The sequence below is a fragment of the Pelodiscus sinensis genome, chromosome 1 (genome assembly GCF_052426305.1).
Source record: "Pelodiscus sinensis isolate ZL-2025 chromosome 1, ASM5242630v1, whole genome shotgun sequence".
Taxonomy (NCBI): domain Eukaryota; kingdom Metazoa; phylum Chordata; order Testudines; family Trionychidae; genus Pelodiscus; species Pelodiscus sinensis.
In genome coordinates, this window is record NC_143052.1 from 351,724,653 (window position 1) to 351,796,230 (window position 71,578).

The 71,578-nt window shown below is 45.4% G+C and overlaps 5 protein-coding genes across 5 annotated transcripts; all 5 read left to right on the top strand.

The window, feature by feature from the left end:
* Positions 1–628: 628 nt before the first annotated feature.
* On the top strand, positions 629–1,600 carry LOC102463500 (olfactory receptor 52N4-like). Its single transcript, XM_006110230.3, has one exon. The coding sequence runs from the start codon at positions 629–631 to the stop codon at positions 1,598–1,600; it is 972 nt and encodes a 323-aa protein (XP_006110292.3).
* Positions 1,601–11,642: 10,042 nt separating this feature from the next.
* On the top strand, positions 11,643–12,614 carry LOC102463265 (olfactory receptor 52N4-like). Its single transcript, XM_006110229.3, has one exon. It carries the CDS (start codon positions 11,643–11,645, stop codon positions 12,612–12,614), a length of 972 nt encoding a protein of 323 aa, XP_006110291.3.
* Positions 12,615–26,508: 13,894 nt separating this feature from the next.
* LOC102463023 (olfactory receptor 52N4-like) lies at positions 26,509–27,480 on the top strand. The gene has a single exon (XM_006110228.3). It carries the CDS (start codon positions 26,509–26,511, stop codon positions 27,478–27,480), a length of 972 nt encoding a protein of 323 aa, XP_006110290.3.
* Positions 27,481–46,502: 19,022 nt separating this feature from the next.
* Positions 46,503–47,474, top strand: LOC142828963 (olfactory receptor 52N4-like). Its single transcript, XM_075926041.2, has one exon. It carries the CDS (start codon positions 46,503–46,505, stop codon positions 47,472–47,474), a length of 972 nt encoding a protein of 323 aa, XP_075782156.2.
* Positions 47,475–64,639: 17,165 nt separating this feature from the next.
* Positions 64,640–65,611, top strand: LOC102462292 (olfactory receptor 52N4-like). The gene has a single exon (XM_006110225.3). The coding sequence runs from the start codon at positions 64,640–64,642 to the stop codon at positions 65,609–65,611; it is 972 nt and encodes a 323-aa protein (XP_006110287.3).
* Positions 65,612–71,578: the final 5,967 nt, after the last annotated feature.

The following is a 71,578-nucleotide window of genomic DNA, read 5'->3' on the forward strand; positions in this document are numbered from 1 at the left end:
CTCTGCCAGCCTACTGCCCATTCACCTAGCTTGGGCTGTGTCTAGACTGCAGGCTTCTTTCGAAAGAGGCTCTTTCGAAAGCATCTTTCGAAAGAGCCTCTTTCGAAAGATCGCGTCTAGACTGCAGGCGGATCTTTCGATAGAGGAAATCCGCTTTTTCGAAACAGAGCACCCAGCGAGTCTGGATGCTCTCTTTCGAAGACGGCCTCTTTACATTGAAGAACGCCTTCCTTCGAAAGAGGAACTTTCGAAGGAAGGCGTTCTTCCTCGTGAAACGAGGTTTACCGCCATCGAAAGAAAAGCCGCGTTCTTTCGAAATAATTTCGAAAGAACGCGGCTTGAGTCTGGATGCAGGGGAAGTTCTTTCGAAAAAAGGGTACTTTTTTCGAAAGAACCCCTGAGTGTGGACGCGGCCTTGCTGAGGAATTCTCTCAACTTGACTATGACCTACAAAATCTAAAAATGGCTGTAAATATCACCTAAATTGCCATTCCCCTTTGGAGACTGTTAATAGCGCTACCATATTTAGCATACTATTTTAAAAAGTGTCTAATCCACTTTTCTGTGTTTCTGTCCCTTCACAGAAACCTTGTGCATTTCTGTGCCCCACTGATGCATCAACTCTTTCATGGCAGCTTCCAACTTCACCCAAGATGACTCACCAACATTCATCCTGACGGGCATCCCTGGCCTGGAAGATGCCCATATCTGGATTTCCATCCCTTTTGCTGCATTCTACATGACAGCTCTGTTGGCAAATTTCACAGTACTGTCTATTGTGGCCAAAGAGCAGAGCTTGCACAAACCGATGTATCTGCTGATCTGCATGCTGGCGCTCTCAGACATTGTCACATCTACCTCCTTCATCCCAAAGGCCCTGGGTATATTTTGGTTCAATTTGAAAAGCATCACTCTGGCTGGCTGCCTCACCCAGATCTTCTTCTTTTTGGCAAGTGCTACTGTGCACTCAGGTGTCCTAATGATAATGGCCATTGATCGCTATGTGGCCATATGTAACCCTCTGAGATACACCAGCATCCTCACTAATGCACGAATTGCTAAGCTAGGGCTAGTGTGTGTGGTAAGAGCTGTTCTCTTCATTCTGCCTGAGCCTGTGCTCCTAAGCCGGCTGCCGTTCTGTGCCAATCGCATTATGCCCCACACATACTGCGACACCATGGTTGTGGCAAAGTTGTCCTGTGGGGACATCACAGGAAGCAAAATGTACGGTTTGGCATTGGCATTTGTAGTCACTGGGTTTGACTTGACGGTCATTGCCACGTCCTATATGCTAATTGCCAGGGCCGTCCTCCAAATCTCCTCCAAGAAAGCCCACCAGAAAGCCCTCAGCACCTGTACCGCCCACATCCTTGTGATACTCATGGCTTATCCCCCTGGCCTCTTCTACATTCTGGCACACCGGTTCAGTGAAGGCATCACACCTTATGTACACATCATTTTAGCCAACCTCACTTACCTCATGCCCCCCATGCTCAACCCTATCGTGTACGGGGTCAAAACCAAAGAGCTTCGTGATAAAGTGGTTGCATTCATCGGCAAAAGATGCTCAACTGATGTCCCTGACTATAAAACCACATGACATATGTGGTTACTGAGAATTGGACTGTGTGACCCTGGATTCGTGGGCTGTGTACCCCAGGATGTAATCAAGCTAATTGCAATCCCATGATTTGATTGCACTCACCGTGAATAATTGTAATACAATGCTCAATAGCTAATGATTAATTTGAAAGCAGTCTTTTAGGCGCAATGTGGAAATCTAGTTGACAGTTTCTGCTTCTCGAAATGGGAGGAGAGGATGGACAACTTGAGTCTGGACAGCTTTGACATTAGAAGTTTATTGAAAGTTATCCAAGTGATGTCACAGCAAAGACACTGTGATCTAAATGTTTTGAAGAAGTTATGAAAGACTAGCTAAGGCAGGGAACTCTGAAGCAGCCTTTGGATACCACTTTGAGATATGTTTTTCCAGGTGCCTTGTGTCTTTGGCAGGTGAGTAACTGATAATCATGCTTCATCCAAATAAGATTGGATGAATTTGTTGTATTCCCATTGGTTTATTCCTGATGCCACCTGGGGTGAATAGTTAAGCTGGTTCTGCTGGAAGTTCTGAGAAATCCAAGTTACACGCTGTTGTGTTAAACTCCCATATCATGTGGGACTCAAACATACTGCTTTGCCTAGTTGATTTTGGAGTAGCTTTTAGTTGGAAATTGCATAATTAATGCTAACAATGACTGTTTCACGCTGCAGTTTGTGAAATTGATGAAACAGAAATTAGCACAAGCTAGCCAGCTGACTGAATCGCTTTGAGGACGAAGTTCTACATAAACTGTATTTCTTCATTGCCATTGTTTTGTGGAGATCTCAGCCGTTTGGAGCAGCAGTGGAGATTTTCACCCATGGCTCACTGGTCTCACACTGAGGACAACCAAGCAGAGCCATTTTGGGTTGAAGGTCTACCACTCATTGAGGAAACCTGGAATAAAGTCTGTTGTGAACTTGGCTTCCTTGTTCTTCCATTGCTATTGCTGCTTGTGTTTGCAGCACTTGAGAGAAAAGTTTGTTTCTTTTTTTAGATAAAGTTGAGAAGAACAAATCTGTGCAAGAGAAACTTTCAGAAAACATTTTCCCTGTTCAGGATGACATAAAATGACTCATGATTTGGGCTGCCTTTGTGCTATTTTTATCACAATTATCTGACTACAGGCAGTCCCTGGGTTACGTACAAGATAGGGACTGTAGGTTTGTTCTTAAGTTGAATCTGTATGTAAGTCGGAACTGGCATCCAGATTAAGCCGCTGAATCTGGACACCAGTTCTGACTTACATGCAGATTCAACTTAAGAACCCCAGGCGTCCCCAAGTCAGCTGCTGCTGAAACTGATCTGCAGCTGATTCAAGGAAGCCTGGGGCAGATCAACTCTGCCTCGGGCTTCCTGTAGTCAGTGCTGGTCAGTTTCAGCAGCGGCTAACTTGGGGACGCCTGGGGTAGAGCAGCTCGGGTGCTGCTGGGTTGGTCCAGTAGCGCGGCCGCTCCTCGGTGCTACTGGACCAACCCAGCAGCCCAGCTGCTCTGCCCCAGGCGTCCTAATTCAGCCACTGCTGAAACTGATCAGCAGTGGCTGAATCAGGACTCCTGGGGCAGAGCAGCTGGGGTGCTCCCGGGTTGGTCCAGTGGCGCCAAGGAGCGGTGTTGCGGGACCAACCGGCAGCGCCCCACCTGCTCTACCACAGGCCCCGGGCTTTGCTACACATCTCCCTGGTCTGCTGGGGGGGGGCACTAGCTGCGTCCCCCCCCAGCAGACCAGGGAGACGCTGAGCAAAGCCGTGCAGGACCCGGCCCGACCCGCGGCGCTTCCAGCTGATCTGGAAGCGACCGCGGGTCCGGCCCCGGGTCCTCCACCACTTTGCTCCCCATCTCCCTGGTCTGCTGGCTCCCGCAGCAGACCAGGGAGACGGGGAGCAGCTTTTCTCGCCCCGGAGGAGATGGGCGGCGGGACCAGGCGTCCCGCCGCTCGAGTCCTCCAGGGCAAGAAAATCCCCGTTCGTAACTGCGGATCCGACATAAGTCGGATCCACGTAACTTGGGGACTACCTGTATTCTTTTTGTTTGAAACACTTTAAGGGACATATAAACCCCAGTAAGGAGGTTGTGAGATTGAATTTGATTTTCATCTCAGAAATTTGCTGTGTATGTGAACCAACCCCTGCTAGGACTGGCAGCTTTTTTGAACTAGCCCTGTATTAGGTTTGTGAAAAAAATAAACCAATCTGTTCCTTGATTTATAGATAAATGTGCCAATATAATGTGCTGAGGGGACGGAACCAGGAGAGTGGATACCAATTTGGCCACTAAGAACTTCCTGGTATAAATGCTGAAGGAGTCTTTGTATCCATCTTCATAGTGGAGGAAGTGAAGGAAATTCCCAACCCTGAATCAGTTTTTTCAGTAACAAAGCAGAGAAACTCTCCTAGACTGAGGTGCTATTAAAAGAGATTTTGGAGCAAAAGGATACTTTAAACCAGGGGTTGGCAAAAGGGCCTCTGTGGGCTGGTTGCGGCCCTCCAAGTGGGTTGATCTGGCCCACAGAGGACCTGCCACTCCTCCACTACCAGGCCAGCTAGGGTCTGGGGGTGCGGGAGGAAGTGCATGAAGTTTCCTTCACCCTGCCAGGAGCACACGGTGCTTAGAAGCACCACATGCTCCTGGCAGGGAAAGAGGAGACTTTCTGCACTCACTTGCCCCCAAACCCTGATTGGCCTGTAGGCAGAAGGAGGAGTGTGTGAAATCTCCCACTGCCAGGGGCATGGGCACCTAGCAGAAACCTTGGGGAGGGGAGCAAAGACGTCATGTGCTCCCTCACCTCTAGACCAATCTATGAGTGGGGAAGCAGGGAAGTATCATGGTCCTGCCCCTTCCGCTTGAGGCATAATTCTGTGAAAATACGCAGCAGGCACAAAGCTCAGAAAATGTGGCTAATCAGTAGAAAAAGGAAAATATCGCTGGCTTCTCTAGAGATCCATGATCTGGGTAGATCCTCAATATTGTGCATAGATCTGGTTTGCGGTCATGGGGTGGGTACCCCAGACCCTCTCAGGGGCAGGACACTAGGCCTCTAAGGCCTCCCATTGAGTGCTCCACTCAACGTGCATCCTAGTCCCTATGGTGCAGGGCGAACAGCTACAGGGCCTCCAATAAGGCAGTCCGGCCTAGCAGCCACGGTCAGTAAAACAGCCCCTTCTTGAAAGTCTGAGAAGTCCAGTGGCCAGAATCATTAATCACGCCCTTCCCTCAGGACAGCGAGGCCTGGTGGCCAGAGTCAGTAGCAACACTCCATGTTCTCAGGGCAATGATGCCTAGCGTCCAGTCAGTAACAACCATTCCCTTCCCTCAGGGTAGCAGGGCCCAGCTGCCAGTCAGTAACGCCCCTTCCTCCCCTCAGGGCAGCAGTACCTAGTGGCCAGAGTTAGTAACCGTTCCTTTCCCTCAGGCAGTGAGGACTTGCAGCCAGAATTAATGGCAACACTCCCTGCTCTCAGGGCAATCCCCCCTGACTGGCCCTTGTGAGTCAGTCTGGCTGCAGCTCTTCCCCCTGCTCCTGACTGCCCCTCCTGCCCCAGCACCCCAACAGCCCCTCCTGCCCAACCACCCCGATAGCCCCTCCTTCCCCAGCACCTCAACAGTCCCTCCTGCCCAACCACCCCGATAGCCCCTCCTTCCCCAGCACCTCAATAGCCCCCCCTGACCCCATGCCCACGAGCCCCGTCATCCCCAGTGCCACGACAGCCTGTCCATCCTCAGGAGCCCAACAGCCCCTCCTGTCCCAGCGCCTGACAGCCCCTCCTGAGCTGCCCCACCAGCCTTTATAGCCGGCCTCCTGCTGGCGCCTGCCCCACAGAGCTGGGTGGGAGGAGGTATCTCTTTCAGCCCGGTAACCAAGGGTAACCGTTTGGGCCCAGTGCGGGGCTGGTGCACGCTGTCATATTTCTGAATGAAGAAATTTCAATGGGCCTGGGCCTTGTCAGCTTGGGAAAGGGGACACCTCCCCGACTGAGGTGTGTAAAATCATGGCTGGCATGGAGAAGGCCAATCAGAAAGTGTCGGTTACTCTTTCTCAGAGCTCTCCGTAGCTAGGGCTGCCAGCTCTCCCTGAGCACACGCACCGGGCTCCTCTGGCAGCCATGGCATCTGGTCCATGCACACAGGTACAGAGGGGGTGGAGCACCCCCTGGTTTTGCACGTGGCTTCCCCACACCTGCCGGCTCCTCCAGCCCCATGTCTCAGCTCTGGGCAGCCCCCTCACGTGCGTGGCTGGGACCCCAGGTTCCTGCTACCTAGCAGCCCTGTTGGCTTTGCCAACCCCTCAGATTCCTGCCTGCCCCATGGGCTCTGCCAGCCCTTGGCATCCTCTGCTTGGTGGCCCTGCTGTGGGCTCTGCAGCCCACCTGTCCCATCAGCCCTAGGGTCCTGTTGCCAGGCCAGGGCTCTGCAGCTGCCCCCAGCAGTGGCCTTCGCCTGGAGCCGTGAGGGTTGCTAACATTTCAGACTGGATGGACCGAATGCCATTTACAGCAATAGCGTCTGGTCCATGTGGTCCAGGAGAGTTGGCCACCCGAAATCAACATGTCTGGGGGGGGAGGGGAGCGGCAGCTCAGCCACCCCACCCTAAAAATAGTTCTAGCCTTGCTGGGTGCACCCGATCCAGGTGAGCTGGCAAAGCAGGAGCAAGGCAGGGAGGGAAGTTCACCTGCAGTGTCGGAGTAGGCGGTGGGAGGCACTAGCATGGGCCGGAGGACTTGGGAGGCACAGCCGTGTGAGGAGAAGTGGTTTTATGAAAGGGGAAACCGCCTCTTCTCCCCAGCGCCAGCTGCGTGTCCCTGCCCTGCTCCCCCGATTCCTCCGGCCTGTGCTTGCATCGCTCCCCCCTGCCTTGTGCATTGGGGCTGGGTGCAGTCTCCTTGCGGGGGTACCCACCGGGGAATAGGGCTGGGAGCTGCCAAGACTGGTGCTGAGCCAGTGGGGCTCTCTCTCTAACTGGCATTTCCCTGACCCGTTCACCTCGGCACTACGCTCAGGCCACACGCCACGTCTTACACATCAATGCTGAGAATTTTTTTTTTAAAGTGAGAGAGGCTCTTTGGGCAAAGGGATTTCACAATCAGCCATCTGGTCCTCACATACCCCAAGCTGCCTGCACACGCCCTGGCTCTGGTGGTAGACACCCCCTCCCCCAATCATTAGGTGGCAGGACCCTTCTCCTTGGCACGTGCCCACTTATCGGGTTCATGTCCCCCGCTCTGAGTCCAGCCTTCAATGCCCAATGTCTCCCTGCATGGGCCCTCTGCTCATGGCCCTACCCTGCGCTCCACAGTTGCTTATAATGTTCGGCTGCCATGTTACTTGTAGCAGGGCTGGCACCCACTCTCCTGGTTTTGCCCCTCAGTTTCCTGCTGTACGTCACCCCTGGCTCCCCATTGGTACAGCTGGTTTGTGCTGCCCCGTGTTCCGGGTCTGCTCCGTCTCTGTCTCCCCACCTCTGCCTCATGAGGTGCTTAGTAGCAAAGTGAGAACAGACATGAAGATTTTAAACCTCCCAAGTGTCCCTCAAATGACTTGTCACAGGATAGATAAAAAATAATAGATAATAAAGAAGAAAAATATCAATTGGCCTCTCTATATAGCTATGGTGTCACACATACAGAATGGGAAGCAACTAGCTAGGAAGGAATACCACAGAAAGGGATCTAGGGGTCATAGTGGACCACAAGCTAAATATGAGTCGACAGTGTGACACTGTTGCAAAGAAAGCAAACATGAATCTGGGAGGCACCAACAGGATTGTCATGAGCAAGACACAAGACATCATTCTTCCACTCTACTCTGCGCCGATTAAGCCTCAACTAGGCTACGTCTAGACTGGCATGATTTTCCGGAACTGCTTTTAATGGAAAAGTTTTCCATTAAAAGCATTTTCGGAAAAGAGCATCTAGATTGGCAGGATGCTTTTCCTCAAAAGCACTTTTTGCGGAAAAGCGTCCATGGCCAATCTAGACGCGCTTTTGTGCAAAAAAGCCCCGATCACCATTTTCGCGATCGGGGCTTTTTTGCGCAAAACAAATCTGAGCTGTCTACACTGGCCCTTTTGCGCAAAAGTTTTGTGCAAAAGGGACTTTTGCCTGAATGGGAGCAGCATAGTATTTCTGCAAAAAGCACTGATTTCTTACAGTAGGAAGTCAGTGTTTTTGTGGAAATTCAAGCAGGCAGTGTAGACAGCTGGCAAGTTTTTCCAGAAAAGCGGCTGATTTTCCAGAAAAACTGGCCAGTCTAGACATAGCCCTGGAGTATTATGTCCAGTTCTGGGCACATTTCCAGAAAGATGTGGAGAAACTGGAGAAGGTCCAGAGAAGAGCAACGGGAATGATTAAAAGTCTAGACAACATGAGCTATGAGGGAAGACTGAAAGAAGTGGGTTTGTTTTGTTTTGAAAGGAGAAGACTGAGAGGGAACATGATAGTGGTTTTCAAGTGTCTAAAAGATTGTCACATGGAGGAGGGAGAAAAATTGTTTTCCTTGGCCTCTGAGGATAGTACAAGAAGCCACGGGGTTGGCCATTAGGAAAAAAAACTTCCGAGCTGTCATGGTAGTTAAACAATGGAATAAGTTGCCTAGGGAGGTTGTGGAATCTCCATCACTGGAGGTATGTAAGAACAGGTTGGACAGACATCTATATGGGATGATCTAGATGGTACTGGGTCCTACCGCGAGACCCAGGGGACTGGACTCAATGACCTTTCAAGGTCCCTTCCAGTTCTAGTATTCAATGATTCTGATTCTTTGGTATGCCCACATCTTGGATTTTGGATGCAGGTTTTGCTACCCCATTGGAAAACAAACAAACAAACAAAAGAAAACAAAACAACAAATTGGCAGTAGAAAAAAGTAGAAATGGGCACCAAAATTGATGAGGGGTATGGAACAATTTTTGTATGAGGAGAGAATAGTGTGTCTGGGACTGCCAGCTTAGAAAAGGAAATAACTAGAGGGGATATGACTGAGGTGAATAAATTCACGAATGGGGTGGAAAAGGTAAATAAAAAGTTCTCGTAACACAAGAACTATTGGTCACCAAATAATATGAATAATCGGAGAGTTTAAAACAAATAAAAGAGAACTTTTCTTCACAAAAACAAAAGTGAACCTTTGGAACTCCTTGCCAGAGGAAGTTGTGAAGACTGAGAGTAGAAAAGGATTTGAAAAAAAAAACATAGATAACTTCAAGGAGGATATGTTCATCCATGGGTATTAAACAAGAGGACAGGAATACAAAGGCACACTCTGAAGTTTTCATAGGAACTGGTAGCCAGTAGTTGCGAAAAGGTAAGAGAGGATGGATCAGTGGGAGAAGAAAATCGTTTCCATGCTTTTCGGTTTGCATCAGCTCAGTATCACGTCATTTCACTTCCACACAGTGGCAATGACTTTACAGAGGACAACGGACTGGATATTCCAGGCACAATGGTGGTGTGCAGCCTTACGCTGCCATGATCAATGAAAAAAGGACATTTTAAAACCTTTTTCCTGGTGGCAACATTCCCACACATAGTGCAGGTGGAAGTGCACTGCACAGAGAAAAAAAAAGTCTTTGTCAATTCTTAGACTGAAAAGCCTGCACAAACCTGGTTCCCCTGAGAATCTGCACTCTGATCTCAGCCAATCATTTCTTCCTTCCCAGAGGCTCAATTTCAAGCTTCAGTTCTCTAGGGTCTATTTTTTGCTGTTTCTGCTGCTCACGGAGCCAAGGGAATTGTCTTGGAGCCCTGCCAGCTTGAGAGTCCTCGGAGACTGTGCACAGGAATGATAAAAGGGACTGACCAGTTTGGCGACCATCAGACACTGACTGGGAGGGCTCGGCCTCTCTCTGTAGTAAGGAAATCTCCCTTTGACAAGTGGGAGTTTGGTGAGTTGATTTTTTTTCTCCATTACAGTTAGTGCTAAGGGTCTAGGAAGAGTTCTGCAGCTCCTGCAGGGCTGGCCTTACCATGAGGCGAACTGAGGCAGTCACCTCAGGTGCCAGACTGTGTGTGTGGGGGGGCACCACAAAGACCCTCAGGGTGTGTCTAGACTACAGAGTTTTGTCGACAAAAGTGGACTTTTGTCGACAAAACTATACCTGTGTCCACACTACCGCTGAGTTCTGTCGACATAACGTCGACAGAACTCAGCAGTTTTGTCGACGTATGTAAACCTCATTTTACGAGGTATGAGGAAACCTCATTTTAAGAGTTTCTGTCGACAGAAGGTGTTATTGAATGGAAACTGTCCTTTGCATCCAGACTACCATGTCGACAAAAGCAGCTTGCTTTGTCGACAGAACTCAATGTAGTCTGGACGCGCTTTGTCGACAGAAGTTTTGTCGACGGTATCTGTCGACAAAACTTCTGTCGACAGAAGCCTGTAGTCTAGACGTACCCTCAGTGTAGAAAATTATGTCTCCTGCTGGTTAGTTCCCCTTTATTGGAGTGGGAAGCAGAGCAGTACCATGAGAGGAATAGAACAGGAAGAAGGCAGAATTGAGACCTGTTTGGCCCAAGCGAGGAGGCATGGGGGCATCATTTGAGCTCTTCACCTCAGGTGCCAAAATGTTGTGGGCCGGTCCTGAGCTCCTGTCATGAACAGTCTGAGCAGGAATTAACCAGGACAGAAATGTTAACTCTTTGTCAAAAAAATGAAGGGATTTCCCCACTCGAAGTGGGAGTTCAAGGGTATGTCTACATGACAGAGCTATTTCTGGATACCGGAAGTATCCCAGAATAGCTACTCCACATATCCTGAAGCAGCCCGTTATTTCAAAATACAGTTTGCAATAACTTGTGGCTTATTCCGACATCCTGGTAACCCTTGTTCCACGAGGACTGAGGGGAAATTCAGAATAGTGAGTTATTTCAAAATTTGGCACTGTGTAGACAGGGCCAAATGACAAAGTAAGATATTTTGAAAGAGCATCGAAATAAGCTACGCAATTTCTATAGTGCAAATTGAGTAGCTTATTTCGAGCTAAGGGTGCTGTGTAGACACATCACAAATGTATGGGAAATAGTTTGGAGAAATATTTGTTTTTAAGATCAGTTCCTTGTCACTTACTCTGTCCTTCTATAAGTCTCAATCGTTGCCCTTTTTAGGGAGGGAGTATGATTTTCACGCTCTTCTTGCCAGCAAGTCAAGGAAACATGACTTGGATAAATGGACGATAAGGTGGAGAGAAAGCCAGGTTGATCAAAGGGTTTAACGGGGAGTGACCAATGGTTTCAGGTCTGGTTGGTATCAAGTAGATTGCACCAACAATCGGTTCTGGGTTTTGTTCAACATCTTTAATGACCTCAATGAGGGGGTTGATTGCACCCTCACCAAGTTCATGTATGACACTGAGCTGAGGGGGAGAGGTAGATACACTGGAGGGCCCTGCGTATATTTTGGTTCAATTTGAAAACCCTTACTCTGGCGGTGGCCTCACCCAGCTCTTCTTCTTCCTGACGGGTGCTACTGTGCACTCAGCTGTCCTAATGATAAAACAAGTGGTCACCATGAGCTTTATGTACTTCTTTGAAGGAAAAAAGTATTCACAGGAGAATTTGTGATAACTCAACCTTAAACATAAAGGTCAGATTTCCCATTCTTCTTCTCCTGGATCACAAGGTTCTGCTTATTTTCTGTCCATGAGTACATTATGAGCCGGGTTTCCCAGAGCAATGTACCATGATGCCCAAAGCCCTGTCCTGAGTTCATGCAGTTAAATTACAACCCTGTAAAGACATTTGAGTTCATGTTTTTCCATCCCATGATAAAACACATAGAACTTACTGATACTGAAATTATTCTGCCACCATGCTGCCCATTCACATAGCTTGCTGAGGACTTCTCTCAACTTGACGTTGACCTAAATATTCTTGAACCCTCTCTGAATATTATCACCTAATAACTCATCAACCTTTTTACGCTGTTAATAGCAATACAATAATAAGCATACTATTTTAAAAATTGTGTAATCCCCCTCTCTGTGTTTCTTTCACTTCACAGGAATCTTGTACATTTCTAAGACTTATTGATGCATCAACTACTTCATGAAAGCTTTCAACTTTACCACCTTTGACCCACCAACATTCATTCTAACGGGCATCCCTGGCCTGGAAGATGCCCACATCTGGATTTCCATCCCTTTTGCTGCATTCTACATGGCAGCTCTGTTGGGAAATTTCACGGTGCTGTCTATTGTGGCCAAAGAGCAGAGCTTGCACAAGCCGATGTACCTGCTGATCTGCATGCTGGCGCTCTCAGACATTGTCACATCTACCTCCTTCATCCCAAAGGCGCTGGTGATATTTTGGTTCAATTTGAAAAGCATCACTCTGGCTGGCTGCCTCACCCAGCTCTTCTGCTTTCAGGCAACTGCTACTGTGCACTCAGGTGTCCTAATGATAATGGCCATTGATCGCTATGTGGCCATATGTAACCCTCTGAGATACACCAGCATCCTCACTAATGAACGAATCGCTAAGCTAGGGCTAGTGTGTGTGGTAAGAGCTGTTCTCTTCATTCTGCCCCTTCCTGTGCTCCTGAGCCGGCTGCTGTTCTGTGCCAGTCGCATTATCCCTCACACGTACTGTGACAACATGGCTGTGGCAAAGTTGTCCTGTGGGGACATCACAGGAAGCAGAATGTATGGCTTGGCATTGGCATTTGTAGTCACTGGGTTTGACGTCACGGTCATTGCCATGTCCTACGTGCTGATCATCAGGGCCGTCCTCCGAATCTCCTCCAAAAAAGCCAACCAGAAAGCCCTCAGCACCTGCACCGCCCACATCCTTGTGATACTCATGGCTTATCCCCCTGGCCTCTTCTCCACTCTGGCGTACCGGTTCGGTGAAGGCATCACACCTTCTGTGCACATCATTTTGGCCAACCTCACTTACCTCATGCCTCCCATGCTCAACCCTATCGTGTATGGTATCAAAACCAAAGAGCTTCGTGAGAAAGTGGTTGCATTCATCGGCAGAAGGTTCTTGATTGGCATCACTGACTATGCAACCACATGACATGTCTGGTTATTGGGAAATGGACTGTATGAACCTGGATTCGAGGGCTTTGTACTCCAGGATGTGATCAAGCTAATGGCAATCCCATGATTTAAATGCACTCCCCAGGAATAATTGTAATACAATGCTCAATAGTTAATGATTACTTTGAAATCAGGCTTTCATGCTCAATAGTTAATGATTACTTTGAAATCTAGGTGGCAGTTTCTGCATCTCAGAATGGGAGGAGAGGACAGAGAAGTAAATAAGCAAGAATGAAAAAAAATAATGGGTGAAAACTTTGAGTCTGGACTCCTTTCACATTAGAAGTTGATTGAAAGTTGGCCAAGTGATGTTACAGGAAGGACCTAATGCGCAGTAAGAAAAGCAAATATGGTAGGTGACCAGATTGGCATGCCAGGGAAATCTTTGATGAGCTTAAACAAACAAACAAAAAAGAAGCTTATGAGAAGTGGAAACTTGGACAGGTAACTGGGGGGAGTACAAATATATTGCTCGCGCATGAAGGGGAGTAATCAGGAAGGCAAAATCACAAATGGAATTGCGGCTAGCAAGGAATGTGAAGGGTAAGAAGAAAGGTTTCTACAGACATGTTAGCAATAAGAGGGTGATCATGGAGGGCATGGGGCCCTTACTGGATGAGGGAGGGAGGCTAGTGGCAGATGATGTGGGAAAAGCTGAAGTCTCAATTATTTTTTTGCTTCTGTCTTTACAGACAACGTCAGCTCCCAGACTACTGCACTAGGCAACAGAGTATGGGAAGGAGGTGGGCAGCCCTTGGTGGAGAAAGAGCTGGTCAGGAATAATTTAGAAAAGCTAGATATACACGAATCCATGCATCTGGATTTCATGCGTCCAATGGTACTGAGGCAGTTGGCAAATGTCATTGCAGAGCCTTTGGCCATTATGTTTGAAAACTCATGGAGATTGGGAGAGGTCCCGGATGATTTGAAAAAGACAAATGTAGTGCCAATCTTTAAAAAAGAGAAGAAGGACAATCTGGGGAATGACAGATCAGTCAGCCTCACCTAAGTCCTCAGGAAAAAAAAACATAGAGGGGATCCTCAAGGAATCCACTATGAAGTACTTGGAAGTAGGGAATGTCATCAGGAATAGTCAACCTGGATTCACCTGACCAATCTGATTAGTTTCTATGATGACGTAACTGGCTCTATGGAGGTGGTGAAGTTAGTCAATATTATATACTTTGATTTTAGCAAAGCTTATGATACAGTCTCCCACAATATTCTTCCCAGCAATTAAGGAATCATGCATTGCATAAATGGACCGTAAAGTGGCTAGAAAGCTGGCTAGATTGTTGGGCCCAAGACGTAGTCATTAAAGGTTCATAAGAACATAAGAACATAAGAATGGCCATAGTGAGTCACACTAAAGGTCCATCTAGCCCAGTATCCTGTCTGCCGACAGTGGCTGGCACAATGTGCCCCAGCAGCGGTGGACCAAAGACAATGACCAAGTGATTTGTCTCCTGCCATCCTTCTCCAGCCTCTGAAAAACAGAGGCCAGGGACACCATTTCTATCCCCTGGCCAGTAGCCTTTTATGGACCTAACCTCCATGAAATTATCTAGCTTCTCTTTAAACTCTGTTATAGTCCTAGCCTTCACAGCCTCCTCTGGCAAGGAGTTCCACAGGTTGACTACGCGCTGTGCGAAGAAGAACTTTCTATTATTAGTTTTAAACCTGCTACCTATTAACTTCTTTTGGTGTCCTCTAGTTATTCTATTATGGGGACTAATAAATAACCTTTCATTATCCACCCTCTCCACATCACTCATGTTTTTATAGACCTCTATCATATCCCCCCTCAGTCTTCTCTTTTCTAAACTGAAAAGTCCCACTCGCTTTAACCTCTCTTCATATGGGACCCATTCCAAACCCCTAATCATTTTAGTTTCCCTTTTCATGACTCTTTGTAAGGCCAAATTATCTTTTTTGAGGTGAGGAGACCACATCTGTACACAGTATTCAAGATGTGGGTGAACCATCGTTTTATACAGGGGGCAGTAAGATATTCTGGGTCTTATTTTCTATCCCTTTCTTCATAATGTCTAACGTCCTAGTTGCCACCTCGCTGTTTCTCCATATCATTTATGAATAAGTTGAACAGGATTGGTCCTAGGACTGACCTTTGGGGGACACTAGTTACCCCTCTCCAATCTGAAAATTTACCATTTATTCCTACCCTTTGTTTCCTGTCTTTTAACCAGTTCTCAATCCAAGAAAGGACCTTCCCTCTTATCCCATTTTGCTATTGCTTTTTGAGCTTTGGTTAGCTGTTCCTCAAAATCTTTTTTTGCTCTTCTTATTACATTTTTACACTTGATTTAACAGTGTTTATGTTCCTTTCTATTTATCTCACTAGGATTCGACTTTTTGAAAGATACCTTTTTGTCCCTCGCTGCTTCTTTTAAATGGTGGTTAAGCTATGATGACTCTTTTTTAGGTCTCTTACTATGTCTTTTAATTTGGGGTATACATTTAAGTTGGGCCTCTATTATGGTGTCTTTAAGAAGTTTCCATGCAGGTTGCAGGGATTTGACTCTAGTCACTGTGCCTTTTAAGTTCTGTTTAACTAACCTCCTCTTTTTTGTGTAATTCCCCTTTTTGAAATTAAATGCCAGAGTGCTGGACTGCTGAGGTGTTCTTCCCACCACAGGAATGTTAAACGTTCAATGTCTGGTCGGAGGCCAGTTTCAAGTGCAATGCCCCAAGGATCAGTTCTAGGGTCGGTTTTGTTCAACATCTTTATTAATGACTTGGATGAGGAGATGGATTGTACCCTTAGCAAGTTTGCATATGACACTAAGCTAGGGGGAGAGGTAGTTATGTTTGACAGTAGGGATAGGATCCAGAGTGATGTAGACAAACTGGAGGATTGGGCCAAAAGAAATCTCCTGAGGTTTAACGGGCAAGTACAGAGTCCTGCACTTGGGACGGAAGAATCCCAAGTATTGTACAGGCTGGGGACCGAATGGCTAAGTAGCAGTTCAGCTGAAAAAGACCTGGGGATTATAGTGGATGAGAAGCTGGATTCAACAGTGTGCCCATCTTGGCTAATGGCATATTTGGGGGCATTAGGAGGAGCACTGCCAGCACATCTAAAGAGAAGTGATTATTCTCCTTTATTCAGCACTGGTGAGGCCACATCTGGAGTATTGTGTCCAGTTCTGGACCCCCCGCTACAGAAAGCATGTGGATGCATTGGAGAGGGTCCAGCGGAGGGCAACCAAAATGATTAGGGGTCTGGAACACATGACTTACGAGGAGAGGTTGAGAGTGTGGGGCTTATTTAGTCTGCAGAAGTGAAGAGTGAGGGGGGATTTGATAGCAGCCTTCAATTTCCTGATGGAAGGTTCCAAAGAGGATGGAGAGAAGCTGTTCTCAATGGTGAGAGGTGATAGAACAAGGAGCAATGGTCTCAAGTTACAGTGGGGAAGTTCTAGGTTAGATAGTAGGACAAACTATTTCCCCAGGAGGGTGGTGAAGTAATGGGATGTGTTCCCTAGGGAGGAGGTGGAATCTCCATCCCTAGAGGTTTTGAAGTCCCAGCTTGACAAAGCCCTGGCTGGGATGATTTAGTTGGGATTGGTTCTGCTTTTGGCAGGGGGTGGACTTGATGACCTTCTGAGGTCTCTTCCAGCCTTAATACAGCTAACTCTGGAATAGCCCTCTGATGCCATTTATAACATTTTCTCTTTTGCAGGTGAGTAACTGGCAATCCTGTTTTGTCGATCAGACGAATTTGCTGTGTTGCCACTGAAGCTACCTCCGTTAAGGTGCCCCAGCTGGAAGTTCCGAAAAACCCAGGTTACAAAGGCTGTGTCTACATTGGCACCCTTTTCCGGAAAAGGGATGCTAATGAGACCAGTCGGAATTGCAAATGCCCAGGGGATTTAAATTTTCCCTGCTGCATTTGCATGAACGTGGCTGCCACTTTTTTCCAGCTCAGGGCTTTGCCGGAAAAAAGCACCAGTCTAGACAGGGATCTTTCAGAAAATAAAGCCTTTCTGAAAGGTCCCTTATTCCTCTTAAAATCAGGAATAATGGACCTTTTGGAAAAGGCTTTATTTTCTAGAAGATCCCCATCTAGACTGGCGCTTTTTTCCGGCAAAGCCCCGAGCCAGAAAAAAGCGGCAGCCACGTTCATGCAAATGGAGCGGGGGAGATGTAAATCCCCGCTTCATTTGCAATTGTGACTTGTCTAGTCTGCATCCCTTTTCCAGAAAAGGGGTGCAGTGTAGACACAGTCTAATAGATTAGTAAGACAGGATTTTCCTTTACAGAAACCATGTTGACTTTTGCCTTACCAGTGCTATTCTAAGTTATTGCTCTTGGGGCTCTACATTGAGATAGCACATCTACGTTAGGGAAGCCTGCCTCAGACTAATTTCGAAGCTTTCCTGCAGTGTGGACGTGCTATTTCTAAATAAGCTATTTTGAAATAACTATTCTGGAATAGCTTATTCTGAAATAACTGTGCAGTGTAGACGTAGCCAGTAATACCAGGCTATGTCTAGACTGCAAGCCTCTTTCGAAAGAGCCTCTTTCGAAAGAGAGCGTCTAGACTGCACGTTGAACTTTCGAAAAAGCGGCTTGCTTTTTCGAAAGAAAGCATCCAGTGAGTCTGGATGCTCTCTTTCGAAGAAGCCCTATTTACATTCAAGTTCGAAAGAGGAACTTTTGAAAGAAGGCGTTCTTCCTCGTAAATTGAGGTTTACCGCCATCGAAAGAAAAGCCGCGTTCTTTCGATTTAATTTCGAAAGAACGCGGCTGCAGTCTAGACGCAGGTGAGGTTTTTTCGAAAAAAGGCTACTTTTTTCGAAAAAACCCCTGAGTCTGGACACAGCCCCAGGGTGCAACATCAATTGGAAGAACAGAAAAGAGAAGTGGCATTGTGTGTGAAAGAGAGCATACAATTCAGTGAAGTGAACAACGTAAATCAACGAAACTCTACCATAGAATCTCCACAGAGAAGAAGTTCTTTCTTGAATAATAAGAATGTATCAGTAGGAATATACTTCTGGACAGTGCTTTTCTTTAAAAAAAAAAAAAAGTACCAGTATTTCAGGGGAAAAGTTGTTGAGAAAAAAAAGCCAGGGTGGGGCCGGCATTGCCCTTTTAAGAGACACTTCCCCTTTAAGAAATACGGCCCAGCCAACTGTTGGACATTTGCATCCATTGGTTCCGGTATGCTCTGTTCTTTCCAGGTAAGCTCTGACTGGAGGTGCCGGTACTGAGTACTGACCTGTACCGTCAAAAAAAAGCACTGCTTCTGACTACCTAACCTAAACAGGCGAGGGATCCTGTGGCACCTTACAGACTAACTGAAGTGCTGAAGCATAAGCTTTCGTGGGCAAAGACCACTGGTAGTGGAACTTATTAAGGAGACGAAAAAAAAGTGCCACTGTGGATGAACATCAAAGTGAAAGAAGCAGTTGGAGGCAAAAAAACCATCCTTTCCAATATATACCTAGAATTAGGAAAGCTAAAAAGAACCTGAAGAACAAAGAACTAAGGGTACATCTACAGAGGAAAATTATTTCAAAATAACTAGCGTTATTTCGAAATCCCTTAGTCCATGTCTACACAGCAGGCTGGGTGATATTCACCTCATTTGAATATTTCTTGCGCAAGAAGCCGCAAGTGTAGACATAGCCCTAGGTTGCGCCTACACAGCACAGTTATTTTGAAAAAACTTTCTTAATTTCAAAGTAACAATGCGAGCATCTACCCAGCAGTTCTGTTATTTTGAAATATATTCGAATAACGGGAGGCTTATTCCAACTTCTGTAAACCTCATTTCAAGAGGAATAATGCCTATTCCGAAATAGCTATTTTGGAATAGCAGTAGTGTGGATGCTCCACTGCTCCTATTTCAAAATACCTCCTTTCCAGGTCCATTCATAGTAATTACTCCCCAGTGCCTCCTGGGGCTCTAAATCGAGGTAGCACGTCCACATTAGAGGAGCCTGTCTCAGACTAATTTTGCAGCTTCCCTGTACTGTACATGTGCTATTTCAAAATAAGATATTTCGTAGTATTTCTTCCAGAATAGCTTATTTTGAAATAAGTCTTCAGTGTAGAATCATAGAATCATAGAATCATAGAATAATAGGACTGGAAGGGACCTCGAGAGGTCATCGAGTCCAGCCCCCCGCCCTCAAGGCAGGATCAAGCTCCGTCTACACCATCCCTGACAGATGTCTATCTAACCTGTTCTTAAATATCTCCAGAGAGGGAGATTCCACCACCTCCCTTGGCAATTTATTCCAATATTTGACCACCCTGACAGTTAGGAATTTTTTCCTAATGTCCAATCTAAACCTCCCCTGCTGCACTTTAAGCCCATTACTCCTTGTCCTGTCCTCAGAAACCAAGAGGAACAAATTTTCGCCTTCCTCCTTGTGACACCCTTTTAGATATTTGAAAACCGCTATCATGTCCCCCCTTAATCTTCTTTTTTCCAAACTAAACAAGCCCAGTTCATGAAGCCTGGCTTCATAGGTCATGTTCTCTAGACCTTTAATCATTCTTGTCGCTCTTCTCTGTACCCTTTCCAATTTCTCCACATCTTTCTTGAAATGTGGCGCCCAGAACTGGACACAGTACTCCAGCTGAGGCCTATGTAGATGAACCCTAGGAGAATCCACACAGACAGCTAAACGTCTGCGCACAACTAGTGCCACTACTGTTCAAAAGATTTATAAATGTGAGAAAAGCTGCAAACAGTGAAATGCAAAGTTTGCAGATGCTACAAAACTACTCACAATAGTGAAGGTCAAAGTAGAGTGAAGAGTTTCAAAGGAACCCCACAACCCATAAATATGATGGCTTTTACCACTCAAAAAAAAAGGTCTTGGAGTCTAAGGCTACGTCTACACTGGCCCCTTTTCCGGAAGGGGCATGTAAATTTCATGAGTCGTCGTAGGGAAATCCGCGGGGGATTTAAATATCCCCCGCGGCATTTAAATAAAAATGTCCGCCGCTTTTTTCCGGCTTTTAGAAAAGCCGGAAAAGAGCGTCTACACTGGCCCCGATCCTCCGGAAAAAGCGCCCTTTTCCGGAGGCTCTTATTCCTACTTCAAAGTAGGAAGTAGGAATAAGAGCCTCCGGAAAAGGGCGCTTTTTCTGGAGGATCGGGGCCAGTGTAGACGCTCTTTTCCGGCTTTTCTAAAAGCCGGAAAAAAGCGGCGGACATTTTTATTTAAATGCCGCGGGGGATATTTAAATCCCCCGCGGATTTCCCTACGACGACTCATGAAATTTACATGCCCCTTCCGGAAAAGGGGCCAGTGTTGACGTAGCCTTAGAGTATAACTATCTGAAATATCCACTCAATGTGCAGCAGTCAAAAAAGGGTAAATGAATATAGAAAATCATTAGTAAAAGAATAGATAAAAAGATGGAAAACATTAATTAGCCTCTTTGTACAGCTATGTTCCGTATGCAGGTCTCATTGATCCATTGGCGGGGGGGGGGGAGGAACCCCAATGGGATAAAAGAAAAGTAGAAAAGGGCCCACAAATAATTAGGATTATGGAACGGCTTCTATATGAGGAGACAATAGTAAGTCTGGGGCGTTTAGCTTAGAAAATATGATAACTAGAGGGAGGTGTGTCTGAGGTGTATAAAGTTCTGAATGGTGTGGGGAAAGTAAATCAAAAGTTCTCTTAACATAAAAACTTGAGTCACCAAACAAAATGAATTGCCAGAAAACTTTGCTTCACAAAAGCCACAGGGAACCTTTGGAACTCCTTGCCAGAGGATGTTGTGAGTACGTCTATACTGCAAGCTTCTTTTGGAATAAGCTTTTCCAGTTGATTTCTTCAAGAACAGCTTATTTTGAAATAGAGTGTCCACACTATAAGGTAAACTTAAAAAACAACAAATAGTCTGGTAGCACTTTATAGACTAACAAATCATGTAGATGGTATCATGAGCTTTCGAGGGCACAGCTCACTTCTTCAGATGACCGAAGAAATAAGCTGTGCCCACGAAAGCTCACGATCCCATCAACATGTTTTGCTAGTCTATAAAGTGCTACCAGACCATTTTTGTTTTTTAAGTTTATCCTGTACAGACTAACTTGGCTACCCCCTGCAGCTTCTCAACACACTACAGGGTTGTTTTTCTGGAATAAAGTCCTTTATTCTGGAAAAACGGGTCAGTGCAGATGCACCCTAAGATTAGAACAGGAGTAAAACAAAACTAGGTAAGTTCATGCTCATCAGTGCATATTAAGAAAGAGGAGAGTAGGGCAAAACCACTCTGGAGTGTGCCTAGACAGCATTTGCAAAGGGCAACAGGGGATGGATCATTGGGAGAAGAAAACCCTTTCCACGCTCTTGGTTTTGCCAGAGCTGGCCCAACCTACCGGCTGACTGGCCTGGGTGCGGGCGTAGCTGAGCATGCGCCATGTGTCCGGGTTTTGCATCATTTCAGGATCACGTCATTTCACCTCCCCAGGGTGGCAATGGCTATACAGAGGTCAAGGGACTGGATATTCCAGCCTTGATGGTGGTGTGTAGCCTTAAGCTGCGAGGAAAAAACAACAAGGCATCCTGTGGCACCTTATAGACTAACAGATATATTGGAGTATAAACTTTCGTGGGCAAAGACCCGTTTCTTCAGATGAAAGTAGTGGAAATTCCTTACATGCATCAGACGAAGTGGGTCTTTGCCCACGAAACCTTATGCTCCAATATATCTGTTAGTCTATAAGGTGCCACCGGACTCCCCGTTGTTCTTGATGATTCAAACAAACACGGCTACCCCTCTGATACTTAAGCTGCTATGGTCAATCAAAAAAGGATGATTTTTTTCAGCCCCGGCTGGTGCCAACAATTCCACACTGTGCGCCTGGAAGTGCACTGCACAGAGTAAACAAACCATCATCAATTACTAGACTGAGGAGCCTGGATAATTCCTGTTCCCCTGAGAATCTGGCTCTGGTCTCAGCAAATTATTTCTTCACTCCCAGGAGACGCGCTCTCAAGCTTCATATCTCTACGGTCAATTTTCTTCTGTCCTTCTCATGGACCTGAGAGAATTGTCTGGGAGTCCTGCCAACCTGAGAGTCCACAGAGATGGTTCACAGGAATGATAAATGGGACTGTCCAGTTTGGGGAGTGTCAGACATATGCGACTCAGACGCTGACTCCGGGGGCTCTGTAGCAGGAAGGGAATCTCCTCTTTCTGCCAAGTGGGAGTTCGGTGAGTTGCCTTTTTCTGCGTTGAGGTTAGTGCTAAGGGCTCAGGAATGGTTCCGCAGCTCCGGTCATGGCCAATCCAAGCAGGAATTTTCCAGGGCAGAGACTTGAACTCTTTAGTCTTGTCAGAAAATGAAGGGATTGCCCCACTCAGATTGGGAGTACAAATGTATTGGAAATAGCTGGGGGGAAATTGGTATTAATATCAGTTCCGTGTCTCTTACTCTGTCCTTTGATCGGTCTCAGTCACTTCCTTCCTCCCCTCTCCCCCGGTTTTTGGAAGAAAGAGGGAGCATGGCTTTCACTTTTCTTCTCTGAAATATTCCCATTCAGCAGCCTCGCTGCCCTCTTAGGATTTGAGCGAGTCTCTGTGTGACCAGAGGGCTCGCCACAAGCCTGGGTCCCACACTGGCCAGTTTCTGCTCTCCCACTCTTCCTGCTGTGAGCCACACAAAATGGACATTGGCCTCCCTGAGAGCAAAATCAGGGTCCTGGTTCCTTGAGATCGCCATTTTTTGTGCCTGTGTCAAAATGCCACTTATACTGGGAGTTTCCCTCATGCTCCCTCCGCACTCTGACGGAACAGCACTCTGAGTAGCAGGAGCAAAAGACAGGATTTGAGAAACGCTGACAAAATAAAAACAGTAAGGGACAAACCACACTGAGATCACCATAAAACCATCTTCAGGGGCTAATGTAAATGTCTTGGTTTCCACTTAGAATCATAGACTACTAGGACTGGAAGGGACCTCGATAGGTCATCAAGTCCAGTCCCCTGCCCTCATGGCAGCATCAAATACTGTCTAGACCATCCCTGATAGACATTTATCTAACCTACTCGTAAATATCTGCATAGATGGGGATTCCACAACATCCCTGGGCAATTTATTGCAGTGTTTGACCACCCTGATAGTTAGGAACTTTTTCCTAATGTCCAACCTAAACCTCCCTTGCTGCAGTTTAAGCCCATTGCTTCTTCTCCTATCCTCAGAGGCCAAGATGAACAAGTTTTCTTCCTCCTCCTCATGACACCCTTTTAGATACCTGAAAACGGCTATCATGTCCCCCCTCAATCTTTCCTTTCCTAAACTAAACAAAACCAGTTCTTTTAGCCTTCCCTCATAGATCATGTTCTCTAGATCTTTAATCATTCTTGTTGCTCATCTCTGGACCCTCTCCAATTTCTCCACATAGAGCGGCAGAATGACTTCTTGTGTCTTGCTCACAACACACCTGTTAATGCATCCCAGAATCATGTTTGCTTTTTTTGCAACAGCATCACGCTGTTGACTCATATTTAACTTGTGGTCCACTATAACCCCTAGATCCCTTTCTGCCGTACTCCTTCCTAGACAGTCGATTCCTATTCTGTATGAGTGAATCTGATTGTTCCTTCCTAAGTGAAGCACTTTGCATTTGTCTTTATTAAAGTTCATCCTGTTTACCTAAGACCATTTCTCCAATTTGTACAGATAATTTTGAATTATGACCTTATCCTCCAAAGCAGTCGCAGCCCCTCCCAACTCGGTATCATCTGCAAACTAAATGGATACGTCTAGACTGGCATTAGATTCCGCAAATGCCTTTAATGGAAAAGTTTTTCTGTTAAAAGCATTTGCGGAAAAGAGCGTCTAGATTGGCACGGATGCTTTTCCACAGAAGTACTTTTTGTAGAAAAGTGTCCATGCCAATCTAGACGTGGTTTTGCGCAAGATCGCCATTTTCTCCATCGGGGCTTTTTTGTGCTTTTTAGCTGTCTACACTGGTCCTCTTGCGCGAAAACATTTCCAGAAAAGGGCTTTTTCCCGAACGGGAATGTCAAAACATTTGCACAAGAAGCACTGATTTCGGACAGGAGAATGTCAGTGTTTTTGCACAAAATCAAGCGGCCAGTGTAGACAGCTGGCAAGTTTTTGCACAAAAACGGTCGCTTTTGCTGAAAAACTTGGCAGTCTAGACACAGCCTGGAAGTGTACTTTCTATGCCAATATCTAAATGGCTGATGAAGATATTGAACTGAGCTGGTCCCAAAACAAACGCCAGCGGAACCCGACTTGTTATGCCTTTCCAGCAGGATTGTGAACCATTACTAACTACTCTCTGAGTACGGTTATCTAGCCAGTTATGCACCCACCTTATAGTAGCCCCATCTAAGTTGTATTTACCTAGTTTATTGATAAGAATATCATGCAACACCATATCAAACGCCTTACTAAAGTCTAGTTACACCACATCCACCGCCTCTCCCCTATCCACAAGACTCGTTATCCTTTCAAAGAAAGCTATCCGATTGATTTGACATGATTTGTTCTTTACAAATTCATGCTGGCTGTTCCCTATCATCTTGTCACCTTCCAAGTGTTTACAGAGGATTTCCTTTATTACTTGCTCCATTATCTTCCGTGGCTCAGAAGTAAAATTAACTGGTCTGTAGTTTCCTGAGTTGATCTTATTTCTCTTTTTGTAAAGGGGCACTATATTTGCTCTTTTCCACGCTTCTGGAATCTCTCCTGTCTCCCATGATTTTCCAAAGATGATAGCTAGAGGCTCAGATACCTCCTCTATCAGCTCTTTGAGTATTCTCGGATGCATTTCATCAGGCCCTGGTTACTTGCAGGCATCTAATTTTTGAGATGATTTTTAACTTGTTCTTTTTTTATTTTAACTTCTAAACCTTCCACCTTCTCACTAGCATTCACTAGGTTAGGCATGCCTTCAGACTTCTTTGTGAAGACCAAAACAAAGAAGTTATTAAGCATCTTTGCCATTTCCAGGATTCCTGCATTCCAGCATTTCCTCCGGCCACAGGGCAGTGTCTTGGACTGTAAAGGGACACGGACAGCACTGTAGCAGACTGTCTCTGACAATGTCTTCCAAGCTGACCACCCGCCGTCCACGAGCCACCCCACCACAGGCTCGTGGCCATGTCAGCAATTCCCAGCACAGAGAAGCAGCCTCAGGAAGCTCTGTTGGGTGTCTGACAGGCTGCAGTACATGAAAGCTGTGTGTCCTTGTGAGGAAAGTGAGTCATGCTGGCTCCTTTTAGTCTCTGCATCCTCTCTTCTTCCCCCTGTGTCCCTCCCTCTCATTCCCTGACCAGGCGCAGCCATTGCTGAGGCTCCCTTTGACCCCAGAAAGATAGGCTACTTTTTACTGGGAGGGAGGAGTAGCTCAGCATTTTGAGCATCCACCTGCTAAACCCAGGGTTGCAAGTTCGATCCTTTGGGATCGGATCTGGGGGAAAAATACGTCAGAAATGGTACGTGGTCCAGCCGTGAGGGCTTTTCTCAGTGCAGACAGACACTGAATTTCACCCAGACTAGGGACTTGTTTCTATGAGCTCTCACTGTGGAGTCTGACCCCTGGTTTTAGTTCCAGGTGAGGGGACCACTGTGCAGCAGCATTAGGCAATTTGAGGTGTGGGGGGTTACACATGGGCAAGTGTCCAGCACTTGAGGTTAAAGAGGAAAAGTGTGGTTGAACTCAGGCTGGTGGGCAATGCTGGAGACTGTAGGTACGGGCTGAGGTACACACCAAGGAATCCATTTTGAGACACTTGGAAGAGGGGAAAGTGATCAGGAATGGTCAACGTGGATTCACCAAGGACAAGTCATCCCTGACCAAACTGACTGCCTTCTATGACAAGGTAACTGGCTCTATGGACATAGGGATGGTGGTGGACGTGATCTACGTTGGCCTTAGCAAGTATTTTGATAAAGGTCTCCCACAGTATTCTTGCCAGCAAGTTAAGGAAGTCAACTGATAGTGATCAACAGTTCGATGTCTGGTTGGCAGTTGGTATCAAGTGGAATGCACCAAGGGTTGGTTCTGGGGCAGTTTTCGTTCACCATCTTTATTCATGACCTGGATAACGGGGTGGATAGAATCCTCACTAAGTTCATGCATGACACTGAGCTGGGGGGAGAGGTAAATACGCTGAAGGGCACTGTGAATATTTTGGTTCAATTTGAAAAGCCTTACTCTGCCTAGCTGCCTCTCCCAGCTTTCTTTCAGGCAGGTGCTACAGTGCACTCTGCTGGCCTAATGATAATATTGGGGGTCAAATTTTGGTCTCAATGAGATCATTCTAAACCCACCTGTAGGGGACTATGTAACTGGATTGATTACACTCACCATGTACTTCTTTGGCCCAAAGAAAAATTGACAGGAGAATGTGTGAGAACTCTACCTTAAACATAAAGGTCAGATTTCCGATCCCTCTCCTCCTGGATCATACGGTTTTGCTTATTTTAGGTCCATGTTAGCACTGTGACCTGGGTTTCCCAGAGCCGAGTGTACCATGATGCCCAAGTCCCTGTTCAGAGTTTATACACTTAAATTGGAACTCTGTTAAAACATTTAAGTTCATGCTTTTCTGTCCCAAGATCCAACACATTTAACTTATTGAGAATGAAATTCCTCTTCCAGTGTGCTGCCCATTCACCTAGCTTGCTGAGGACTTCTCCAAACTTGACTATGACCAACATTATCTGAAAGTGTCTGTAAATATCACCAAAATGGCCATTCCCCATTGGAGACTGTTAATAGCTCTACAGTATTCAGGATACTATTTTAAAAAGTGTCTAATCCACTTTTCTGTGTTTCTGTCCCTTCAAAGGACCCGTGTACATTTCTGTGCCCTACTAATGCATCGACTCTTTCATGGAAACTTCCAACTTCACCGGCTATGACCCGCCAACATTCATCCTAATGGGCATCCCTGGCCTGGGAGATGCTCATATCTGGATTTCTATCCCTTTTGCTGCATTCTACATGACAGCTCTGTTGGCAAATTTCACAGTACTGTCTATTGTGGCCAAAGAGCAGAGATTGCACAAACCGATGTACCTGCTGATCGGCATGTTGGCAGTCTCAGACATGATCATACCTACCACAATCATCCCAAGGGCCCTGGGGATATTTTGGTTCAATTTGAAAAGCATCACTCTGGCTGCCTGCCTGGCCCAGGCTTTCTTCTTGCCGGTAAGTGCTACTATGCACTCAGGGGTCCTAATGACAATGGCCGTTGATCGCTGTGTTGCCATATGTAACCCTCTGAGATACACGAGCATCCTGACCAATGCACGAGTCGCTAAGCTAGGCCTAGTGTGTGTGGTAAGAGCTGTTCTCTATATTGTGCCCTTGTCTGTGCTCCTGAGTCGGATGCCATTCTGTGACAATCGCATTATCCCCCACACGTACTGTGAAACGATGGCTGTGTCAATGTTGTCCTGTGGGGACATCACAGGATGCAGAATGTACGGCTTGGTGTTGGCATGTGTTTCCACTGGGTTTGATATGACAGTCATTGCAATATCCTATGTGCTAATCACCAGGGCCGTCCTCCGAATGTCCTCCAAAACAGCCCACCAGAAAGCCCTCAGCACCTGCACCGCCCACATCCTTGTGATACTCATGGCTTATCCTCCTGGCCTCTTCTCCATTCTGGCGTACCGGTTCGGTGAAGGTATCGCACCTTCTGTGCACATTATTTTGTCCAATCTCATTTACCTCCTACCCTCCATGCTCAACCCTATCGTGTATGGAATCAAAACCAAAGAGCTTCGTGAGGAAGTGGTTGCATTCATCTGCAGAAGGTTCTTGATTGGCATCACTGACTATAAAACCACATGACACGTCTACTTATTGAGAAATGGACTGTGTGACCCTGGATTCGAGGGCTGTGTACTCCAGCATACGATCAAGCTAATGGCAATCACACAATTTAAGAGCATTCACCATGAATAATTGTAATACAATGCTCAATAGTTAATAATTCATTTGAAATCAGGCTTTTAGGTACAAGGTCAAAATCTAGGTGGCAGTTTCTGCATCTCAGAATGGGAGGAGAGGACAGAGAAGTAAATAAGTAAGAATGAAAGAAAATAATGGGTGAAAACTTTGAGTCTGGACACCTTTGATATTAGAAGTTGATTGAAAGTTGGCCAAGTGATGTTACAGAAAGGTCCCAATGCACACTAAGAAAAGCAAATATGTTAGGTGACCAGATTGGCTTGCCAGGGAAATCCCTGGTGAGTTTCAACAAAAAAAGGAAGCTTATGAGAAGTGGAAACATGGACAGGTGACGTGGGGGGAGTATAAATATATTGCTTGAACACGTAGAGGCGTAATCAGGAAGGCAAAAGCATATATGGAATTCCAGCTAGCAAGAGATGTGAAGGGTAAGAAGAAAGGTTTCTACAGAGATCTTAGCAATAGGAGGGTGATCATGGAGGGTGTAGAGCCCTTACTGGATGAGGGAGGTAGGCTAGTGACAGATGATGTGGGAAAAGCTGAAGTATCAATGCTTTTTTTGCTTCTGTCTTCACAGACAAGGTAAGCTCCCAGACTACTGCACTAGGCAACAGAGTATGGGAAGGAGGTGGGCAGCCCTTGATGGAGAAAGAGCTGGTCAGGAATGATTTAGGAAAGCTAGATATACACGAATCCATGGGTCTGGATTTCATGCATCCAACGTTACTGAGGCAGTTGGGAAATGTCATTGTAGAGCCTTTGGCCATTATGTTTGAAAACTGATGGAGATCGGGAGAGGTCCCATTTTTGAAAAAGACAAATATAGTGCCCATCTTTAAAAAAGGGAAGAAGGACAATCCAGGAAACTACAGATCAGTCAGCCTCACGTAAGTCCTCAGAAAAAAACCAAGTACTTGGAAGAGGGGAATATCATCAGGAATAGTCAACCTGGATTCACCAAGAGCAAATCATTCATGAACAATCTGATTAGTTTCTATGATGACGTAACTGGCTCAATGGAGGTGGTGAAGTTTTCGATATGACTTTAGCAAAGCTTATGATACGGTCTCCCACAATATTCTTCCCAGTAATTAAGGAATCATGCATTGGATAAATGGAGTGTAACGTGGCTACAAAACTAGCTAGATTGTTGGGCCCAAGAGGTTCATAAGAACGGTTCATAAGAAAATAAGAACGGCCGTACTGGGTCAGACCAAATGTCCACCTACCCACTAGCCTGTCTGCCGACAGTGGCCAGCACCAGGTGCCCCAGAGGTGGTGGACCAAATTATCAAGCGAATTGTCTCCTGCCATCCTTCTCCAGCGTCTGACAAACAGAGGCCAGGGACACCATTCCTATCCCCTGGCCAATAGACTTTTATGGACCTAACCTCCATGAAATTATCTAGCTTCTCTTTAAACTCTGTTATAGTCCTAGCCTTCACAAGGAGTTCCACAGGTTGACTACGTGCTGTGTGAAGAAGAACTTTCTTTTATTAGTTTTAAACCTGCTACCCATTAACTTCATTTGGTGTCCTCTAGTTCGTCTATTATGGGAACTAATATATAACTTTTCTTTATTCGCCCTCTCCACACCACTCATGATTTTATAGACCTCTATCATATTCCCCCTCAGTCTCCTCTTTTCTAAACTGAAAAGTCCCACTTGCTTTAATCTCTCTTCATCTCGGACCCATTCCAAACACCTAATCATTTTAGTTGCCCTTTTCTGAACCTTTTCTAAGGCCAAATTATCTTTTTTGAGGTGAGGCGACCACATCTGTACACAGTGTTCAAGATGTGGGCGTGCCATAGTTTTATACAGGGGGCAGTAAGATATTCTGGGTCTTATTTTCTATCCCTTTCTTAATAATTCCTAACATCCTAGTTGCCTTTTTGACCTACGCTGCACACTGCATGGAAGTTTTCAGAGAACTATCCACTATAACTTCAAGATCTCTTTCCTGATTGTCGTAGACAAATTAGCCCCCATCTTACTGTACGTATAGTTGGGGTTATTTTTTCCAACATGCATTAGTTTACACTTATCCACCTTAAATTTCATTTGTCATTTTGTTGCCCACTTACTCAGTTTGGTGAGATCTTTTTGAAGTTCTTCACAGTCTGCTTCTGTCTTGACTATCCTAAACAGTTTAGTATCATCCTCAAACTTTACCACCTTGCTGCTTATCCCTTTCTCCAGATCATTTATGAATAAGTTGAACAGGATTGGTCCCAGGACTGACCTACGGGGGACGTCAGTAGTTAGCCCTGTCCATTTTGAAAATGTACCATTTATTCCTACCCTTTGGTTTCTGTCTTTTAACCAGTTCTCAATCCAAGAAAGGACCTTCCCTCTTATCCCATGTGTAGCCAGACAAAGCCCTCCCACTCCCTGTCACATCCATCTTGCTTGTCCCTCTAATGTGCCTGGAGCACACAGGACACAGAGAGCAAGAATATCAGCATAGGCCTTGAGGCCTTGACAGAGGCCCGGATATGCTGGCTCATCGTGATCCTGGATTACTGTAAACGCTGATAAGAGAGGGTGGTCAATCATATTACTGACCTAGGGGCTGTGAGAAACTGCCCATGGCTGGCACCTATGTTAATACGATCACACAACCATCCCTGGGAGAGGAATCTCCCACTGAGAAAAGATTCTCCAGTACTCCCAATTTAGTTATCTCTCTTACAGGTGTAAATTAAGTTCACAACTCCCTTGTAAGAGCTGGTGTCACAAAGACGAACGAGCACAGTTTGGTGCCTTACATAAGAAAGAGAATACATGACCCCACAAGTATTAAGATGGGCCCAGAAGCACACTCAATTTGTGCGTCAATCTACCATCTACCTGCTGATCGGGTTAGGTAGTTGCCTCCTAGGGTCCACATAGGAACACCCAGCTTCGTATTCGTCTTTCCGAGGAATTGAGTGACCGATCCTGGCCTGACATGCTGGAATCGAGAGACGCAGAAGTGGGTAAAAATTGTACCTGTATGAGTCCTTTGTTTTAGTGCATGCATAGAATTAGAGTTCTTCAAAATTAAGCTGTCACTTGGTACTGTTATTTTCTATTTTCCTTTTCCTTTGTAACCATTTTTTAAGAACTGTATTTGCTAGCAATTAAGAAGTGGAACAATAGCCATTGTAACCATATGATTATGAGTTTCTCTAATAAACTTGTAACTGTTTAAACATTCACCTGACTCCTTTTATTGCTGTAACAGAACCAAACACAATTAACAGAACTCCACCCGGTCACAGGGGCAGACACAGGCAGAGCTGGGCGTTTGGGTCCTGTCGCCTCCACGGGACAGACCCTTGGGCACCCATCAGCATTACAGGCTGCCCTCTTCAAAGGGACCCTGTGTCCTAGCAATTTAAGACTCGGGTGTAATAAGCTCTCTCTTTACCACCTTGGAGCACTCGTCAGCCTCCTTGCTGCCCACTACTAAGGGACCCTGTCCTTACAGTTGAAGACTCGGGTGCATAATAAACTCACACACACACCTCACTGCTCCGACCATCGGCTGACAGAATTGGCGTAGTCGGCAGGATTGTGTTATTGGTAACAGAGTTAGCAGCATAAATCAAACATGCTGCAGCTTGGCTGATATGAAAACCCCTGTACTAAGAAGTTTAAAAATTAGTAATAGCTGACTGCAATAATAAACATTCGGAATTACCTATTAAAAGGAATCAGGAGGTGTGGGGGCTAATTAAAAAGCCCACCCTCCTTACCAAATTAATACTAAACAAACCTGTGTCATTGAGAAAAGTCATTTAGCAGGAATCCGGACGGACCATAAAAAGGAAAAAGCATGTGAAAGAGGAAGATAAAGGTTTGGAGCTCGATGGGCAAAATAAAAGGAATAAGAAAAGAAGAAATACAGTCGTTGGAAAGTTAAATGACAATGTAATTTACACAAGAGCCTTTGGTGAGGGACCTTGACAAAGGCTGTCTGAAAAGCTAATTATACTATATCTACTGGATCCCCCTTATCTGCATGTTTCTGAACCCTTTCAAAGAACTCTAATAGGTTAGTAAGACATGATTTCCCTTTACAGAAACCATGTGGACTTTTGTCCCAGAACTTACGTTCTTCTACGTGCCTGACAATTTTATTCTTAACTATTGTTCCGACTAATTTGCCCGGAACTGAAGTTAGACTTACCGGTCTGTAATTGACAGGATCCCCTCTAGAGAGCTTTTTAAATACTGGAGTCACGTTAGCTACCTTCCAGTCATTAGGTACTGAAGCCAATTTAAGGGATAGATTACAAACCACAGATAATAGTTCAGCAATTTCCCATTTGAGTTCTTTTAGAACCCTTGGATGAATGCCATCCGGTCCCGGAGATTTGTTAACGTTAAGTTTTTCCATTTGTTCCAAAACCTCCTCTAATGACAGTTCAATACAGGACAGCTCTTCAGATTCATCACCCAAAAAGGACGGTGCACATTTGGGAATCTCCCTAGCATCCTCAACCGTGAAGACTGAAGCAAAGAAATCATTTAGTTTCTCCACAATGGCTTTATCGTCCTTGATTGCTCCTTTTATACCTAGATCGTCTAGGAGACCCACAGGCTTTTTAGCAGGCTTCCTGCTTCTAATGTACTTAAAAAGCATTTTGCTATTGCTTTTTGAGTTTTTGGCTAGCTGTTCCTCAAATCTTTTTTTACTTTTCTTATTATATTTTTACACTTGATTTGACAGTGTTTATGTTCCTTTCTATTCATCTCACTAGGATTGGACTTCTTGAAAGATGCCTTTTTGTCCCTCACTCTTTCTGTTACATGGTGGTTACATAAGAACATAAGAACATAAGAACGGCCGTACTGGGACAGACCAAAGGTCCATCTAGGCCAGTATCCTGTCTACCGACAGTGGCCAGCACCAGGTGCCCCAGAGAGGGTGGACCGAAGACAATGATCAAACGATTTGTCTCCTGTCATCCCTCTCCAGCCTCTGACAAACAGAGGCCAAGGACACCATTTTATCCCCTGGCTAATAGCCTTTTATGGACCTAACCTCCATGAAATTATCTAGCTTCCCTTTAAACTCTATTATAGTCCTAGTCTTCACAGCCTCCTCTGGCAAGGAGTTCCACAGGTTGACTACACGCTGTGTGAAGAAGAACTTTCTTTTATTAGTTTTAAACCTGCTACCCATTAACTTCATTTGGTGTCCTCTAGATTGTATTGTCCTCTAGATTGTATTGCTTGCTATACTAAAGTTCCTCCAACCTAGATTGGCTGATCTCTCTTTGTTGCCATTGTTTTGTGGAGATCTTGCTCATTTGGAACAGTTTCCCTCATGGCGCGCTGGGCTCACATGCAGAACAACCACCCAAAATAGTTTGGGTTGAAGGCCTTGAACTCATAGATAAAATCTGAGACAAAGTGTATTGTTAAGTTGGCTACCTTTTGGCAACACTGCAGGCGAGAGATAGTAAACTTAAGGTGCATCTTCACTGCAGGGTTAACTCGAAATAAGCTATGCAAATTGAGTTACATCAATTGTGTATCTTATTTCGAAATCCCTTATTTTTAAATCGGGAGCATCTACAAAGCACTTATTTCAAAACAGAGCACTCTTCCTCCAACTTCCTTTATCCCTCATACAATGACAGTTATAGGAATCGGAGTAAGAAGTCCTCCAGCTTGGCAGTATTTTGACACTCTTTCGAAATAACTTCCTGCTGTATAGACACGGACTACGTTATTTCAGAATAGTGCTAGTTAAACTGTAAGGTAGGGATAGGATACAGGATGACGTAGACAAATTGAAGGACTGGGCCAAAAGAAATCCGATGAAGTTCAAAAAGGACAAGTGCAGAGTCCTGAACTTAGGCCACTCTAACAGGCTGGAGACCGAATGACTAAGCAGCAGTTAAGTAAAAAATCACCTTGGGATTACATAGGTCATAGAACACTAGAACTGAAAGGGACCTTGAGAGGTCATTGAGTCCAGTCCCTGCCATCATGGCAGAACCAAGCACCATCTACATCAGATTGGAGAGCCTTACCCATCCAAAGTTCACAAAACTCTTTCTCAGGCTACGACATCTTCCTTGAAACGTGATGCCCAGAACTGGACACAATACTCCAATAGAGGCCTAATCAGCGCAGAGTAGAGCGGAAGAATGATTTCTCAAGTCTTGCTCACAACACTTGTGTTAATGCACCCCAGAATCATGGTTTCTTTTTTGGCAGCTGTGTCAAACTGTTGACTTATATTTTGTTTGTGGTTCACTGTGACCCCCTAGATCCCTTTCTGCCGTACTCCTTCCTATACAGTCGCTTCCCATTCTGTATGTGTGAAACTGATTGTTCCTTCCTTAGTGGAGTAATTTGCATTTGTCCTCATTAAACTTCATCCTGTTTACCTCAGACCATTTCTCCAGTTTGTCCAGATTATTTTGAATTATGACCCTATTCTCCAAAGCACTTGCAACCCCTCCCGGCTTGGTATCATCTGCAAACATATTAAGCGCACTCTCTATGCCAAAATCTATATAGTTGATGAAGATATCGAACAGAACCAGTCCCAAAACAGACACATGCAGAACCCCACTTCTTATGCCCTTCCAGCATGACTGTGAACCATTTATAACTACTCTCTAAGAACAATTCTCCAACCTGTTATGTACCCACCTTACTGTAGACCCATCTAGGTCATTTTTTCCTAGCTTATTGATAAGTAGGTCATGCAAGACTATATCAAATACCTTACTGAAGTCTATGTGTACTATGTCTGCTGCTTCCCTCTTACCCACAAAGCTTGATATCTTTTATTTGGATGTGAGAGGGAGTTTGACAGATTACAGAATGAGGAGCAATGGTCTGAGGGTCCAGTGGGGGAGGGCTAGGCTGGATATTAGGAAAATCTATTTCCCTAGGAGGGTAGTGAAGCACTGGAATAGGTTACCTTTACTCCCTAAAGTCCTGGCTGGGATGATTGAGTTGAAGTTGGTCCTGCTTTCGGTAGCGGGTCGGACTCGATGACCTCCTGAGGTCTCTTCCAGCCCTAGGATTCTATGGTTTTGATGCAGGACGGGGGGTTGGGTTGTAGGTGGGGTGCGGAGTCTGGAAATGAATTAGGATGGAGGTGGAAGTTTCTACCTGGGACAGAGGTTTTGGCTATGAGCTACAGCCAGATGTCATGTACTGCAGACAGATCCTCCTTGCTGGTGCAGTGGGCTAAGGCAGGCTCCCTGACTTGCTGGGATCGTACATGCTGCCAGAAATGGCCACCATGTCTAGACTTTCAGCTGAGGGGCCAAAGGGCTCTGTGAAGACTTTGGGTCTACACCCAAAGATGCCAGCTCCACAACTAACACTGTTCTTGGCCAAATCGAGCTGTGGAACCAGCACAGGGGGAGCACATAGAACTTTCCTGATCACTCGTCCTGCACAGGAAATGCTGGTTGATGATGGAAGCTGACAAAAGCCAATGAATCTTCGGACAACCCAGCAAGCTGGCATTCATGGCGCCATCTCTATGCATTCAGGGCTGTCATGTCTCGGTGTGTAGCCATACTAAGGCAGGATGAAATAAATCAGTGGGAAACATATGGCCCATAATCACAGTTTCCCCATCCCTGAATTAAAGCACCAGGGGATAGAAGTCCCTCACCAGAGACTTCGAGCTAGTGAAGCTGATCCCACAATGTAGAATGGAGCTTGGTGATTTTTCATCCACTTGCAAACTCAAATGGGGGCTATGGTGGCTGTCGGCCTCAATGAAGCACAGCAAAGCAGTCCTGTCTTGGAGTGCCCTGAGTGCCCTCACTCGGCACATCACAGCACTCGGCCATCAGCCCGGCTGCACTTGCTGCAGGCTGCCATCCAGGGAGGTCAATCGGGGGGGCTGTCAGGATCCAGGTGACCCTGCAGGAGAGCTTCCACCACGAGGAACCTGCAGAGCCACCCCAGTCCTCCCCATCGGGGGCTCGTGCCCCATTCCTCCCTCACCTCCTTCCACTTACCCCTCCCTAGCTCCTATTCCTGACGTGCTGACATGCATCTGACGAAGTGGGTCTTTGCCCACGAAAGCTTATGATCCAACACTTCAGTAAGTCTATAAGGTGCCACAGGACTCCTCGCCGCTTTTGCAGATTCAGACTAACACGGCTACCCCTCTGATACTTAACCTAAACAGCTGATTTTTGGAGCAGCTGGTACTGGAACCTAGTAAGGAGACCAGAAAAAGTGCCACTGTGGATGAACATCAAAGTAAAAGAAGCAGTCGGAGGCAAAAAAACATCCTTTGCAATATATACCTAGAATTAGGAAAGCTAAAAAGAACCTGAAGAACAACTAACTGAGAGTACATCTACAGAGGAACATTATTTCAAAATAACTAGCGTTATTTCAAAATCCCTTAGTCCAAGTCTACACAGCAGGCTCGGTGATATTCCAAGCTTAGCCGCATTTGAATATTTCTTGTGCAAGAAGCCGCAAGTGTAGACATAGCGCTAGGTTGCGCCTACACAGCACAGTTATTTTGAAATAACTTTCGTTATTTCAAAGTAACAATGCGAGCATCTACCCAGCAGTTCTGTTATTTTGAAATATATTCAAATAACGGGAGGCTTATTCCGACTTCTGTAAACCTCATTTCAAGAGGAATAATTCCTATTCCGAAATAGCTATTTTGGAATAGCAGTAGTGTGGACGCCCCACTGCTTCTATTTCAAAATACCTCCTCTCCAGGGCCATTCATAGTAATTACTCCCCAGTGCCTCCTGGGGCTCTAAATCGAGGTAGCACGTCCACATTAGAGGAGCCTGTCTCAGACTAATTTTGCAGCTTCCCTGTAGTGTAAATGTGCTATTTCAAAATAAGATATTTCGGAGTATTACTTCCAGAATAGCTTATTTTGAAATAAGTGTTCAGTGTAGATGTACCATACAAGAATCCACACAAACAGCTAAACGTCTGCGCACAACTAGTGCCACTACTGTTCAAAAGATTCATAAATGTGAGAAAAGCTGCAAATAGTGAGATGCAAAGTTTGCAGATGCTACAAAACTACTAATAATAGTAAAAGCCAAAGTAGAGTGAAGAGTTTAAAAGGAACCCCACAACCCATAAATATGATGGCTTTCACCACTCAAAAAAAAAGGTCTTGGAGTCATGGAGTATAATTTTCTGAAATATCCACTCAATGTGCAGCAGTCAAAAAAGGGTAAATGAATATAGAAAATCATTAGGAAAAGAATAGATAAAAAGATGGAAAACATTAATTAGCCTCTATGTACAGCTATGTTATGGCTACACCTTGCATTCTGTATGCAGATCTCATTGATCCATTGGTGGGGGGGGGGGGGGGGGGGAAACCCCAATGGGATAGAAGAAAAGTAGAAAAGGGCCCACAAATAGTTTGGATTATGGAACAGCTTCTATATGAGGTGAGAATAGTAAGTCTGGGACTTTTAGCTTAGAAAAGAAGATAACTAGATGGAGGTGTGTCTGAGGTGTATAAAATTATGAATGGTGTGGGGAAAGTAAATCAAAAGGTCTCTTAACATAATAACTTGAGTCACCAAACAAAACTAATTGCCAGAAAACTTTGCTTCACAAAGGCCACAGTGAACCTTTGGAACTCCTTGCCAGAGGATGTTGTGAGCACGTCTATACTGCAAGCTTCTTTTGGAATAAACTTTTCCAGAAGATTTCTTCCAGAACAGCTTATTTTGAAATAGAGTGTCCACACTATAAGGTAAACTTAAAAAACAACAAATAGTCTGGTAGCACTTTATAGACTAACAAATCACGTAGATGGTATCATGAGCTTTCGTGGGCACAGCTCACTTCTTCAGATGACCGAAGAAATAGGCTGTGCCCATGAAAGCTCACGATACCATCGACATGTTTTACTAGTCTATGAAGTGCTACCAGACCATTTGTTGTTTTTTAAGTTTATAATGTACAGACTAACGTGGCTACCCCCTGAAGCTTCTCAACACACTACAGGGAGGCCTCAAATTTAGTCCAAGGCAGGCTCCCCTAATAGGGATGCGACTTAAAGCTCCAGGAGCCACTGTGGAAGAAAGGGGCTTATTCCTCTTGGAATGAGGTTTACTGCTGTTGGAAAAGGCCATTCATTATTTCGATTTTCTTTTGAAATAATGCAATTGCAGTGTGGATGCTAGTATTGTTTTTCTGGAATAAAGGCCTTTATTCTGGAAAAACGGGTCAGTGCAGATGCACCCTAAGATTAGAACAGGAGTAAAACAAAACTAGGTAAGATCATGCTTATCAGTGCATATTAAGGAAGAGGAGAGTAGGACAAAACCACACTCTGGCGTGTGCCTAGACACTGGCAGCCAGCATTTGCAAAGGGCAACAGGGGATGGATCACTGCGAGAAGAAAGCCCTTTCCACGCTGTTGGTTTTGCCAGAGCTGGCCCAAGCTATGGGCTGACCGGCCTGGGTTGGGGCGGAGCTGCGCATGCGCCGCACGTCCGGGGCAGGGGCCGTGCGTGCGCCGTGTGCCCGGGGGGTGGCACCATACGCCCACGGCCCAGGGCACCAGAATGGTTCAGGCCAGCCCTGGGTTTTGCATCAGTTCAGGATCACGTCATTTCACCTCCGCTGGGTGGCAATGACTATACAGAGGTCAAGGGACTGGATATTCCAGCCTCGATGGTGGTGTGAAGCCTTAAGCTGCTATGAAAGAACAACAAGAAGTCCTGTGGCACCTTATAGACTAACAGATATATTGGAGCATAAGCTTTCGTGGGCAAAGACCCGTTTCTTTAGATGAATGTAGTGGAAATTCCCTACATGCATCAGACGAAGTGGGTCTTTGCCCACGAAACCTTATGCTCTAATATATCTGTTAGTCTACAAGGTGCCACCAGACTTCCCGTTGTTCTTGAAGATTCAGACTAACACGGCTACCCCTCTGATACTTAAGCTGCTATGGTTAATTAATAAGGGTGATTTTTTTCAGCCCCGCCTGGTGCCAACATTCATACACACAGTGCAGCTGGAATGGCCCTGCACAGAGAAAACAAACTATCATCAATTATTAGATTGAAATGCCTGAATAATTTTGTTTCCTCTGAGAATCTGCGCTCTGGTCTCAGCAAATTATGTCTTCACTCCCAGGAGACGCGCTCTCAAGCTTCATATCTCTATGGTCTATTTTCTTCTGGCCTGCTGCTCATGGACCTGAGAGAATTGTCTGGGAGTCCTGCCAACCTGAGGGTCCACAGAGATGGTTCACAGGAATGATAAATGGGACTGTCCAGTTTGGGGAGTGTCAGACATATGCGACTCATACGCTGACTCCGGGGGCTCTGTAGCAGGAAGGGAATCTCATCTCTCTGCCAAGTGGGAGTTAGGTGAGTTGCCTTTTTCTGCATTGCGGTTAGTGCTAAGGGCTCAGGAATGGATCCGCAGCTCCGGTCATGGCCAATCCGAGCAGGAATTTTCCAGGGCAGAGACTTGAACTCTTTAGTCTTGTCAGAAAATGAAGTGATTGCCCCACTAAGATTGGGAGTACAAATGTATTGGAAATAGCTGGGGGGAAATTGGTTTTAAGATCAGTTCCGTGTCTCTTACTCTGCCCTTTAATCAGTCTCAGTCACTTCCTTTCTTCCTCCCCCCCACCCCGGTTTTTGGGAGAAAGAGGGAGCATGGCTTTTACTTTTCTTCTCTGAAATGTTCCCATTCAGCAACCTCGCTGCCCTGTTAGGATTTCAGCGAGTCTCTGTGTGACCAGAGGGCTCACCACAAGCCTGGGTCCCACACTGGCCAGTTTCTGCTCTCCCACTCTACCTCCTGTGGGCCACTCAAAATGGACGTTGTCCTCCCTGAGAGCAAAATCAGGGTTTGGTGCCTTGTTATCCCCATTTTTTTGTGCCTGTGTCAAAATGCCACTTATACTGGGAGTTTCCCTCATGATCCCTCCGCACTCTGACGGAACAGCATTCTGAGTAGCAGGAGCGAAAGCCGGGACTTGAGAAATGCGGAGCAATAATAAAAACAGTAAGGGATAAGCCACATTGAGATCACCATAAAACCATCTTCAGGGGCTAATGTAAATGTCTTGGTTTCCACTTAGAATTTTACACTACTAGGACTGGAAGGGACCTCGATAGGTCATCAAGTCCAGTCCCCTGCCCTCATGGCGGCGCCAAATACTGTCTAGACCATCCCTGATAGACATTTATCTAACCTACTCTTAAATATCTGCACAGATGGGGATTCCACAACATCCCTGGGTAATTTATTCCAGTGTCTGACCACCCTGATAGTTAGGAACTTTTTCCTAATGTCCAACCTAAACCTCCTTTGCTGCAGTTTAAGCCCATTGCTTCTTGTTCTATCGTCAGAGGCCAAGATGAACAAGATTTCTTCCTCCTCCTCATGACACCCATTTAGATACCTGAAAACTGCTGGCATGTCCCCCCTCAACCTTCTCTTTTCTAAACTAAACAAAACCAATTCTTTCAGCCTTCCCTCATAGGTCATGTTCTCTAGATCTTTAATCATTCTTGTTGCTCTTCTCTGGACCCTCTCCAATTTCTCCACATCTTTCTTGAAATGCGGCACCCAGAACTGGACACAATAATCCAACTGAGACCTTATCAGCGCAGAGTAGAGTGGAAGAATGATTTCTTGTGACTTGCTCACAACACGCCTGTTAATGCATCCCAGAATCATGTTTGCTTTTTTTGCAACAGTGTCACACTGTTGACTCATATTTAGCTTCTGGTCCACTATAACCCCTAGATCCCTTTCTCCTGTACTCCTTCCTAGACAGTCGTTTCCCATTCTGTATGAGTGAATCTGATTGTTCCTTCCTAAGTGGAGCACTTTGCATTTGTCTTTATTAAACTTCATCCGGTTCACCTCAGACCATTTCTCCAATTTGTCCAGATCATTTTGAATTATGACCCTATCCTCCAGCACTGATTTCGAACAGGAGAACATCAGTGCTTTTGCACAAAATCAAGCAGCCAGTGTAGACAGTTGGCAAGTTTTTGTGCAAAGGTGGCTGCTTTTGCTGAAAAACTTGCCAGTCTAGACGCTGCCAGGCAGTGTACTTTCTATGCCGATATCTAAATCGTTGGTGAAGATATTGAACTGAGCCGGTCCCAAAACAGACCCCGGCAGAACCCTACTTGTTATGCCTTTCCAGCAGGATTGTGAACCATTACTAACTACTCTCTGAGTACGGTTATCCAGCCAGTTATGCACCCACCTTATAGTAGCCCCATCTAAGTTGTATTTACCTAGTTTATTGATAAGAATATCATGCAACACCGTATCAAACGCCTTACTAAAGTCTAGTTACACCACATCCACCTCCTCTCCCCATTCACAAGACTCGTCATCCTATCAAAGAAAGCTATCCGATTGGTTTGACATGATTTGTTCTTTACAAATCCATGCTGGCTATTCTCTATCACCTTGCCACCTTCCAAGTGTTTACAGATGATTTCTTTAATTACTTGCTCCATTATCTTCCCTGGCACAGAAGTTAAACTAACTGGTCTGTAGTTTCCTGGGTTGCTCTTATTTCCCTTTTTATAGATGGGCGCTATATTTACCCTTTTCCAGTCTTCTGGAATCTCTCCTGTCTCCCATGATTTTCCAAAGATGATAGCTAGACGCTCAGATACCTCCTCTATCAGCTCCTTGAGTATTCTCGGATGCATTTCATCAGACCCTGGTGACTTGCAGTCATCTAACTTTTTGAGATGATTTTTAACTTGTTCTTTATTATTTTAACTTCTAAACATTCCACCTTCTCACTAGCATTCACTAGGTTAGGCATGCCTTCAGACTTCTCGGTGAAGACCGAAACAAAGAAGTTATTAAGCGTCTTTGCCATTTCCAAGTTTCCTGTTATTGTTTCTCCCTCCTCACTGACCAGTGGGCCTACCCTTTCCTTGGACTTCCTCTTGCTTCTAATGTATTTATAAAAAGTCTTCTTCCTACCCTTTATTCCTGTAGCTACTTTGAGCTCATTTTGTGACTTTGCCTTTCTAAGCTTGACCCTGCATTCCTGTGCTGTTTGCCTATATTCATCCTTTTTAATTTGTCCTACTATCCATTTTTTATATGACTCCTTTTTTATTTTTAGATCATGCAAGATCTTGTGATTAAGCCAAGGCGATCTTTTGCCATATTTTCTATCCTTCCTATGCAGTGGAATAGCTTGCTTTTGGACCTTTAATAACGTCCTTTTGAAAAACTGCCAACTATCCTCAGTTGTTTTTCCCCTCAGTCTTGATTCCCATGGGATCTTACCTATCAGCTCTCTGAGCTTAGCAAAATCCATCTTCCTGAAATCTATAGTCTCTATTTTCCTGGTTTCCCTTCTAGCCTTCCTTAGAATTGTGAACTCTATGATTTCATGATCACTTCCACCCAACCTGACTTCCACTTTCAAATTCTCAACCAGTTCCTCCCTATTTGTTAAGATCAAATCTAGAATAGCTTCCCCCCGGTAGCTTTTTCAACCTTCTGAAATAAAAAGTTGTCTCCAATGCAGTCCAAGAACTTATTGGATAGTCTGTGCCCCGCTGTGTTATTTTCCCAACATATATCTGGATAGCTGAAGTCCCCTGTCAGCACCAAATCTTGGCCTTTGGATGATATTGCTAATTGTTTAAAAAAAGCCTCATCCACTTCTTGTACCTGGGTAGGTGGCCTGTGGTAGACTCCTAGCATGACATCACCCTTGTTATTAACCCCTTTTAGCCTAACCCAGAGACTCTCAACACTTCCATCTCCTATGTCCATCTCTACCTCACTCCAAGTGTGTTCATTTTTAATATATAAGGCAGCACCTCCTCCCTTTTTTCCCCCGTCTATCCTTCCTGAGCAAGCTGTACCCTTCTATACAAACATTCCAATCCTGTGTATTACCCCCACCAAGTTTCTGTGATGCCAACAATGTCATAATTGCACTTCCAGTTCTTCCTGCTTACTTCCCATACTTCTCGCAATTGTATACAGGCATCTAAGATACTGATTTGACCTTGCCTCCCAGTTTTGTCCTGACCCTCCTTTCTCTCTGCCATTATTGTCCACGCTCCCTCCCATTTCTGACCCATCTCCCAGGTCTCCATGTTCTCCACTTTCCCGTGGGCTTTGCTCACCTGTCCCTGTCAAACCTAGTTTAAAGCCTCTTCACTAGGTTAGCTAGTCTGTGTCCAAATAGGGTCTTCCCCCTCTTCGAAAGGTGAACGCCATCTCTGCCTAGCAGTCCTTCCTGGAATAGCACCCCGTGCTCAAGGAAGACAAAGCCCTCCTGGCAACACCATCTTCGCAGCCAGGCATTCACTTCCAGGATGCAGCTGTCTCTGCCTGTGCCCCCACCTTTGACAGGACGAATCAAAAAGAATACCACCTGCGCTCCAAACCCCATCACCCGTACACCCAGAGCCCTGTAGTTACTCTTGATCCGCTCAGTGTCACACCTCGCAGTATCATTTGTGCCCACATGGATGAGCAGCATGGGTTAGTAGTCAGAGGGCCGGATAATCCTTAACAATGCCTACGTAACATCGAGGATACGGGCCCCTTGCAGACAGCATACCTCCCGAGAAGAAATGTCAAGGTGACAGATGGGTGCCTCCATCCCCCTCAGAACAGAGTCTCCGATCACCACTACCCTACATTTCCTATTCGCAGTGGTGGCAGCAGACCTTCATGCCTTGGGGGTATGAGGCTTCTCCTCTGGTGTAGGGGGTGATTCCTAGTACCATGGTGGGAGGGTTTGGAGCAGGGGTGGAGCAGTGCCTGCTGCCAGAAGTAACCAACTGCCACTGTCCACTTTGAGCCATCTCCTCCTCCACCAGTGGTGTGTCCGCAGTCCTGTGTACTGGAACAGCTACCTCAGCTGTCTCCTCATGAACGCTGTCCAGGAATTGCTCGTGGATTCGGGTACTCCTAAGCGTAGCCACCTTCTCCTGTAGCTCTCCCACCTCTGCCTGAGAGATTCCATCAGCAGGCACCTTTCACATTGGATGGTCTCCCCAGTCTGGATATCAGTAAGTGGGAATTGCAAGCCACAGTCCCTGCAAAACCATACGAGGATCTGGGTAGAGGCATCCATGCTGAGGCGCTCTGTCTGACTACAGGCGCAGGTGGAGGAGACAGAAGCAGTGCTGGCACAGGTGTTGAGGGTCTTCCTGACCATCGTAGGCCTCCCTCTGTCAAACTCCCACTTAAACTCCCCTGTCTGCAGCCCCCTGTCCGCTTTCGCTCCCTAGTCGCTCTGCCTCTGGCTTTCAAAGCCTGCTTGCCTAGGCCAGGCCTGCCCTCTCATGAGTCACACAGGGGAAGGCTGACCAGATGCAATCAAGAGAGCAATAAAAGGAACAAAAGGTCAGGCACTCAGTCTCACAGCAGCTGAAACTGAAACTGCAGTCACCTGAAATCAGAATCAGAATTCAACAAACAAAAGTCAAACAGTCAAGCAAACTCACTCACACCAAAAGCAAGTACTCTTACTCTCACCGGGTAGCCTGTTCAGCGGCGGGATCTCTTGTGGTCCCTCTTAAACTCACCTGTCTGCAGCCTCCTGTCCACTTACCACAAGCCTCCCGTGACTTCTGCTGGAGACATGCTGTGACCTCTTAGGTCAGATTTAAACATGTTTGGCCCAAAGTGGAATTGTCTGGGAAATTACTTAAATATCAAACTTAGAGTTTAAAGATTCAAAATTATTAGGATACCAGTTTTCAAGGAAAGGAAAGAGTCTGCTCTCTCCGTGTCCCCAAAACTCTGCTTCTGAAGAGGACGAGAAAAATCCAAAAGTCAGAACAAATAGCACCATATTTCTGGCTTCCAGGAAAGCAAGCAGCATTGGAATCTCAACAGGAGGCTGGGGTGCAATCCAGAAGCATACAAGGTGTGTGTTTGCATTGGGAGGAAAGAAGAGGGGTACAATCTCCAGATAACCATGGCTCGGAGCTCTGAGACAGGGTGAACTAGAGAACGGGCATCCTGCTTCCTGTACCAACCAAAGAGGTGCAGCATTTCCTCCGGCCACAGGGCAGTGTCTCGGACTGTAATGGAACACGGACAACACTGTAGCAGACTGTCTCTGACACTGTCTCCCAAGCTGACCACCCCCCTTCCATGAGCCACCCCACCACAGGTTTGTAGCCATGTCAGCAATTCCCAGCACAGAGAAGTAGCCTCAGGAAGCTCTGTCGGGTGTCTGACAGGCTGCAGTACATGAAAGCTGTGTGACCTTGTGAGGAAAGTGAATCATGCTGGCTCCTTTTAGTCTCTGAATCCTCTCTCCTTCCTCCTGCATCTGCCCCTCTCACCGTTCCTGCCCACGCTGAGCAGCTGCTGAGGTTCCTTTTGACCCCGGAAAGATAGGCAGCTTTTTACAGGGGGGGAGGAGTAGCTCAGCATTTTGAGTAGTCAGCTGCTAAACCCAGGGTTGTAAGTTCAATCGTTTGGGATCCTTTAGGGATATGGGGCAAAAATCTGTCAGAAATGGTACTTGGTCCAGCTGTAAGGGCTTTTCCCAGGGCAGACAGACACTGAATTTCACCCACACTAGGGACTTGTTTCTATGAGCTCTCACTGTGGAGTCTGACCCCTGGTTTTAGTTCCGGGTGAGGGGACCACTGTGCGGCAGCATTAGGCAATTTGAGGTGTGGGGGGTTACACATGGGCAAGTGTCCAGCACTTGAGGTTAAAAAGGAAAAGTGTGGTTGAACTCAGGCTGGTGGGCAATGCTGGAGACTGTAGGTACAGGCTGAGGTACACACCAAGGAATCCATTTTGAGACACTTGGAAGAGGGGAAAGTGATCAGGAATGGTCAACGTGGATTCACCAAGGACAAGTCATCCCTGACCAACCTGACTGCCTTCTATGACAAGGTAACTGGCTCTATGGACACAGGGAACGCAGTGCACGTGATCTACCTTGGCCTTAGCAAGTATTTTGATAGGGTCTCCCACAGTATTCTTGCCATCAAGTTAAGGAAGTCAACTGAAAGTAATCAACAGCTTGATGTCTGGTTGGCAGTTGGTATCAAGTGGAATGCACAAAGGGTTGGTTCGGGGGCAGGTTTTATTCACCATCTTTATTCAAGACCTGGATAACATGGTGGATTGAACCCTCACTAAGTTCATGCATGACACTGAGCTGGGGGGAGAGGTAAATACGCTGAAGGGCACTGTGAATATTTTGGTTCAATTTGAAAAGCCTTACTCTGGCTGGTTGCCTCTCCCAGCTTTCTTTCAGGCAGGTGCTACAGTGCACTCAGCTGTCCTAATGATAACATTAGGGGTCAAATTTTGGCCTCAATGAGATCATCCTAAACCCACCTGTAGGGGACTATGTAACTGGATTGATTACACTCACCATGAGCCTTATATATTTCTTTGGCCCAAAGAAGAATTGATAGGAGAATGTGTGAGAATTCTACCTTAAACATAAAGGTCAGATTTCCGATCCCTCTCCTCCTGGATCACACGGTATTGCTTATTTTAGGTCCATGTTGGCACTGTGACCTGGGTTTCCCAAAGCCGTGTGTACCATGATGCCCAAGTCCCTGTCCTGAGTTTATACACTTAAATTGGAACCCTGTTAAGACATTTGAGTTCACGCTTTTCTGTCCCAAGATCCAACACATTGAACTTACTGAGACTGAAATTCCTCTGCCAGTGTGCTGCCCATTCACCTAGCTTGCTGAGGACTTCTCTCAACTTCACTATGACCAACATAATCTGAAAGTGTCTGTAAATATCACCAAAATGACCATTCCCCGTTGGAGACTGTTAATAGCTCTACAATATTCAGGGTACTATTTTAAAAAGTGTCTAATCCACTGTTCTGTGTTTCTGTCACTTCAAAGGACCCGTGTACATTTCTGTGCCCTACTAATGCATCAAGTCTTTCATGGAAGCTTCCAACTTCACCGGCTATGACCCGCCAACATTCATCCTAATGGGCATCCCTGGCCTGGAAGATGCTCATATCTGGATTTCCATCCCTTTTGCTGCATTCTACACGACAGCTTTGCTGGCAAATTTCACAGTACTGTCTATTGTGGCCAAAGAGCAGAAATTGCACAAACCGATGTATCTGCTGATGTGCATGCTGGCAGTCTCAGACATCATCACACCTACCACCATCTTCCCAAAGGCCCTGGGGATATTTTGGTTCAATTTGAAAAGCATCACTCTGGCTGGCTGCCTCACGCAGGCTTTCTTTGTGCCAGTAAGTGCTACTGTCCACTCTGGTGTCCTAGTGACAATGGCCATTGATCGCTGTGTTGCCATATGTAACCCTCTGAGATACACGAGCATCCTGACCAATGCACGAGTCGCTAAGCTAGGCCTAGTGTGTGTGGTAAGAGCTGTTCTCTATATTGTGCCCTTTTCTGTGCTCCTGAGTCGGATGCCATTCTGTGACAATCGCATTATCCCCCACACGTACTGTGACACAATGGCGGTGTCACAGTTGTCTTGTGGGGACATCACAGGAAGCAGAATGTATGGGTTGGTGTTGGTATGTGTAGCCACTGGGTTTGACATGTCAGTCATTGCAATATCCTATGTGCTAATCACCAGGGCCATCCTCCGAATGTCCTCCAAAAAAGCCCACCAGAAAGCCCTAAGCACCTGCACCGCCCACATCCTTGTGATACTCATGGCTTATCCCCCTGGCCTCTTCTCCATTCTGGCGTACCGGTTCGGTAAAGGCATCACACCTTCTGCGCACATCCTTTTGTCTGATCTCATTTACCTCATACCCTCCATGCTCAACCCTATCGTGTATGGAATCAAAACCAAAGAGCTTCGTGAGGAAGTGGTTGCATTCATCTGCAGAAGGTTCTTGATTGGAATCACTGACTGTAAAACCACATGACACCTCTAGTTATTGAGAAATGGACTGTGTGACCCTGGATTTGAGACCTGTGTACTCCAGGATGCGATCAAGCTAATGGCAATCACACAATTTAAAAGCATTCACCATGAATAATTGTAATACAATGCTCAATAGTTAATAATTAATTTGAAATCAGGCTTTTAGGTGCAAGGTCAAAATCTAGGTGGCAGTTTCTGCATCTCAGAATGGGAGGAGAGGACAGAGAAGTAGATAAGTAAGAATGAAAGAAAATAATGGGTGAAAACTTTGAGTCTGGACACCTTTGATATTAGAAGTGGATTGAAAGTTGGCCAAGTGATGTTACAGGAAGGCCCAATGCGCAGTAAGAAAAGCAAATATGGTAGGCGACCAGATTAGCTTACCAGGGAAATCCCTGGTGAGTTTCAACAAAAAAAGGAAGCTTATGAGAAGTGGAAACATGGACTGGTGACGTGGGGGGAGTATAAATATATTGCTCGAGAATGCAGAGGCGTAATCAGGAAGGCAAAAGCATAAATGGAATTCCAGCTAGCAAGAGATGTGAAGGGTAAGAAGAAAGGTTTCTACAGAGATCTTAGCAATAAGAGGGTGATCAGGGAGGGTGCAGAGCCCTTACTGGATGAGGGAGGTAGGCTGGTGACAGATGATGTGGGAAAAGCTGAAGTATCAATGCTTTTTTTGCTTCTGTCTTTACAGACAAGGTCAGCTCCCAGACTACTGCACTAGGCAACAGAGTATGGGAAGGAGGTGGGCAGCCCTTGGTGGAGAAAGAGCTGGTCAGGAATGATTTAGAAAAGCTAGATATACACAAATCCATGGGTCTGGATTTCATGCATCCAACAGTACTGAGGCAGTTGGGAAATGTCATTGCAGAGCCTTTGGCCATTATGTTTGAAAACTCATGGAGATTGGGAGAGGTCCCGGATAATTTGAAAAAGACAAATGTAGTGCCCATCTTTAAAAAAGGAAAGAAGGACAATCCAGGGAACTACAGAACAGTCAGCCTCTCCTAAGTCCTCAGAAAAAAAAAACATAGAGGGGATCCTCACGGAATCTATTTTGAAGTACTTGAAGGAGGGAAATATCATCAGGAATAGTCAACCTGGATTCACCAAGAGCAAGTCATGCCTGACCAATCTGATTAGTTTCTATGATGACGTAACTGGCTCCATGGAACTGGTGAAGTTAGTCGATTGAAATACTTTGACTTTAGCAAAGCTTATGATACGGTCTCCCAAAATATTCTTCCCAGCAGTTAGGGAATCAGGCATTGGATAAATGGACTGTAACATGGTTACAAAGCTAGCTTAGATTGTTGGGCCCAAGAGATAGTTATCAACGGTTCATAAGAAAATAAGAACATAAGAATGGCCATAATGAGTCAGACTGATCCTGGCCTGACATGCTGGAATCGAGAGACATAGAAGGGGGTAAAAATTGTACCTGTATGTGTCCTTTGTTTTAGTGCATGCATAGAATAGAGCACTTTAAAGATTAAGCTGTCACTTGGTACTGTTATTTTCTATTTTCCTTTTCTTTTGTAACCATTTTTTAAGACCTCTATTTGCTAGCAATTAAGAAGTAGAACAATAGCCATTGTAACCATATGATTATGAGTTTCTCTAATAAACTTGTAACTGTTTAAACCTTAACCTCTTTGTTGCTGTAAGAAAACCAAACACAATTAAAAGAACTTGAGCTGGTCATAGGGGCAGACACAGGCAGAGCTGGGCGTTCGGGTCCTGTCGCCTCCATGGGAGAGACCCTTGGGGCACCCGTCAGCATTACAGGCTACCCACTGCAAAGGGACCCTGTGTCCTAGCCTTTAAAGACTCGGGTGTAATAAGCTCTCCCTGCACTAACTTGGGGCACTCGTCAGCCTCCTTGCTGCCTGCTGCCAAGGGACCCTGTCCTTGCAGTTGAAGACTCGGGTGTATAATAAACTCACACACACACACACCTCACTGCTCCGACCATCGGCTGACAGAATTGGCGTAGTCGGCAGGATCGTGTTATTGGTTCACATACAGTAACACGAAGCCAGTCATGAAAGACATGGATTTTAGGTGTAACGAGATAGAGTTCACCCAAGAGGAATGCTGACTTTTGTTTGAGAAATTATGTTCTTCTACGTGACTGACAATTTTATTCTTAACTATTGTTCCGACTAATTTGCCCGGTACTGAAGTTAGACTTACCGCTTTTTAAATATTGGAGTCACGTTAGCTACCTTCCAGTCATTAGGTACTGAAGCCGATTTAAGGGATAGATTACAAACCACAGATAATAGTTCAGCAATTTCCCATTTGAGTTCTTTTAGAACCCTTGGATGAATGCCATCCGGTCCCGGAGATTTGTTACCGTCAACTTTTTCTATTTGTTCCAAAACCTCCTCAGATTCATCACCCACAAAGGACAGTGCACATTTGGGAATCTCCCTAACATCCTCAGCCGTGAAGACTGAAGCAAAGAAATCATTTAGTTTATCCGCAATGGCTTTATTGTCCTTGATTGCTCCTCTTATATCTCGATCGTCGAGGGGACCCACAGGTTTTTTAGCGGGCTTCCTGCTTCTAATGTACTTAAAAAGCATTTTGTTATTGCTTTTTGAGTTTTTGGTTACCTGTTCCTCAAAATCTTTTTTTGCTTTTCTTATTATAGTTTTACACTTGATTTGACAGTGTTTATGTTCCTTTCTATTCATCTCACTAGGCCTGGACTTCTTGAAAGATGCCTTTTTGTCCCTCACTGTTTCTTTTACATGGTGGTTAAGCCACAATGACTCTTTTTAAGGTCTCTTACTATGTTTTTTTTAATTTGGGGTATACATTTCAGTTGGGCCTCTATTATGGTGTTTTTAAAAAGTTTCCATGCAGCTTGCAGAGATTTGGCTCTAGTCACTGTGCCTTTTAAGTTCTGTTTAACTAACCTCCTCATTTTTGTGTAATTCCCCTTTTTGAAATTAAACGACAGAGTGCTGGACTGCTGAGGTGTTCTTCCCACCCCAGGAATGTTAAACGTTCAATGTCTGGTCGGAGGCTGGTTTCAAGTGGAACTACCCAAGGATCAGTTCCAGGATCGGTTTTGTTCAACATCTTTATTAATGACCTGGATGAGGGGATGGATTGTACCCTTAGCAAGTTTGCATATGACACTAAGCTAGGGGGAGAGGTAGTTATGTTTGATGGTAGGGATAGGGTCCAGAGTGACGTAGACAAAGTGAAGGATTGGGCCAAAAGAAATCTCCTGAGGTTTAACAGGGAAAAGTACTAAGTCCTGCACTTGGGACGGAAGAATCCCAAGTATTGTTACAGGCTGAGTACCAACTGGCTAAGTAGCAGTTCAGCATAAAAGGACCTGGGGATTACAGTGGATGAGAAGCTGGATTCAACAGTGTGCCCTTCTTGGCTAATGGCATATTAGGGGGCATTAGGAGGAGCACTGCCAGCACATCTAAAGAGAAGTGATTATTCTCCTTTATTCGGCACTGGTGAGGCCACATCTGGAGTATTGTGTCCAGTTCTGGACCCCCCACTACAGAAAGCATGTGGATGCATTGGAGAGGGTCCAGCAGAAGGCAACCAAAATGATTAGGGGGCTGGAACACATGACTTCTGAGGATAGCTTGAGGATGTGGGGCTTATTTAGTCTGCAGAAGAAAAGAGTGTGGGAGGATTTGATAGCAGCCTTCAACTTCCTGAAGGGAGGTTCCAAAGAGGATGGAGAGAGGCTGTTCTCAATGGTGAGGGATGATAGAACAAGGAGCAATGGTTTCAAGTTACAGTGGAGAAGTTCTAGGTTGGATATTAGGCCAAACTATTTCTCTAGGAGGGTGGTTAAGCACTGGGATGGGTTCCCTAGGGAGGGGGTGGAATCTCCATCCCTAGAGGTTTTGAAGTCCCAGCTTGACAAAGCCCTGGCTGGGATGATTTAGTTGGGGTTGGTTCTGCTTTGGGAAGGGGGCTGGACTTGATGACTTCCTGAGGTCTCTTTCAGCCCTAATTCAATGAACTCTGGAATAGCCCTTTGATGCCATCTTGAGATATGTTTTTCCAAAACATTTTCTCTTTTGCAGGTGAGTAACTGGTAATCCTGGTTTGTCGATCAGACTAATTTGCTGTGTTGCCACTGAATCATAGAATCATAGAATCATATAATAATAGGACTGGAAGGGACCTCGAGAGGTCATCGAGTCCAGCCCCCCGCCCTCAAGGCAGGACCAAGCTCCATCTACACCATCCCTGACAGATGTCTATCTAACCTGTTCTTAAATATCTCCAGAGAGGGAGATTCCACCACCTCCCTTGGCAATTTATTCCAATATTTGACCACCCTGACAGTTAGGAATTTTTTCCTAATGTCCAATCTAAACCTCCCCTGCTGCACTTTAAGCCCATTACTCCTTGTCCTGTCCTCAGTAACCAAGAGGAACAAATTTTCTCCTTCCTCCTTGTGACACCCTTTTAGATATTTGAAAACCGCTATCACGTTCCCCCCTTAATCTTCTTTTTTCCAAACTAAACAAGCCCAGTTCATGAAGCTACCTTATGTACAATAATTAAGCTGCCCCAGCTGGAAGTTCTGAAAAACCCAGGTTACAAAGTGTTTTCTTAAACCCTGATATCATATGGGAATCAAATATCTTACTGATTTTTATAGTCAGTCTTGGAGTTCCTTTCAGCTGGAAACTGTGGTTTGAGCATTAGCCTGCTAAACCTAGGGTTGTGAGTTTAATCCTTGTGGAGGCCATTTGGAGCAAAAAATCATCAGGGGTGGTACTTCTTCCTGCTGTGAAGACAGCCGACTGGACTCAATGACCTTTCAAGGTCCCTTCCAAATCTAGGAGATAGGCAATCTTCATTAATTTTAATTATCATTGTCAAAGAAGTCACAAGTAGATATTGAGATTTTAGCTTTGAGTTTGTGAAATGGATGAATCAGAAATTGTTACAAAATAATCAGGTGACTGAATTGCTTGCTATACTAAAGTTCCTCCAACCTAGATTGGCTGATCTCTCTTTGTTGCCATTGTTTTGTGGAGATCTTGCTCATTTGGAACAGTTTCCCTCGTGGCACGCTGGGCTCACACGCAGAACAACCACACAAAATAGTTTGGGTTGAAGGCCTTGAACTCATAGATAATACTTGAGACAAAGTGTATTGTTATGTTGGCTATCTTTTGGAAACACTGCAGGTTAGAGACAGTAATCTTAAGGTGCATCTACACTGCAGGTCTTAACACGACATAAGCTATGCAAATTGAGTTGTGTCAATTGTGTATCTTATTTTGAAATAAAATACAGGACTATGTAGCACTTTAAAGACTAACAAGATGGTTTATTAGATGATGAGCTTTCCTGGGCCAGACCCACTTCCTCAGATCAAATAATGGAAGAAAATTGTCACAACCATATATACCAAAGGATACAATTTTTAAAAAAAGTGAACACAAATGAAAAGGACAAAAGACATTACAGAACAGAAGGGGGATGTGAGGAGGTGGGGGGAAGGAAGGTGAATGCCAGTGAGTTAATGATATTAGAGGTGGGGAAAGGAAGATGTCTGTGAGTTAATAGTATTAGAGGTGATAATTGGGGAAGCTATCTTTGTAATGTGTAAGATAGTTGGAGTCTTTGTTAATTCCTCTGTGGAGAGTGTCGAATTTTAGCATGGATGCCAGTTCAGAGGATTCCCTTTCAAGTGCAGATTTGAATGTCTTCTGAAGTAGGATGCAGGTTAGCAGGTCATTCAGACAGTGTCCTTTCTGGTTGAAATGACAAGCAACTGTTTTTTCTTTGTGATCCTGTCTAATGTCTGTTTTGTGGGCATTGATTCTTTGGCGAAGTGTCTGAGACGTTTGTCCAATGTACATAGCAGACGGACACTTTCGGCACATGATAGCATAGATTATATTTCTGGAGCCGCTGGAATATGTATTCTTGATCTTATAACTCACTTGGTTAGGCCCAATAATGGTGTCAGCAGAGTGAATATGTGGACAAAGCTGGCAGCGGGGTTTGTTGCAAGGGAAGGTACCAGGGTTGGTATTAGTGTGGTATGTCCTCTGGTTGTTGGTAAGAATCATCTTGAGGTTAGGTGGTTGTCTATAGGAGACTATGGGTCTGTCTCCCAGAGCTTCTTGTAGTTTAGTGTCCTGTTTTTTTATTTTGAAATAGGGAGAATCTACAAAGCACTTATTTCAAAACAGAGCACTCTTCCTCCAACTTCCCTTATCCCTCTTAGAATGAGAGTTATAGGAATCAGAGTAAGAAGTCCTCCAGCTTGGCAGTATTTTGACACTCTTTCGAAATAACTGCCTGCTGTGTAGACACGGACTAAGTTATTTCAGAATAATGTTGCAGTGTGGATGTACCCTTAGATTCATTTAAGGAAAACAAAAGTGCAGTAAGATGAAAGAGGAACTTTTAAAGAACCTTTTCCCTGTTAAGGTGTACATAAACAACTGGGGCGGGGCCACTGGAGGATTAATGTGCTAAAGGGACACACAAGAACAATAAGGCTGTGCTAGAGAAACTCGATGAACTCTGCTTTGGTCTTCATCACTGAGGACGTCAGGAAGATTCCCAATTCTGAGCCATATTATCAGTGATAACTCTGAGGAACATTTTCACACTTTGGTGTTGGAAGAAATGGATAATTAAACACTAAGAAGTCACCTGGACCATAGCTGTAGTACGAAAAAAGAGTCATGGGCCGTTTTATCAGAGGCCTGGAATGAGGAGGGACTTGCTCACAGAATGTGGAAAAAAAGAGCTGATACGGGAGAAATACACATTCCTAAGAAGTGCCAAATACACATTACTGGAGCAAAGGCATACGAATACAAAGTATTAGCAGAATATCCTGGTAGTATGGATGGTAGAAAGACATAAGAACCTAAGAGCGGCCATACTGGGTCAGACCAAAGGTCCGTCCGGCCCAGTATCCTGTCTACCCACAGTGGCCAATACCAGATGCCCCAGAGGGAAGGAAGACAACAGGTAATCCTCACATGATCCTTCTCCTGTCACCCGTGTCCAGACATTCCCCAAGGAAAACAGAAATACACTGACCCCTCCTAGAAGATAAGGTCAGGGAGGCTGTAGGAAAGTGGTTTATAGCAGGGTATCTTTAGAGAAAATACCTTTGGCCAGCTGAGGGAACAGTGGAAAGGCCAACCACTGATTGAGTTACCATCATCTCAATGGGCAAACACGTCTTAGTACCCGTGCAGAGCCTGCCCTGGGCTATTACCATGCCTCATCAATAACTGGTTGGGCACCTTCCTCTAGTAACAGATATTTTAATCGTTGGGTATCTGGCTTGAAGTTTGCTGTCCCAAACACTAAGCGTGCGCCTACACAGCAGTTATTTCAAAATAACTTACCTTATTTCAAAGTAACAATGCGAGTGTCTACCCACCCACTTATTTTTCAGGAAGAACGGCATTGCACAAGAGGGTTTTTATTGCACAAGAAGGGGCAGTGTAGACAGCTCCTTCTGGTGCAAAAGCCTCTTCCGCAAAAATGGCAGGTAATTAGGTATGCAACTGAGGCTCAGCGATATTCCACGCTTAGCCTCATTTGAATATTTCTTGTGCAAGAAGCCGCAAGTGTAGACATGGCCTAAGGTTGTGCCTACACAGGACAGTTATTTTGAAATAACTTATGTTATTTCAAAGTAACAATGCGAGCATCTACCCAGCAGTTCCGTTATTTTGAAATATATTCGAAAAATGGGAGGCTTATTCCGACTTCTGTAAACCTCATTTCAAGAGGAATAATGCCTATTCCGAAATAGCTATTTTGGAATAGCAGTGGTGTGGATGCTCCACGGCTCCTATTTCAAAAGATCTCCTCCCTAGGGCCATTCATAGTAATTACTCCCCAGTGCCTCCTGGGGTTCTAAATCGAGGTAGCACGTCCACATTAGAGGAGCCTGTCTCAGACTAATTTTGCAGCTTCCCTGTAGTGTAGACATGCTATTTCAAAATAAGATATTTCGGAGTATTTCTTCCAGAATAGCTTATTTCGAAATAAGCGTTCAGTGTAGATGTACCCTAGGAGAATCCACATGTACAGCTAAACGTCTGCGCACAACTAGTGCCACTACTGTTCAAAAGTTTCATAAATGATCTGAGAAAAGCTGTAAACAGTGAGGTGCAAAATTTGCAGATGCTACAAAACTACTCACAATAGTGAAGGTCAAAGTAGAGTGAAGAGTTTCAAAGGAACCCCACAACCCATATATATGATGGCTTTTGCCACTCAAAAAAAAGGTCTTGGAGTCATGGAGTATAATTATCTGAAATATCCACTCAATGTGCAGCAGTCAAAAAAGGTCAATGAATATAGAAAATCATTAGGAAAAGAATAGATAAAAAGATGGAAAACATTAATTAGCCTGTATGTACAGCCATGTTATGCCTACACCTTGCATTCTGTATGCAGGTCTCATTGATCCATTGGGGGAAAAAAACCCAATGGGATAGGAAAAAAGTAGAAAGGGGCCCACAAAAAATTAGCATTATGGAATAGCTTCTATATGAGGAGAGAATAGTAAGTCTGGGACTTTCAGCTTAGAAAAGATGATAACTAGATGGAGGTGTGACTGAGGTGTATAAAATTATGAATGGTGTGGTAAAGGTCAATCAAATGTTCTCTTAACATAAAAACTTGAGTCACCAAACAAAATTAATTGTCAGAAAACTTTGCCTCACAAAAGCCACAGTGAACCTTTGGAACTCCTTGCCAGAAGATGTTGTGAGTACGTCTATACTGCAAGCTATGTTTGGAATAAGCTTTTCTGGATGATATCTTCCAGAAAAGCTTATTTCAAAATAGAGTATCCAGACTACAGTGAAGCCTCAAAATTAGTCCGAGGCTGTCTCCCCTAACGTGAATGTGCTATCTCGACTTAAAGCCCCAGGAGGCACTGGGGAGAAAAAGGGCTTATTCCTGATGGAATGAAGTTTACTGCCGTCAGAAAAAGCTGTCTGTTATTTTGATTTTCTTTTGAAATAACGCAATTGAAGTGTGGATGCTAGCATTTTTTTTCCAGAATAATGGCTGTTATTCCGGAGAAACGGTGCAGTGTAGACACACCCTTACGATTAGAACAGGATTAAAAAAATCTAGATAATTTCATGGTCATGAGTGCATATTTAACAAGAGGAGAGGAAGGCAAAACCACACTCTGGAGCGTGCCTAGGCACTGGGAGCCAGCTTTTGCAAAAGAGAACAGGGGCAGATCACTGGGAGAAGAAAACCATTTCCACGCTGTTGGTTTTGTATCACTTAAGGATCACATCATTTCATCTCCACAAGGTGGCAATGACTGCACAGAAACCAAGGGACTGCAGATTCCAAACCCAATTCAGTGTGCAGTCTTATGCTATGATCAATCAAAAGAGATGATGTTGAGCACCATCTGGTGCCACCATTCCCACACATAGCGCAGGTGGAATTGCCCTGCACAGAGGAAAAAAAGGCATCATTGCTTCAAAGACAGAAAACTCTCAATTCCCCTGAGAATTGGAGCTCTGGTCTCAGCCAATCATTTCTTCTCTCCCAGGGGATGCTCTCAAGCTACACTTCTCTAGGGTCTCTTTTCTTCTCTTCCTTCTGCTCAGGGAGCTGAGGGAATTCTCTGGGAGTCTTGCCAACCTGTGAGTCTGCAAAGACCGGGCAGGGGGGTGATAAATATGAGTGAGCAGAACAGTGAGTGTCAGACATATGGGGTCAGCCTCGCTGTACGAGTAAAAATTTCCTCCCTCTTCCAAATGGGATTTTGGTGAGTTGCCTTTTTCTGTATTCTAGTTAGTGCTAAAGGCTCAGGGACAGTTCCACAGTTCAGATCATGAACAATCTGAGCAGGAATTCACCAGGACAGAGACGGGAACTCTTTAGTATTATTATAATAAAAAAAGGGATTTCCCCACTCAGAGGCTACGTCTAGGATACAAGCCTCTTTCGAAGGAGAGCGTCTAGACTGCGTCTAGACTGCAACCACTGCTTTCGAAAAAGCGAGCCGCTTTTGCGAAAGAGACCCCCCCAGGCAATCTGGATGGTCTCTTTCGAAAAAGCCCTTTTTGCAGTTAAAAACGCCTTTTTTCAAGGTGTTCTTCCTCGTAAAATGAGGTTTACGGCGGTCAAAAAACCCACCGTGTTCTTTTGATTTAATTTCGAAAGAACTCGGCGGCAGTCTAGACACCACTTTTTTCAAAACCCCCTGTAGTCTAGATACACCCAGACTGAGGGTACAATGTGTTGGAAACAGTTGGGAGAAATGTTTTTAAGATCAGTCACTTTTTTTTTTTTTGGCAATATGGTTTTTACTCTGACTCGCTCAAGTTTTCCAATTCAGCAACCTCACTCCCTGTTAGGATTTGCAGCCAAAGCTGCTGCAGTGAGTCTCTGTGTGACCCAAGGGCTCACCACAAACCTGGGTCCCACACTGGCCAGTTTCTGCTTTTTCAGTCTTCCTGCAATGGGCCACTCAGAATGGACGCTGGCCTTCCTGAGAGCAAATTCTAGGCTTTCATGCCCCATTTTTCGTTCCTCATGTCAGAATGCCACATACTCTGGGAGTTTCCCCCACAATCCTCGAGCACTCTGACAGAACAGCGCTGTGTGAAGCAGAAGTGAAAGCCGAGATTTGAGAAACGTGGAGCCAAAATAAAAACACTAAGGGACAAGCCACATTGAGACCCCCATAAAACCATCTTCAAGGGCTTATGTAAATGTTTTGCTTTACACTTACCACGAGCCTCCTGTGACTTCAGCTGGAGTTACACTGTGGCATCTTAGGAGATAAAAAATCCTAAAACCAACAAATAGTCCTGCAGCACCTTAGAGACTAACAAAAAATGTAGATGGTATCATGAGTTTTCGTGGGCACAGCCCACTTCTTCAGATGAATGGAGTTAAAGGGTCCAGGTACAAGTAAATAACAGAGACAGAGAGGGGATAGGGAGGGAAAGTGAAGGGAAAAAATAGGGAAAAATATTGTCAGAGTGTCCATTCCAAATGAAGCTAATAGAGTGGGCTCTAAATACCCGGTGCTGCTTACATTTTTATGCCATTAGGGTGCAGAACTGGCCCATCCAGTTCAGGTCTTTGCTCAGATCGTGATTCATAGAATCATAGAATCATAGGACTGGAAGGGACCTCAAGAGGTCATCGAGTCCAGCCCCCCGCCCTCAAGGCAGGACCAAGCTCCATCTACACCATCCCTGACAGATGTCTATCTAACCTGTTCTTAAATATCTCCAGAGAGGGAGATTCCACCACCTCCCTTGGCAATTTATTCCAATATTTGACCACCCTGACAGTTAGGAATTTTTTCCTAATGTCCAATCTAAACCTCCCCTGCTGCACTTTAAGCCCATTACTCCTTGTCCTGTCTTCAGAAACCAAGAGGAACAAATTTTCGCCTTCCTCCTTGTGACACCCTTTTAGATATTTGAAAACCGCTATCATGTCCCCCCTTAATCTTCTTTTTTCCAAACTAAACAAGCCCAGTTCACGAAGCCTGGCTTCATAGGTCATGTTCTCTAGACCTTTAATCATTCTTGTCGCTCTTCTCTGTACCCTTTCCAATTTCTCCACATCTTTCTTGAAATGTGGCGCCCAGAACTGGACACAGTACTCCAGCTGAGGCCTAACTAGTGCAGAGTAGAGTGGCAGAATGACTTCACGAGTTTTGCTTACAACACACCTGTTGATACAACCTAGAATCATATTTGCTTTTTTTGCAACAGCATCACACTGTTGACTCATATTCAACTTGTGGTCCACTATGACCCCTAGATCCCTTTCCGCCATGCTCCTTCCTAGACAGTCGCTTCCCATCTTGTATGTATGGAACTGATTGTTCCTTCCTAAGTGGAGCACTTTGCATTTCTCTTTATTAAACCTCATCCTGTTTACCTCTGACCATTTCTCTAACTTGCTAAGGTCATTTTGAATTATGTCCCTATCCTCCAAAGAAGTTGCAACCCCAGCCAGTTTGGTATCATCTGCAAACTTAATAAGCGTACTCTCTATCCCAATATCTACATCATTGATGAAGATATTGAATAGTATGGGTCCCAAAACAGACCCTTGAGGAACTCCACTTGTTATCCCTTTCCAGCAGGATTTAGAACCGTTAACAACAACTCTCTGACTACGGTTATCCAGCCAATTATGCACCCACCTTATCGTGGCCCTATCTAAGTTATATTTGCCTAGTTTATCAATAAGAATATCATGCGAGACCGTATCAAATGCCTTACTAAAGTCTAGGTATATGACATCCACCGCTTCTCCCTTATCCACAAGGCTCGTTATCTTATCAAAGAAAGCTATCAGATTAGTTTGGCATGACTTGTTCTTCACAAACCCATGCTGGCTAGTCCCTATCACTTTATTACCTTCCAAGTGTTTGCATATGATTTCCTTAATTACCTGCTCCATTATATTCCCTGGGACAGACGTTAAACTGACCGGTCTATAGTTTCCTGGGTTGTTCTTATTCCCCTTTTTATAGATGGGCACAATATTTGCCCTTTTCCAGTCTTCTGGAATCTCCCCTGTCTGCCATGATTTTTCAAAGATCATAGCTAAAGGCTCAGATACCTCCTCTATCAGCTCCTTGAGTATCCTGGGATGCATTTCATCAGGACCTGGTGACTTGCTGACATCTAACTTTCCTAAGTGATTCCAGGCGTGAAACTTGTAAATGAAGCCAAGTTCTGCAGCTTGTCTACCCAGCTGGGTTTTGAACTTGCTTTGTAATAATATAGTCACTTTGAGATCCATTAGTGACTGCCTGGGCAAGTTAAAATGCTCCTCTACAGGTTTCTCTGTGTTACCATTTCGAATATCTGACTTGTATCCATTTTCCATTTGTCGCAGAGACTGTCCGGTTTGGCCACTATACATGGCAGAGGGACTTCGTTGGCACTTGATGGCATAGCTCACATTTTGATGGATGTGCATTTGTATGAGCCTCTGACGTGGTGGTTTATGTGATTAGAGCCTATGATGATGTTGCTTGTACAGAGGTGAGGACAGAGTTGGCCCCAGGGTTGATTGCAGGGGTGGGTTCCTGGGTGAGTATGATGGAGGTGTGCTGCATGAAACCTTAATTTGTTTCAGGTTAGGGGGCTGTCTTGTTTGGACCATGGTAGAATTGATGGGGGGAATTACTTAAATATGAAACTCACAGTTTAAAGGTTCAAAATTAATAAAATAACAATTGTCAAGCGAGGGAAGGGGGTTTGCTCTCTTCATGTCCCTGAGTCTCTGGTTTTGGAGAGGATGAGGAGAGGCAAAATCCTGTACAAATAATCCCATGATTCTGGCTTGCAGGAAAGCAAGCAGTATTGGAATCTCACTTGGGGGAGGGGGGCAGATTACCAGAGATACACAGTGTGTGTGTGTTTGTGTATGTGTTGGAGCAGGGTAGGAGACCTGCAATCTCCACATACACTGTGTGTGTGTGTTTGTGTGTGTTGGGTGTGGGGGGAAGGAGAGGACTACAATCTCTGCATCACAATGGCACGGAGCTCTGAAATGGGGTGAACTAAAGAACGGGTATCCTGCTTCCTGTACCAACCAAAGAGGCGCAGCATTTCCTCCGGCCACAGGGCAGCGTCTCGGACTGTAATGGAACACGGACAACACTGCAGCAGACTTGTCTCTGACACTGTCTCCCAAGCTGACCATCCCCCGTTCACGAGCCACCCCACCACAGGCTCGTGGCCATGTCAGCAATTCCCGGCACAGAGAAGCAGCCTCAGGAAGCTCTGTCTGGTGTCTGACAGGCTGCAGTACATGAAAGCTGTGTGTCCTTATGAGGAAAAGTGATAGAAATGTAGCCGTGTTAGTCTGGTGTAGCTGAACCAAAATACAGGACTATGTAGCAGCCATCTTGTTAGTCTTTAAAGTGCTACATAGTCTTGTGAGGAAAGTGAGTCATGCTGGCTCCTTTTAGTCTCTGCATCTTCTCTCCTTCCCCCTGCGTCCCTCCCTCTCCTTCCCTGCCCAGGCTGAGTCATTGCTGAGGCTCCCTTTGACCCTAGAAAGATAATTCTGGCCGATCTCCTCCTTTTCCCAGTGCAGGCAGACACTGAGTTTCACCCAGTCTAGGGAGTTATTTCTGTGAGCTCTCACTTGCACCTGATTTGTGTTCTGGGTGACAGGACCACTATGTCGTAGGGCTGGAAATTTTGCAGTGGGTGGTGTTACACCTGGACAAGTATCCAGCATGGGAGATGAAACAGGAAGGGTCAGGATGTACTCAGGCTGGTGGGCAATGCTGGGGGTTGTAGGTGCAGGCAGGGGTGTGCAGAGAGAAGTGGGTTGTGGAAATGGGTGTTGGAGATATGGAGCAGCATATGCATGGATAGGTGGGCAGCGCTGTTGAAATTAAAATGCTCTTTGGGGTTGTTGGTCCAACGCCAGGGCTAGGACTTTACCTGGCCCTGAATGTATTTGGGCAGGTCTCAAGGTTTCTTTGGCCTGGCAAACCACAGAAGTGCAGCCTGGTATTTCACTGGTGGAAATAACCATTCACCGTTGATTCACACTGCACCTGCAATTCTGTTTAGGGATATTCTGACATGATTATAGTGTATTTATTCCACATTTTATGCAAGACAGGCCATGTAAGATGGAAACAGTATGACTTTCCAAATATGCTTATTGTATTCATATGCACGTATCCTTTATCTCTAGAAAGTTATGCACATTGACTATGTATCTGTATTTCAAACGTTGTTCGACCTGGCCCAGAAGAGCCAATGTCTTTAATCTAGGTAACTGATTCGGTAGCCCGGCTTCACCGATATGGTGTCCCCCAATACGATAGCTCTCCCGCTCCTGCAATGATCATGACTGTTCAGCTCTGTAGTTGGTCCCTCTGTGTGTTATGCTGGCCTGTGCAAGTAGCCAACACAGCAGACACTTCGGCTTTGTCTACACTGCAGGATTTTTGCACAAGAAGCCTTTTATGGAAGAGTTCTTGTGCAAAAACTTCTTGCGCAAAAGCGAATCCAGACCTCAAAGCACATAGCAAAAGTGATGGGCTTTTGTGCAAGAGAGCATCCACACTGTATGGACACTCTTGAGCAAGAAGGCTCTAATGCTTTTTCTTGCACAAAAACCCCTCCAGAGCATCCAGATCTGCCTTTTTATGCAAGAGCTGTAGTGCAAAAAGGAATTATTCCTCGTGAGGAGTGGAATAACTCTAAAGGCAAAAGCCCTCTGTCCTGTTGATTTACTTATGCAAAAATGCACTTGAGGTGTGAACGCGCTGCTGATTTTTGCACAAAAACCTTGTAGTGTAGACATGGCCTGAGAGAACCCAACAAACACCACAAACCAGATAAGGATCAAATGCACAAGGCCAGAGCTTTTTGTAGATGGCAATAAATTCACCAGATCAGATGTAGACACTTAGGCGAACACATGTATGCTCGTTACCTTTGATGTATCAGATCGCCACCCTCTGACATTACCTAAGATAACACCTGTTACCTTGTATACAAGAGAATGGTCACTATCTATCACACTGTCAATTTAGACTCTGTCCTGGACATGGGATGGTTTGTTTCTTTTGTCTGTGGTTGTATGTTGGTACTATGTTTCTTCACAAAGTATTCTGTTACGACCTCGCCCCCATGTGCTTATGGTCTGTGCTTGGTACCTGATAGGTATGAATGTTTCTGTAACATCAGCCTTCTTCCTGCCAACTGGTTTGTGCAGAGCCCTGCCTGTTCCCCAGGGCTCCACATAGTTTTGTATTAACCAAGTTTTTACTATTGTGGCTTAAGCCTAAGGACATGTACCCAGCCTGTGATACCTGGGCTTATGTTTCAGGCCCTCATCTTATATTTGAGAAGGGACTGTTCAGAGCTCTGAGTCCATAGGGGACACAGTAGGCCTGAGGAGAAACTTTTCTCCCATCCAGTGAGCCGTCCTGAGAATGCTCCAGTCAGCCGATCAATGGATCCTATGATTCCACAAGGTCAGGTAAGCAGGTAAAATGACTTGGGACTCCACCTTGGGGAGTCCACTCTTTCCCCAAAACTCATCTGAGAGCCAGCTTTTTAAAGAAAGCGTTCCCACTGCATGTTAAAGCGGTAGAGCTGGGGAGTGGCATCCTTAGTGGTTCTGCCCTCCCCACACAATAGACGCTTGGAGAAACCCGAGGAAAAGGAAAGGAGCGGGGGAAGGGCTAGATCCAAGCTCCATGGATTTCTAACCTTCATCTCGAAATGGGAAGCCCAGGCTGTGTTTCATAAACTTCTTTTATGTTTTAATCTAACTCCAGTGTGCCTTAAAGTGCAGTGTGGGGGAGGAAAATCTCAGCTTGGTTACCACACGTGTGCAGTGCCCTCCCCACATTGAGGGACATTAGAACTGGGCAAAGAATTCATACTGGTTGGAGTTTGGACCTTACTCCTCTGGGGTTCTAGGATGGGAATTACAGATTATCTTAGCTATAGTCTTCCTTCAGTTTGTTATTCCAGTGGTTAGTCAGAGACCCCGCAATTAAGTGCAGCTGGGTGGGTTCCTGCCGGTGTGGAAGTTTTTCCAGGTATCCAACAGAGAATGGGTTGTAGCTTGTGATAGCAGTACAGAGAGAATAGTTCCTGGTGTCACCCTGGTGTGGCGGGTACCATCACACTTTGTGGCGTTTCACTGTCTTCCTTCTCCCATCACACTCTGACCCCTTTCTATATTGTCGTTCTCCATGACAGGTTTCCCCAGTTACAACAACCAGCTGTTTATATGTCTTCTGCATGCTCTCTAGTCCTCCGTGTCTTCCACAAACTTCAAGCCATCCCACAATCTCCGAAATTCTGCCTCTGCAGAGTCTGTGTCACTTGTTACATGGGGACATATGTTGAACAAATTGACCTAGAAATTCCTCATCCAGCATGTTGTTCATTCACACAGCTTGGATAGCTCCCTTCAAGGACTTCTTGATTTTTGGCTAATAATTTATCATCTATAAATTTTTCCGCCTCCGTGATAACCCCCCTGTGTAGATTGTCGATAATGATAAAATATTTTACACTCTTTTTACGAAGTGTGTGACCTCCATCACTCTGCTTCTCTCTGTTCACAGGCATATTGTTCATTTCTGCACCCTATTGATGCATCAACACCTTCATGGAAGCATCTAACTTCACCCACTATTATGCGCCAACTTTCATCCTAACGGGCATTCCTGGCCTGGAAGATGCCCACATCTGGATTTCCATCCCTTTTGCTGCATTCTACGTGACAGCTCTGTTGGCAAATTTCACAGTACTGTCTATTGTGGCCAAAGAGCAGAGCTTGCACAAGCCAATGTATCTGCTGATCTGCATGCTGGCGCTCTCAGACATTGTCACATCTACCTCCTTCATCCCAAAGGCCCTGGGTATATTTTGGTTCAATTTGAAAAGCATCACTCTAGGTGGCTGCCTCACCCAGCTCTTCTTCTTTCAGGCGGGTTCTACTGTGCACTCAGGTGTCTTAATGATAATGGCTATTGATCGCTATATTGCCATATGTAACCCTCTGAGATACACAAGTATCCTCAGCAATGTACGGATAGTGAAGCTAGGGCTTGTGGGTTTGATAAGAGCTGTTCTTTTCATCCTTCCTGTGCCTCTTCTCCTGAGCAGACAGCCATTCTGTTCCAGTTACATTATTGCCCACACATACTGTGACAACATGACTGTGGCAAAGTTGTCCTGTGGGAACATTACAGGCAGCAGAATGTATGGTTTGGTGTTGGCATTTGTAGTCATGGGGTTTGACCTGACAGTCATTGCTATGTCCTACGCGCTGATCCTCAGGGCTCTCCTCAGAATCTCCTCCAAGAAAGCCCACCAGAAAGCCCTCAGCACCTGCACTGCCCACATCCTTGTGATACTCATGGCTTATCCCCCCGGCCTCTTCTCCACTCTGGCACACCGGTTCGGTCAGGGCATCACACCCTATGTGCTCATCATTTTGTCCAACCTCACTTACCTCATGCCCCCCATGCTCAACCCTATCGTGTATGGGGTCAAAACCAAAGAGCTTCGGGAGAAAGTGGTTATATTCATCTACACAACATGCCTGACTGGTACCACTGACTATAAAACCACATGACAGAAGAGGGTATTGAGAAATAGACTCTGTGACTCTGGATTCAAGGGTTGTGTACCCGAGAATGTGGGTAAGCTAACTGCAATCCCATGATGTACACTCAGTTACTATGAATTAATGTAATAAATAGCTAATTGTTAATTGGAAAATAGGATGGGTGAAAACTCTGAGTCTGGACACCTTTGATATTAGAAGTTTATTGACAACTGGCCTAGGGATGTTACAGCAGGGGCACTCTGAACTATATGTTTTGTAGAAGTGATGAGGGAACTTTGGAGCAGCCATCTTGAGATAGGTTTTTCAAGACACCGTTTGTTTTTGGTAGGTCAGTAATTTGTTCAGCCATGCTTCATTGATCAGACACAATTGCCTTTTTCCCACTGATTTATTCCTGAAGCCACCTGAGATAAAATAGTTAAGCTGACCTTTTTGGGAGTTCTGAAAAATCCAGGTTCCAGACTATTTTGTGAAACTCTAATATCTTACGGGAAGTGTGAGGGGGGATTTAACAGCAGCCTTCAACTACCTGAAAGGGGGTTCCAAAGAGAGTGGAGAGGGGTTGTTCTCAGTGATGACAGATGACAGAATGAGGAGCAATGGTCTCAAGTTGCAGTGGGGGAAGTCTAGGTTGGACATTAGGAAAAACTATTTCCCTAAGAGGGTGGGGAAGCACTGAGATGGGTTCCCTAGGGAGGTGGTAAGATCTCCATCTCTGGAGGTTATGTCCCAGCTTGACAAAGCCCTGGCTGGGTTGATTTAGTTGGGTTGGTCCTGCTTTGGTCTGGGGGCTGGACTTGATGACCTCCTGAGGTCTCTTCCAGCCCTAGGATGTCATGATTCTGTGAACATGACCGCTATATAGAATGAGCAACCAGGGAAAACAAAGTGCAGCAATGGGAAGAGGGACCAGTACAAAGAGCCACCACTAGACAAGAGGGCCTTGACGGCTGAAGAAAGGGGTAATACATGTGCCATTACTACTAATATCACTGTCACAAGTGTCCTGGTATTTTAGGTCGGGTCATCTGCAATTTGACTTGAGACTTGGAAGCATTCCCAGCACAGAGACTGCTATCCTGCATGAATCGCTCCTGTAAGCACCTTCTACCAGAAGTAGCTCCTGTAGCTCCTGTAAGCACCTTCTACCAGTGAACCATCTTAACTCTGTTTGGGTATGTCTAAAGTACAGGGTTTTTTCGAAAAAAGTGGCCTTCTTTCAAAAAAACTACACCTGCATCTAGACTACTGCCGTGCTCTGTCAACAGTAAGTCGACAGAAGGCGGCAGTTTTGTCGATGGCGATAAACATCATTCTACGAGGAATAATGCCATTTTTCGAAAGTTATCTTTCAAAAAAAGGTGGTATTGCATGAAAACAGGGATTTTTTGAAAGAGAGCATCTAGAGTCTCTTTCGAAAAAGCGAGCGGTTTTTTCGAAAAATCTTCTTGTTGTCTAGACGCTCTTTTTCGACAGAGGCTTTTTCGAAAGATACTGTCGAAAAAGCCTCTGTCGAAAAAGGCGTGCAGTCTAGACATATCCTTTGGGAAGATTCATTTGGGATGATCCTACAACTCCCACGATGCCTTGTGAGAGAGAAAGAGAGAGAGAGAGAGAGAGAGAGAGAGAGAGTTTGTTCCACCTTCAGGAGCTGCAGGGAGAACATGCTTTGAGCTGCACCTTGGAGGGGAACCAGGATCCAGGTCAGGGCAAGGGAGATTGATAAATGAAGCTCTGTCCAAACCACACATTTCTGCTGAGAGCCTGTTCCAGCTCTGGCCAAGCAGGGAGCCCCGACGGCTTTTGCTTGTGTTTCAGTGGAGCAGAGACTGTTGCTGAGCCCAGGACAGGCTGAGGTGGGCCCACAGGGTTCGTTACAAGGGAAAGGGCACATCAAGGATACTTCACGGGATTCCCTGAGGCTGAGAAGAGACGCAGTGTTCTTACCGTCTCACCAGCATCCTAACTCCTCCCATTTTCAGAGGGGCTGTGTGCCTTGGAATGAACCCAACCTTAGAATTGCTCTGCCCCTTCGTGCCTGGGCTGGGCTGTTTGACTGGCCCAATGGAGTGCTGTCCTGGGCTGCAGATCTCCATGACTTCATGCAAGCCAGTCACAGGCATGCACACTGGGAGGAAGAAAGGGGAGAACGGGATGTGGTAACCGGTGACAGTCCAAGTTTAAATTGCTGATGTTTCACTTGCCATTGTAAGCCGCAGGCATTCATTGATTTATTGAAGTGTCCTCTCCTGATTTAAATGGGTTAGGACATTTTAATTAATCTCCATCTCTTACATTGTGCTTTCCTGCATTGTTTCCATAAAGGTGTGTTCACTTCATCCAAGTGTGGAACTGTATTGTTCATAATTGGTACTCTTGAGTTAGAGCAAATGGTTCATATGTCAGTGAACCACGTCACCTCAATCCTGACCTTGCAGATGGTACAAAGCACACAGACCTTTCAGGTAACAATGTAGACCCATTACAAAGGGATGGCAGAGAGGCACACTGACCCATGCTAAGAGAAGGAGGGCATGACATAATGAGGAATGAGGATGTTTTGGTCTAACTAGCAGGTACAATGCTAAGGGGGATAACAAACAATGTCTGGAGTGTACTACGTTACTTGTTGGTTTCAAGGTACAAAAGGAGGAGCCATAAGAGTCTTTGTACCAGCCTGGGGAAGAAGTGCCCAATGTGCTGACCGGACTGGTACCATTGTCACAGAAAAATGCGTTGGTACCCATAAACAACGTGCCAGTGTGCTAATACCCATCTTCGTTGATAATAAACATTACCAAATGCCTCGCGCTGAACCAAGCTTTGATCGTTCTTTATGAGGAAGATCAGAGTCTGCTAAATTTACAATCCACGGGGAGCTAAGACCAATTGTAACAAAGCAACAGCTTTAAGATACATTAGTAAATATGCCTAGCTGGTGGGAACGCTCTGGATCACTCAAGACATCTAGATAGACTTATGTGTAGGGCCTGGGAGGACCAGTGTTGGTGGTCCATGGAGGTCCCAATGCAATAAAAAGGTGAGGGGTCTCGGCTTGGGGGGGTATGAATGAGCAGACTCAGAGTGTGGGGTCTCAGTAGGGTGGTGTGTGAGGGGGTGGGGGTCTCGGTTTGGGAGTATGAGTGAGCAGGCTGGGGATGCAGGGTCTCAGCTTAGGCCAGATGGAAATGATGGAAGCATGGTGTGAGGAGGGTCTACAGCCAGTAGGGCTGCAGGGGAAGAGCCGGTCAGAGTGAAAGATGGCCAGGGCCAGGAGCCAGGGGCCAAGGGCTGGGCCCTGCCAACTGGCAGTGATGAGAGTGTGGCACCTAAAGAGGCACTTCTTAATCTAGTCCCATTTGGAGGACAGGAACTGGTCCAGGAAGTGAATGTAGCTGTACCACTCAGTGGTAATCAGCGCAATACAATTTGATTTTACATCCCTATGATGAAGAAAAAAGTACAGCAACCCACCAGTGTAGCATTTTATTTAATGGACTTTTCTCATGCCCCCTCTTTCATCTCCACTGTAATGTAGCAATCCCAGTCTTTCCAACCTGTCTCTCCCTATGAGAGATTCCACAGGCCCGAGATCTTTCCATGAACCCATCTACTTCTGTAATATCCTGGGTGAGAAGGTGTCCGGTGGAAGGCAAAGGAGTCCGGAAGAGTCCAGAGGAGGGGGAAGAATGGAGGGACTGACCTGATGGCATTGTAGTTTCTCTTTTTTCCTCCCATTCCATTCCTCCAGGATCACAGAGTGTTGCTAGGTTTCTATCCATATTCACACTGCGAGCAGGGTTTCCTGGAACCATATACAATAAATTACTTAAGAATCCCCACTTCTCACTTTGAGGGTTGGCAGATTCTTGTCCAGAGATCAACCCCAAAATTCCACTGATACTATATTTGGGAAGCCAAAGTGTGCCGTTGCCCCCCACACACTATAGGACGTCTAGAACATAAGAACATTCAAACGTATTTTAAAATGTAGATTGTTAGTAGGGGGCTGCGTCCCCAGCTTGCTATGCTCACTAAGCCCCCTTCCTCCCGGGTAGGCAACCCCGGCTCTCCCACTAGCTATTGGGGGAGGGCTGGGCCGCTTCAGCCCCGGCCCTTTTTCTTCTCCCTCCCGTCCCCAACAACCTAAGCCCTTTCTCTCTCCCCCCACAGGCCACACCCAGACCATCCTCGGCCTTTCTTCCCCTTCCCTGGCTGCTCCCATGCCAGCCTGGGCCCTTTCTCTCTCTCTCCCAGCCACGCAAGCCCCAGCCCTTTCTCTCTTGCTCCCACTCAGCGACTGCACCAGCCAAGGCTCTTTCCCTCTCCCCTTTGGCCATGCCCACACCAGTCCTAGCCCTCCCTCCTTGCCACCAAAGCTTGGGCCCTTTCCCTTCCCTCCTCACCCCAGCCTTGCCAGCCCGCACACTATCTATCCCTCCCCGGCTGCAACAGAATGGTCCTTCTCCCCCGCACCTAACCCTACCACAGCTTCCCACGACCTGGCTGAGGCTGTGCCAGGCCCAGCTCAGCCCCCGGCAAACACGGAGGGCTGATGCCACAATACCAAGCCCCAGCTCTCCATGTGGCAGCCAGAGAGGGCTGAGGTGGCAGTGGGTGGGACTTTTCTCCAGGGGCATAGGGGTAGGACTGGGGGCTTGGCGTTACACACCCATGCCTACCCTCCAGCCTGTGGACACTGTGACGTGATGACATCACATCCGACAGGAAATTTATATATATATATATATATATATATATTCACAGAGAGAGAGAGAGAGAGAGAGATTACACTTCACGTAGTCACAAACACCACAACTTAACGAGATAGAAGAGAATCATAATAATACAGAATCCTAGAACTGGAAGGAACCTCGAGTGGTCATCAAATTCAAACTCCTGAAATCGTGGCAGGACCAAGCATCAACTCAACCATACCCAACAAGCATTCAGCTAATTTACTCTTTAAAATCTTGAACAATGGAGATGCTACAACTTCCCTAGGCAACGTATTTCAACTTAACCACTCTGACAGGAAGTTTCTCCCAATGTCCATCAACCTATCATGCTGCACTTTAAGTTGATAGTTTCTTGTCCTATCATCAGTGGCCAAGGAGAACATTTTTCCTCCTTCCCATTGTAACAACACCCTTGGAGGTACTTGAAAACTATTATTATGTCCCCTCTCAGTTTTCTTTTTTCCAGACTAAGAAAACCCAGTTCTTTCAATCTTCTATCATAGATCATGTTTTCTAGAAATGCAATAACTTTTGTTGCTCTTCACTAGACCTAGTCCAGTTTCACCACATCTCCCTTGAAATGTGGTGCCTAGAACTGGACACAATCCTTCAGTAGAGTATCAGTGCAGAGTTCAGTGGAAGAATAACTTCTTGTGTCTTGCTTATAACACTCTTCTTATGCATCCAGTAATCACGCTTGCTTTTTTTTGCAACAATGTCACACTGTTGAGCCATATTTAGCTTGTGAACCACTATGACCCCTAGATCCCTCTGTGCAGTACTCCATTGTAGACAGTCATTTCCAGTTTTGTTTGTTTGTTTCTTTGTTTTAATGCGTGAAACCGACGATTCCTTCCGAAGTGGAATACTTTGCATTTGTCCATATTGAATTTCATATATGGACCATTTCTCCAGTTTGTCCAGATCGTTTTGAATTATAGTCCTGTCTTCCAAAGCACTTGCAACCCCTCCTCCTCTGGTATCATCCTCAAACTTTATGGCTGTGTCTACATTGGCACCCCTTTCCAGAAAAGGGATGCTAATGAGACACTTTGGAATTGCAAATCCGCGGGGATTTAAATATCCTATTTGAAAGTAGGAATAAGGGATCTCCCAGAAAAGGGTTTATTTTCCGGAAAATCACGTCTACACTGGCACTTTTCTCCGGCAAAAACCCCGAGCCGGAAAAAAGCGGCAGCCATGTAAATGCAAATGCCGCGGGGCATATTTAAAT

Coding starts and splice junctions, on each gene's coding strand:
- LOC142828963 (XM_075926041.2), top strand. CDS start 46,503: ATGGAAGCTTCCAACTTCACCGGCTATGACCCGCCAACATTCATCCTA.
- LOC102463265 (XM_006110229.3), top strand. CDS start 11,643: ATGAAAGCTTTCAACTTTACCACCTTTGACCCACCAACATTCATTCTA.
- LOC102463500 (XM_006110230.3), top strand. CDS start 629: ATGGCAGCTTCCAACTTCACCCAAGATGACTCACCAACATTCATCCTG.
- LOC102462292 (XM_006110225.3), top strand. CDS start 64,640: ATGGAAGCATCTAACTTCACCCACTATTATGCGCCAACTTTCATCCTA.
- LOC102463023 (XM_006110228.3), top strand. CDS start 26,509: ATGGAAACTTCCAACTTCACCGGCTATGACCCGCCAACATTCATCCTA.